This window comes from Squalius cephalus (assembly GCF_949319135.1).
Source record: "Squalius cephalus genome assembly, chromosome: 1".
NCBI lineage: Eukaryota > Metazoa > Chordata > Actinopteri > Cypriniformes > Leuciscidae > Squalius > Squalius cephalus.
The window spans coordinates 28314974-28386641 of NC_137122.1; the positions used below are offsets into that span (position 1 = coordinate 28314974).

Sequence of the window (71668 nt, forward strand, 5' to 3'; positions counted from 1 at the left end):
AACACACACTAACCTATATGGGGTAAGTTGTCAGAAAGAAAACCTGCTGTTTATTGGCATTGTTTTGAAAAGAATAGCCTACTTTTTTTTTTTTTTTTTACAGTAGGCCTAAACATGCCAAGTTTTACAACATAATGTATTCAGCTATTTAATTGATTTGCGCTAAATTTAAAAGTAAACAATAAGTCAATTATGAAACGTTATGTTACATATATGAAACAGATATGTCAACTTTATTAATCAATATGAATTGAATTGTGTATATTTGCGGTTTTGAACACGTTCTAAGCGCGTGTATTTTGGCCACGCCTCCTCATCAGCTGACACAGTGCGCGTGACACACTGGGCTCACTGACTTCCTACAGAAAACTAGCGCGCGGACCGAATCATAGTAAAAGTATGTGAATTAACGGTAAGTGTTTATGAAACTACAACCGATGATCATATCCGTGTCATGTTCCGGTATCCTTAAGATGAATAAATGAAGAGCTCGATCATTTCTTCCGGTGTGTTTGTTTACTCTCTGCTGCATCATTCTAACATAGTGAGCTTAAGCACCGCTTGTCTGATGTTTTAAAATCGGTGCCATTAATGTACTAAATAATCACAATGCATTTTTTGAGAGATATGGTTGTCCATATAAACATGGCAGGTTTCTTTAACAGGAAACATTGTTTGACCGTTCAAAGTTACATATTGTGTCATAAAAACAGATACAATGCGTTCAAAAGGGCAACGATCGTTAGTTCATTGTGTTTTATGGAGGTCAACTCAGTTTATTTCTATAGCACTTTTAATACATATGAAAAAAGTACCTTAAGAAAGTCACAAACATTTGTTATAAACATGTTTATGACAAACACAGTTGTCATAAACATACATAATTGAATAGGTTCTTAATTAATTATATATGTAAATGTATGTATGTATGATTCACCTGACATTTAATAACCAATATGATCCACTTTAAAGACCTGACACATATTCTGATTCTTTTCATAGGGTGTTTTTAAGTGTAGGGGTGGGATTTCGGGAGAGATGCCGTCCAATAAGAGTGTCTCAGATGCCCCGATCACACAGTTTGTGAACTGTAGGATACTGAAGGACCACAGGCTGCAATGGTAACATATCAGACAGATTCGAATTATTGTGTTCAACCCCCTAATTTCCTGACAATTGTATAAAATTATATAAAAATGTGTGATTCACATGCATTCTCACATATTTGAACCTAACAGGGGCCTTTACAGTCTCCATAAATACTGATAGATTTTGGATCATTTGTTTCTAAAGCTGTTTATACCATCTCAAGCATAGACGTCTAGTTGAGCCCAGATGGAATCTGTGGACTTTTTGCACATTTTCGACAGTGATTTTGAGGGGAAATCTGATTTTGTAGGGAAGACCTGTGGGTTCGTGGGGGAAAGATTTTGAACCCAGAGAAGCTGTTCTTCGATGAGGAGGGCTTTGCCGATCACAAAGTTGACTGCGAGAATAAGATCATCGCACCTGGATTCATAGATGTACAGATAAATGGTAAACTACACATACAGTACACATTGCCATTGTTACATTCACCAGTTAGTGTAAAAATCACAGTTGTTCTTGTTGTAACTGATATCTTATTATACTAAGCTCCGCCCTTCTTCTCACTCATAGGTGGATATGGCATCGACTTCTCCCAGGCCACCAGTGACATCAGAGGGGGCGTGGCTGTGGTGGCCAAGAAGATTCTTGAACAGGGCGTCACTTCCTTTTGCCCCACTCTCGTCACGTCTCCACCAGACATATACCATAAGGTTCAACCTATGCACCAATCACTGGCCTTCATTTGTCTCTCACATGCTCAATCCCACCCACAAATACATCGCTGTTGATTTTCCTTCAGGTTTAGCCTGAGACTGTCTAGGATTTACATGTGTTGGTACTGTGTTTTTATTGGCACTTTAATGGTTTCATCTCTTGCATTATCAGGTACCTCCTGGAATAATTAAACAATGTCGCATACGCTATCGTTTAAAGGGGGGGTGAAATGCTATTTCATGCATACTGAGTTTTTTACACTGGTAAAGAGTTGGATTCCCATGCTAAACATGGACAAAGTTTCAAAAACTAAGTTGTACGTTTGAAGGAGTATTTTTGTTCCAAAAATACTCCTTCCGGTTTGTCACAAGTTTCGGAAAGTTTTTTTCGAGTATGGCTCTGTCTTACGTAAGATAGGGCGGAATTTCCTTATATGGGTCCTAAGGGCACTTCTCCGGTAAGATCGCGGCCGCGCGCGCACTCGTAGACCAGAGCAAGAGAGTGAAAGCAGTTCGCCATCAAAGCGCCCTGCCCGGCTTTTGGGAAGTCAGTGTCACCAAAGAAGTGTGTTTTTGGTTGCCAGGGCAAGACAACCCTGCACAGATTCCCAAAGAACCCAGCGTTAAGGAACCCGTGGATGGAGTTTGTTTTCCTGAGCATAAACGGAGGTTGTGTAAGACTGTTGTTCCCTGCATTTCGACAATGATTGTTTTATAAACAAAGCCCATATCTACGGATTTGCAGATCGTCTAATGCTTAAGGATCGAGCAGTCACAATGATAAAGGTTCGCGGTCGTGCGTTGGAACCGGACGGTGAGTAAAACTGTTTGTTGAACAAATGTCTCTGTGTGTTGTCACTAGCTCGGCGCGTTAGCACAGCTAAGCTTCCCACACGGCCCGCCCCCAGGGGCTCGGTTTTTTCCGGAAAGACTCGGTACAGCTTATCTTTCTGTTAAAAATTTAATAAAACAAAATACTTTTTGGAGATATGAAGGATGCAATATTACTCTATAGGTACTCAAGATTAACAGGAGATTGAGTGAAAATGAGCATTTCACCCCCCCTTTAACAGTTTGGGGTTGGTAATTTTGGTAATAAGTATTTTTTTAATGTTTTTTGAAATAAGTCACTTATGCTCAACAGGGCTACATTTATTTGATCAAATATACAGTAAAAGCTGTAATATTATGAAATATTACAATTAAAAATAACATTTGTTTTCTATTTCTATTTGAATAGATTGTAAAATGTAATTTATTCCTGCGATCAAAGCTGTATTTTCAGCATCATTACTCCAGTCTTCAGTGTCACATGATCCTTCAGAAATCATTCTGATATGATTTGATGATTATTATCAATGTTGAAAACGGCTGTGCTGCTTATTATTTTTGTGGAAACCGTGATGTATTTTTTTCAGGATTCTTTGATGAATATAAAGTTAAAGAACAGCATTTATTTGAAGTAGAAATCTTTTTGTAACATAATAAATGTCTTTACTGTCACTTTTGATCAATTGAATGCATCCTTTCTGAATAAAACTTTTAACTTCTTATATTCAAATATTGCTGACCCCAAACCCAAACTTTTGAGCGGCAGTGTTTGTAGTTTCCATGCAGCATCTTCCGTGCATCTTGTTCAATTTCAGTTCAATGCTCATCACACATCAGCTTGTTTTGCATCAGCCTTAAAAAGGAACAGTGGCATGGTTTGCATATATGTAGCATTAGTAATAATGTCACTGTCTTTCTCTCCACAGGTCATTCCTGAGCTCAGAGAACAAGATGGAGGCCCTGAAGGGGCAGGAGTTTTAGGTACAGACCTAGTCAAATTTCTAAAACTTTAAAGCTGCTGTATGTAATTCTTTTGAATGTACTAAAGCATAAAAATATTTTTGCAGAGATTTAGGAAACACGCTAAATTCAAATACTTGTTTCTCAGAAAAACAATATAACAGCCAGTTATGTCACTTTGAAATATGTGTTTCATGTCAGAATGTCTGTTTTTGTTTTGGTCTGAGTGACTCCGCCCACTGCCAATTCACCCAATAGTATTTTAACACCCGGGTTGTTAGTTGGCACAGCGTATTGCAGCCACAGAAGCCAGCAAACGAACTGGGTCAGAGATCGCAGATTCTACCTGACCATTAAAAACATTGCAGACGTATACATTAGCCGATCAGCTTGCAGTGTAAAGCTTGGTTTATACTCGCCGCATCCGTGCGCACGGCTGAGTACGCGAGACCCCATTTCACGTGGCGGTGTGCACGGCATTTTTTGTAACTTTCCGCGTGGCTCCGCATCCGAAGATGCACGACTTCAAGCCCAATCTGGCCGAGCATGTGCGTCTCACCGCACCGGCACTCAGTTTGTGCGTCTAAATTAGTTACTTAAATTTACAAAATGAGCCTACAATAGCAGACATAAGCCCTTTAAATAAAAATAAAGGTCCATGTTTTATAAAAATGAAATTAGAAAATATGTAAGATATCGTTAATTTAGTTTAGGCTACGTTCTCATATCCATTTATTTTGTTCTAATGCCACATGTAATAATCTCAAGGTTTACTGCTTTACACGATTCTTTTGTAGTGTAGTTTTGGTGAAGTGTACTAAAATAAACATTGTCACGTGTGTACCTTACTTCTTCTCACTGCGGATTCCTGGTGGTTTAGAGGACAATTACTCAGAGTCGCCCCCTGTCGTTTCAAAGAATAGTACAACGACGAGCTCGTCAAGTATAAATGCATCGTCTGTTGGAGGTGCGCACGGAGGCTCGCGCTGCGAAGCCAGGCGAAAGTATAAACAAGGTTTAAGGATTGTCACTTGCACTCACTCCTGTTGCATGTCCTCAATCTGGCAACCGGCGTGAGCGTCCAGTCTGAGGAGGAGTGGGCAGGAGAAACAACCTTCTCCAATATTTTGAATTTAGACTGCAGTACCCATTTCAACCACAAGCTGTTAATATTACATACTGCACCTTTAACTAAAAAAATGTACTGCCAAATAATTTTTTGTTTAATGTTTTTCCTCCTGTTCGTTTCAGGTATTCACCTGGAGGGGCCGTTCATCAGTGAAGAGAAGAGAGGCGCTCATCCTCCGAAGTTCCTCCGCACGTTTAAAGCCGGTGGCGTGGCCGACCTGATGGAGACCTACGGCCCCCTGGACAATGTCGCAATGGTAACACTCGCACCAGAACTGGCCAATAGCGCGGCTGCAATCCGTGAACTGGCAGGAAGGGGCATAACCGTGTCAGTAGGTGCGTACGTATGTTTACACAGGCTTTATTTTTGCTATTAAATCTCCTCCAGGTTGAGCATATCCAAAGTGCTTTTCTATCCAGGTCACTCTATGGCTGATCTCTCTCAGGCTGAAGAGGCTGTGCAGAATGGAGCCACGTTCATCACACACTTATTCAATGCCATGTTGCCTGTTAGTATCACACACACACACATGCATTAATAAAGAGTTATTCGAATAAGAATGCATACTGAATGTTGGTGCACACATACACGTTTACAATAACACCATATTCCTAATACATAATCGATTTAATAATCCATAAATATTTTTAAAACACAAACATGCATACCATGAACTATTATGCATACCAACACACCAGGTACTTAACATTTTGTTTTGTTATAGTTTCATCACCGGGACCCGGGCATAGTGGGATTGCTTACAAGTGATCGTATTCCACCAGGTCGGACGGTGTACTACGGTATGATCGCAGACGGGATACACACACACCCTGCAGCGCTGCGCATCGCCCACAGAGCTCATCCCGCAGGTATTCATTCACACATACAACACACAACCACAAATCTGTGTGCAGAACACTGAACATATGATACATTGCTCCCGTACATTTTAGTGAGATGTGTCCCTCTCAGGTTTTCTTTTATGAATGAGGTTTGTGTTTTGTGTGTGTCAGGGTTGGTGTTGGTCACTGACGCTGTGACAGCGATGGGTCTCCCTCCTGGCCGACACACACTCGGACAGCAGCAGATCGACATCCAGGGGCTTCACGCATACGTCGCAGGTCTGCTTCATGTTCTCCCTGCTTTCGTTCTATGCAGCAAATTAACCCAAATGCCTCTATTTCTATTAAGCGATTCATTGTTTGTATTTCGTTTGGGCATTGTAGGTTGTAACTATTTGCTGGAATTATTTATATACATTTACTCGATATATTGATATACAGTACAGTTCTAAAGTTTAGTGTCTGTACTATTTTTTCATAAGTCTCTTATGCTCATCAAGGCACCATTTATTGAATTTGAAAAACAGTAATATTGTGAAATATTATTACAATTTAAAAATAGCTGTTTTCTATTTTGAATATATTTTTAAAACTAATTAATTCCTGTGATCAAAGCTGTATTTTCAGCATCATTACTCCAGTCTTCAGTGTCACATGATCCTTCAGAAATCATTCTAATATGATGATTTGCTGTATTTTGATGAGTAGAAAATCCAAAAGAACAGCCTTTATTTATAATAGAAAACATTTGTAACATTATTAATGTCTTCACTATCACTTTTGATCAGTTTAATGCATCCTTGATTTAGTACTTCGAAAGATATACATTTGTTGTAGAGTTTTTATTTTAAGTATTTGATGTGTCTGTATTAGACTGTATAACGCTTTTTAAGGTATTATTTAGTGATGTTTTATCATTTATTTATTGAATATTATTTTTATTGTGAAATGTTTTACAAGGTATTATTATTAACTTGTAATTGTAGTGTTTTGCCGACTTGCTGCACAGCACCAAGTTCAAGACAAATATCCCTTTGGGGATAGTAAAGTGTGTTTTATTCATTCGTTCATCATGATTTCAGGCACTACAACTTTAAGTGGCAGCATTGCGACCATGGACATGTGTGTGAGACACTTCAGAGAGGCGTCAGGTCAGTGTTTGTGTGTATGGAGTGTGGCGTGTTCATTAATGGTAGTGTGTGCGTGTCGTAGAGGTTTTGTTTTTCTGACGTGTGTGTGTGTGTAGGTTGTACTGTTGAAGCGGCATTAGAGGCGGCATCTCTTCATCCTGCTCAGCTGCTGGGCATCAGTCACAGGAAGGGAACGCTGGAGTACGGCACAGATGCAGGTATGAGCGCGTCTTTCAGGATAGATTTTCAGTCATTCATTAAGCTTGTGTAGGCATTAAGAAAAAAAGCTTTTTTGACATTCAGTTTGTTGTTTAGTGCATCTCAGGGCAATCACAGCAAAAGTGTCAGTGCTTCATGTCATCGAATGCGATCATCTTTGATAGAGAAACATATTCTAGAATATATAAAGCTCTAGTTGCACACTTTAGTGGTTATTAGAGGTAAATGCATTATAGTGGCCACTGGATAAATGTGTTCACAACAGTGTTTTTATTAAAGTCGGCATGAAACGGAAGTTGTGATAGTCTTTTCTTCCCTACTGTGACGTATATCAGAGTGAAACCGCTTCTCGAACAGGAAACATATAGGGCGGGACTTGATTTTGTCCATGTGGAATTGATTGGATGGTTGTGGTTTGCTATTGGTTGATCTCATATGAGTGACAGGTTGATCCCGCCCTCACACCAGTAAACACATCATCAGAGAAGAGCTGGAAAAGGGAGAGGAAGTTATTTTGATTAAAAATTATGAGACACATGAAGTAAAAAAAGTTGTGCGTGGATAAATCATTTATAATAAACCCTGCAATATTCCCTAAAACAACAAGAATTTTCAGTCTTTAGTAAGAAATGCCTGTAATTATGTTTTTTTTTTTTTTTTTGTAGATTTTGTAGTACTTGATGACACACTGACAGTCAGGGAAACCTACATTGCTGGACAGCAAGTCTGGAGGAAGTGACATCATCTGGAGGACTGTCTTCTGCCGGAAAAGTTTCTTTTCTCTCACTTTGGTCTTGGATCACCAAAAACACTCATGAATGCAAAAACATCTTTATTCTTTCGTTTAATTTCATTGATTAATCCACGAATATAAAAACTACTACATTTAAATAAGCACTATTATATTATGGCAGTCTTCATGCTCATGTACTGTAGCTGAATGCATCTTGAGGGCATTAAAAAAGAGCCAGAATAATTTCATCTTTATTTAACTTGTTCAAATATGAAAAATAAAAATAATCTCAAGGGTTCAACCATTTCAGTAATAACCTACATATTTCAATGCTTCCAATCTAATTTAATCAACTGATTCCAATGTTCTGTGCTTCTCATTTGTCAACATTTTCTTTTTTCCATCATCTTTTCTATCGTTTTATCTTTTTTTTAAGTGTATTGTTTCTTTACTGATTTGTATTTTTGTGTTTGTCTGAATGTGGAAGATGCATCTGTGATAGATGTATTAAAAGATATCCAACTTACTACCACAATCAATTTTCTGTTTATTTCAATACAACTTCCCCAAATCATAGGTCTCTAAAACAACTTTATTTAAAAAGCACTTACAAAAATTACTTCAATAATTTAATATTAAATGGAGCTTTTATAAATAATTTTTCATAAACTCAACAGACAGATGATTTGACAGTCAAACTGCTGGTCCTCTGAGCAACAATCCTTGATTGGGCCTTCAAGTCAAACAGACATGGAGCGTGTGTGTGTGTGTGTCCAAGCCACATCAGTCTTTAACCCAGAAAAGTTGAAATGAAGACACTGGTGTCCAGATTTAGAGTTGCGTGCCACCAGCGATCTGGAAAATACAGCACCTGCACAAACACACTCAGTTTAACCTCTAGAATAGGTGATTTTGACTTCACTTCAACTCTTAGTCTCTTACTTAGTGCCTAGTAGTGAGTGAAGTGTGTAAAGGCCCGACAACACATAACAAAGTTCTTTTTCATTCTTCACTTGAGGATAAAAAGTTAAATACCAGAGGAGCAATACCATTAAAAAACATCCCGACGCCATCCGGACTGCAGAGAGTGGTGTTTAGATGAATATGTAAATATGTGCTGCACTCTTTCAATAACAAAAAAAAAAAAAAAGTGACAGGGCCAATGAAAAAAGCATCCGGTCATAGCACTGTGGATTTTTGCATCGTCACTCCAGTAAAGTCAGTCACATTTATTTATATAGCGCTTTATACAATAATAAATTGTTTAAAATCAACCAGAAACAAACCGGTGTCACTGTCTCTTTCATTTAGACTCACAACTTCAATTTCTACTATAAAGCGGCTCTCTAGTGTGTTCAGGTTTTTACTCACAGGCGTCTGACAGAGCAGAAAAAAGGTCCATGTCAAAGAAGGCGGAGCCTCAGAGCCACACCCACCTATTACATAATCACCATGGACCAATGGTAGCTCGAATGCATTAACCAGCCAGAGATAACTTTTCCAGAAAAGCTTTGGCAAGCTGTTTCGAACTCCCATTTTGGGCTGATTTTGTTTAAAATGACGTAGCGCCATTTACTTGTTTGTTTACGCTTGAAGTATAAGGGCCTTAAAGGTGCAGTATGTAATATTGACAGCTAGTGGTTGAAATGGGTACTGCAGTCCAAATTCAAAATATTGGAGAGGGTTGTTTCCCCACTCCTAGTCCTCAGACTCCACAAACACACAGGTTGCCAGATTGAGTATGTGAACGTAACATGTTTCCTTAATCTCTGCATACAAATTATGGTATTTTTATGCTTTATTTTGTGCAGTAAAAAAAATAAAAAATTACATACAGCACCTTTAAATGGGTTCAAAATGCACATGGCTCAAAAAGTAACATTGACTGCAAAGTTTGTTAACCTCACCTCTCCGGGTCGTATGGTGCACTCCAGGGGCCTCTGGTGGAGCTCCAGGTTTGGGTAGGACCGAGAGACCCAGGACAGATGGGTGTGGTTGGGGTGGAACTCAGGTGCCTCGTCAGGGGGGTACAGGAACCAACGCTGGAGAACACAGGGATAGACTATTGTTTGTATACAGAAGCATATCAATATACGGCTAGTGAAAATGATATCTGCACCTTAGCTGTAAATAGTGTAGAGCTCTACAGACCTTCCTGCCGTAGATAACTTCAGAGTAGCCGGGACCGTGCCAGTGAAACGGGACACCAGTACCTGGTCCTGCAGGAGAGAGAGAGGTGGGGTTTTGTGTGTGAAAATGAATGTTTGTGCACTCCAAAACCCAAATTTGGCTGGATTGAAGAATATGCATGCGTCTATACCAGCAATCCCGAAGCTATATGCAGGATGCATGAATGGAAGAGAAAAGGGTGGCGCTTTATACTCCTCAAACAGAGAATGCCACTCCGTGAAGTTATTGTCCCCAAAGAAGTACAGCGTATCTGAAACAAACATGCGCACACACAGTATGAAATGATCATGTACAGTGTGAAAAACGCTGAGAGTGTGCATGTAGAGAATGAGAGAAACCGACCACTGCCCAGGGTGTCTTCAGACTGAGGGGTCAAAAGGGACTTTACAAACTCTTCAAACCGCACGTCCACTGTAAAGAGACAAAGAAATACAACAAAGTTACACAACTTGTTTTTTTAAAGAAAACAATACTTTTATTCTACACGGATACAAGAAAGTGATCGAAAGCAACAGTAAAGACGTTAACAAAATATTTAATTTCAAATGAATGTTCAAAAACACTGAATGCACAAAAACATTAAGCAGCACAACAACGTTTTCAACAATGATAATTACAAGGAACGTTCCTTGAGCATCAAATCATCATCTATTTCTGATCATGTGACACTGAAGACTGGAGTAATGATGCTGAAAATTCAGCTTTGAACACAGAAATAAATTACATTTTAACATGCATTAAAAACAGTCATTTTAAAAAGTAATAATATTTCCAATACTATGGTTTTCCTGTGATTTTGATCACAAATGCAGCCTTGGTCATCAGCATAACAGATTTATAAAATGTTTTAAAAATCTTCAAACTTTTGATGTTAGTGCTGTATGCACCTTATAGTATGAACACTATATGCACTGGATGGATGGATGTTTCATTATTCTGGAAATTCTTATGCCAAATGTTGATCATGAGACTGACAAATGTTTGTAAAATCTCAGTAGTTATCAAAAGTCACCGTCCGAAACCTTTCCGTTTGCACATGAAAAGACAGAAGTATGTGAAAGTGTGTATATGTTTACCTTTCCTGTATGAGTGTGTATTGGCTGTGCTGAGTCGGACCGTTTTCTCTCCGTACTCTCTCACCAGATTGGATTTGGAACACAGGAAGCGGAACTTCTGAAACAACCAATCACAACACAACACTGTTAGGAATTAATCAATAAGAGCAATAAACACCATATATACAGTATATCTACAGTTCTTACGGTGTTATCTGTTAGTCCTCTGAGTATAACTGGTTTTGCATAAGCATACCTGTCAAAAAAAAAAAAAAATGATAATGTTTATTATATCTTTTAATGATCTATCTATCTATCTATAGGTTTTCTCAAGCCAACATTACATTCTCAAGTTATATTAATTTTTATACATTTAATATCTTATAATGATATTATTCTTGTTCTTCTTTCCTTATTACGATTATTATATCTTAAAATTATCATTATAAGAAATGTTTTCCAGGATACAATACAAAGAAAAAGCAAAGGAAAGCATGTTCTTACACGTGACATAAATGTCTAAATGCTAATAACTAACTGTAAATGTGTATGCGTGTTATTCTTACTCTTTAATAAACTCTCTGTGTGTTATTGACTTCGCATCTCTGATCTCTATGTTGCAGTCGCCTTCCTCCTCCATACTGGAATCCATTCCCCTGAAAGACAAAACATACTAAAGTTTTTGAGACACGGCCCGAGATTGATAGGAAATGTTTGTGAATAAATTGCTCACCATCCTCCATCATCTCTACTGAAGGTATCTGTGCAATGAAATGACGCCGGTAACTGCACTAACAGGAGCAGTAACAGACCCCTGACAATCTGAACCATGTTTTTTCATCCCCTGTCATGAGAACATACTCATAATACCACCTGTTTAAACACCGCCATTCACCACTTTCAAAATCACACTAGTCTCAGTTCCGGGGGGGCGGTGCTTTCATCGCGACAGTGCCCAATCAGCGCAGGCCACACTAGGATGTGGGCGGGGTCTCAAAATACTGACCTCAGGACAGACTTTATTTTTATTTTTTATTTTATTTTATGATATTCAACAATTGTTAACTATTCTATTAATGTGTTTTTTTAATTATGTACTCAATAATGTGAATAAAGTTTGATTTTGGGGGAAATAATATTTTCATCTCATCTTTACTAGTTTTGATGAACTACTGAACATGAAATGAAGGAAATCTTTGAAAAATGATTTTAATAAGTTTTCTTTATGATTACTTCCCCCCACTAATTCATATGAAAAAAAATAATTATATTGTTTCTTGTCTTAAAGGACAAACAATATTTTATTTTATATTAAATTATATTTTATTTTATTTATTGGAGGTTGGATGTGTTAAGTAGATTGAATTTTAATATCAATACAAAGTTTGTCAAATTAAATTTGAATAAATTAAAATTGAAATAAAAAAGTCTGAAATGTATGAAGGTAGGAACCAATGTGCTCGGTGTGACACCGAACACGGTCAGTAAACACAGTCGCGCGCGGCTCTGTCATTGGTCTCTGGTCTGTGTGCTGTTCAGCAGTAACTATGAAGGGGACATGAGGTGTCCTCTAACAACAGAACATCAGAAAAAGCAGATTGAACCGAGGAACTCGATGCACACAAAGCGCACACAAGAAAGGAAGGTCGGTTTACGTTTTCACCAGTTTATATTTTTAAGCGTAGCTGCTCAGAATATTTAGTGGTAGGGCAACACTGGCTGTGTCTCAAACCATAACGAGCTGTATAACGTTACCAAGACAACATTTCTAGGCACATCCCAGACGACAGCATCTACCGTTGTCCATCTAAACACTGTCTAGAAAGGCAGCTCAGTAGGTTTAGAAACGCAGCCATTGTGTCTGTACTGTCAATTGCTTTTTTAAATATATATTCTTTTTGTTGCAGTCTTTCCTTGTTTGTAGTATTTAATAGTATTCTACAGTAGTTGTCATCCATCCACACCACCAGTCATATTGATGATATTTTTTTATTACTTGTTTTATCTCATTTTATTCCTTTGATGTCATCCATGCACATCATTGTCACGTGCTTTTCTCTCCTATGCACCAGCTGTGCTTTTAACACATGATCTGAGCAGGAATGGTGGGATATGATCCAAATGCCCCCGGTTCGGCTCTTCCCCCGGAGGAAGCTGCCCTGGCCGGGTCAGCGGCCGGCATGGTCACCCGTGCCCTCATCAGCCCTCTGGATGTCATCAAAATCAGGTTTCAGGTGAGGCCTTCCTTCATTTCACTGAGCCAAAGGGCTTTTGAGTTTCGCAATTGTTATTTTGTACACAGTAATGAATTGAAAGCATAAATATGAACACATTCAACTCCCTAGTACATCTGATTTGTATAAGCAGCAGCATCGTGCCTACAACATGAGTCACGTTTTCCTGTGGAATTTTATTACCACTCCCAAATCCACAGCGGCACTGAGCTCAGTTGAAAGAAGTTCAAGACAGCACATTGACTGCATCTTCTGGTGTGCATTTAGAACCAGTTCAAAGCAGATAAACAAGCTTGAGTTCATTTGTTTTGTAGTTAGCAACTGATGGACAGGCCTCAAGGTGGCGGTGTCACCATTTTAAATCTTCACACTCAAACAATTGTGATATGAGTCCTCAAACTGCTTTTGATTCTGATATAAAAGGATGATTTTGAGCTTTTGTGCATTGCTCCCGCAGTTGCAGATCGAGCAGGTGTCCTGGAGGAATCGTCAGGGGAAGTACTGGGGTTTATGGCAGGCCACACGCTGCATTCTGACCGAAGAAGGTCTTCCTGCTTTCTGGAAAGGACACGTTCCTGCCCAGCTGCTGTCTGTGTGTTACGGGGCAGTTCAGGTACTTGGAGATGCATAAAATACAATCGGATATTTACACTTCTGATGTGGCCTGAATCATCTTCCTGTTTAATAGTTAAGCTGAATAAAAAGGGACTAAAAATTAGAAAGGTTGCCTAGATAACAAATTTACTAAAATTAAAGTGTAGTAAAATGAAAACTACAAACAAATGCGCAAAATGTTAATAAAAATTTAAATAGTAAATAAATTATACTAAACTAACACTGATAAGGACCACGCTGATTTAAATGCCAACAAAACCATATTGGAAAAAAATAGAATTGAACAGAGATTTTTTTTGCTACAAAATCCTGACAGAATAGAGCAAAACAGGATCTTCTACCCTTATAATAAAAATATCATTCTGAAGTTCAAATTAAAGTTTTTCATCTTTTATATATATATATATATTAATTAATAGTTTGTTTCTTGTTTGTTTCTTCTGTTGAACACAAAAAAAGATATTTTGAATTTGAAGATTGTTGGTAACTAAACAGTTGTGGGGCACCATTGACTTCCATAGTATGGAAAATATATATATAATGGAAATCAATGGTTTGATTACCGACAATCTTCATGAGGGTGAGTAAATGATGACATATTTTCATTTTTGGGTGAACTATCCCTTTAAATTGCAGCAATAATTATTATCCTATTTGGTATTTTAGATTGATAGATCAATCATTTGCGGTAACCCTTCACAATATTGTGGACATCTTGAAACTCACTGTTTCTGTTTGTCTGTTTGGTCCTAGTTTGCGAGTTTCGAGGCCTTGACAGAGCTGGTCCATAGGAAAACCCCCTATAACAGCCAGACCCCAGGAGTCCATTTCCTCTGTGGCGGTTTGGCCGCCTGCTCCGCCACCTTCACCTGCCAGCCTCTGGATACCCTGCGCACACGCTTCGCTGCCCAGGGCGAACCCAAGGTCAGGGGTCAAACCTCAGGAACGGGATGTTATGTGTTACTAAATGCTGCTAAACATGTCACAATGCATCTGAAAGGGTGAACAATAAAAAAAATGCATGATAAATATCTATATGAAAAAAAATAAGTTAATTTCAAAAGGTCATATTATTCCACTACCTCATGAAGTGAATAAATTGGCTACACCAATGAGACCCAACTTTACCTGTCCTCCAAACCTACCTCTACTTTTCCTCCATCTTTCCTCTCAGATTGTTCAGCTGAAATTAAAGAGTGGTTTACATCAAATCTTCTTAAACTTATCAGCAGTAAAACTGAAATTCTTCTTGATGGTTCAAAAACCAATCTGGCCAAATCTAAATGTTCCTCTGTGAATATTAATACTTTTACAGAGTCTGTTTCTAAACAGTTTAAAAGTTTGGGTGTCATCTTTGACAGTACTTTATCATTCGAAGCACATATAAACAGTGCAATTCTCCGCATATTTCCACATGCATAATATTAATCAACCTTGTCCAGCTCTCTCAGTAACTGCGATACTTGTTTATGCTTTAGTCTCTTCCCATATGTTTTGATTCTTACTCACAAGGCACTCAATAATCTTGTCCCTTCTTACTTTATCTGACCTTCATATCTACACCGCTACTCATGCTTTAAGATCCTCTTCTGCACTCACTCTTGTTCTCCCTCGAACTCACACTGCTTCTATGGCGTCCCGAGCCTTTAGTCATGCAGCTCCTTATTTATGGAACTTGTTGCCACAGGATGAGCGAAACGGTGAACATTGTCTTGTTTTTAAATCTCGCTTTAAGAACAATCTTTTTAGGCAGTTTTATCCAGTCTGTCTAGGCTGTAATAATGATCATTTGTTGTTTAATGCTGCTTGTTTTATTGTGTTTGTAAAGTGTACTTGAGTGTCATGTAAGGTGCGTATAAATAAAATGTATAATAATAATAAATTGCAAGTCAGTTATCAGTGTGAAATGTCTACATTTCACTTTATGATGGGCTTTAATGAAACACTTCCCATGATTCATATGTTTTCTCATATGTACAGATATATCGTAACCTCAGGCATGCCGTCGGCACAATGTTCCGCTCAGAGGGGCCCTTCACTTTCTATAGGGGCCTCACACCCACGCTTGTGGCCGTGTTTCCATACGCAGGCCTGCAGTTTTTCTTTTATAATATCCTGAAGAAACTTCTGGCGCACCAGGACTCCAAATCTAAAGGTCAGATCATGCTTCTTTAACATTTTAGCATTATTTATATACTATTATGGTATTTATTAATATTTAAAATTAGCTTTTATTTTTATATTTTCAGTTTCCATTTTTTTGTATTTTTATTTAGCTATAAATTATTATTTTTCTAATATATATATATATATATAATTTTTATTTATTTATTTTTTATATTTTTTTTTTTCACCTGTGTTTCTATGGAAAGCATTTTCTGCCAATTTTAAATAGATCAATTAAATTGAAAACTAAAACCAGATTAACCATTTCATTAAAAACTGTACGCAAAATATGTGACAAAATTAAATTAAATGATTTCATTTTCATTTTCACAATGACAATGTGTCATCCCTGTCAAATTGAAGAATAAAATGCAGTCAGCGTGTATGCAAATTATGTTAATGAGTGGGCGGGGCTTGTTCAAGCAAGGGAGAGCGTCTGAAAGTGAAGTTTTAATTTTTATAATTTAATTATTTCAAATTGGCAGAAAATGCCTTCCATATGTTTCAAGCACCAGACGCCATTTTTAACAGATTGAGTTAGCAATAACAACAATGATCTTAAAGTACATATCTATAAAAGCAGATTTAAACCTTGTGCTTCTCTGTCCCGTTGTAAATGTTGCTGTGGTGTTTTGTCTGTTTTAAGGGGGTTTACACAGTCTGGTCAGTGGCAGTTGCGCTGGAGTCGTCAGTAAAACTCTCACGTATCCTTTCGACCTGATTAAAAAGAGACTTCAAGTGGGTGGATTTGAAGAGGCCAGGATGAAGTTTGGACAGGTTGGTGAAATGCACTAGTAGTTAAAGTTCTGAGCTGCTAACCAACAGACTGTATGTTCAAACCCAACAGGGGTTCATCACTGTCCCTATCATAACTGGTTCTGCTTACTAGCATCATCCTATCTAAACCTGAAGTATTAAACTTCTGTTGCTTTATGTAGATCTTAGACCTTTCTGAGCTAAACACTGTTCAATGATATTGAATAAAAAGTTTGGGGTCCTTAAGATGGACATTTTTCTGATCAAACTGATCAAACGTGACATTTATAATGTCAATGCAAATAAATGCTGTTCTTTTGAACTTTGTTCATCAAAGAATCCTAAAAAGAAATCTTTCATGGTTTCCATAAAAATCTGAAGCAGCACAACTGTTTTCAATGTTGATGATAATCAGAAATGTTTCTTGCGCATCAAATCATCATATCAGAATGATTTCTGAAGGATCATGTGACACTGAAGACTGGAGTAATGATGCTGAAAATCCAGCTTTGCTCACAGGAATAAATTACATTTTAACATATTCAAATAGGAAACTGTTGTAATAATATTTCACAATATCATGGTTTTTACTGTATTTTTTTATCAAATAAACGCAGCCTTGGTGAGCAGAAGAAACTTCTTTCAAAAACATTTAAAAATCTTACTGACCCAAAACTTTTGATTTTGAAACAGCAAAATGAATAATTTTTTATTGTGTTTTCTGTGAAGGTGCGCACATATCATGGGTTTGTCGACTGTGTGGTGAGGATCGGCAGAGAGGAAGGGCTCCGGGGTTATTTTAAGGGACTCTCCCCTAGTCTCCTGAAGGCCGCTGTATCCACAGGCTTCACCTTCTTCTGGTACGAGTTCTTCATCAATGCCATTGTGAGCCTCAAGAGCAGTTAGTGAGCAAACGTACAGACCTCCGTGAGAGACGGTTTAGATCATCAGATCCGATGGAACTTAACGTGCGCTTTACGGTGTGTAGATGTATTAGGACCGGAAATATATTTTTTACCTCTGACTTGCCTAAGCCCAAACTGAACTGTCACTCTCGACTGGAGACTTGAAAACCATTGTTACTGATATCAAGTTTTGTCATAATGTCTGTGTATTTTGTTTGCACTGTATGAGGGTCTATTTTTTTATACATAACACTGGAAATTAGAATGTTTGAACTTTATAGTTTTTTTCTGCTTTGCATTTTAAAACATTTAAACTATATAGCAAGTATAGTGCATAGAATATTCAATCATCTGGTTTCTACAAAAAGTTTTCATTTTGTGTATTTTATGTCATTGTTAAGGTTTTCAAATGGTGAATGGTCCAAATATTTTTTGGATGAATTAAAAAAATGTATCCATTTAGATATTAACAGATGGATGAAGAGCAGTTTGAACCTACATGTTTCCTCTGGCTTTATTTATATTTATAAAAAGCATTACATTTTTTTACATCAGCATTACATAAAAGCATTAAATGTAAAAAGCATTACATTTACTTAAAATGTCATTATTACATTAACAAGTAAAACACACATACTCACTGTAAAACTATTTATATTTTTTTATTGTAGGCCTACTTCCTTTCTGACAATAAGAAAAACAAACTAATCTGAGGTTCATAGTGGTTATACTTTACATCTGTGTACTCATGTATAACAACACATTTATTTAGGGAAAACAAAGGGGTGATGCAACTATTTTTGTAATAAAAAAAGTATTTTATTCTGATTCTCTTTGCATCCTGTCCTGTTTTTATTGAATTGTTTTAGGAGAGAAATAATGTTTCCTAATTATTAGATAATATTTAGTGATATTCAGATTTTTGATAATGGGTAATGTGCCAAAAAAAAATGCCTTGTCAATGTTAATTGAGGTGTATAAAAAGCATTACATTTACTTAAAATGTCATTATTACATTAACAAGTAAAACACACATACTCACTGTAAAACTACATTTTTTTATATTCATTATTTATCTTTCAGATTAAATCAGCAGGGTAAACCATAACCATTTCTTCATATTTTTATGACACTGCTGTGACTTGATCCGAATTGAAAACACAGCTAAATCTCATACACTTCCAAGCATCTCTGAATACTTTCTCTGAATATTTCTCACATCATACATTACAACCTTTCGGATCTACAACAATAGATTTAAGAACCACTGTACAAAGTTATATAGCCTGCCCTGGAGTGATATAAACTGGAGGCAAGGCTATATAATGATTAACCCATGAAACAATGTTACCATGAATAAATATTAACCATGTTCGACTGTCTGCGAATTAATAACTCATCTGTACTAAACTTTTGATGTTGTGACTGACTAATTAAGGTGCGGCCACATTACTCTTGTATGGCGAAATTCAGCGCGCGCGCGATCGGATGTCGCGTGAAGCGAAACAGCACATATGATTCAAGTTTTTTCAACTTTGAAAACACGAATTGACGCCTTGGCCAATATAACAATGCTCAGGTTGGAAGTGACGTATGAATAATCTGTCCTTAAAACGCGGCTGTTTAAAATGGACAGCAGGCATTCTTTGCCCTCGAAATTAAATTTTGCTAATATGTGACCACTCCTTAATTCAGGATAATTGGGTCATTTTTCCTGCGGTGGGTCCTCTCAATGGCAAAAAGTGTCCGAATTTACAGTTGATATATCCAATGATTGCATGGCACATGGGTGTTTTTTCCCACGTGAAAACAAAGAAGGGTTAACCGCCCTCTGCATGATGGGTAAAGAATACTATTTTAACCGAGTAGGCCATGTCTCCAGTGTATACCAAGAAGTTGATGACGGTCATGAAGGTCACCACCACCAGATCATCCCATGGACAGTGGTTACAGACTTCTGGACGTGGGCGTTGTCTAAATGCATACAGCGGCCAGAGAACAACAGCGGTTGTGTACATAGCCACGGCCAGGATGTTGAAGGTGATGACCGCCTTGTCGAAAGAAAACGGAAAGACGTGCAACAGCCTGGCAATGGTGAGGAGAATAATCAGCAATGAAAAAATGAAGCATATGGAGTAGACGGCCACGCACCACTCCGTTCCCGGAAACCTCCTATATTCGCCAGGGCTCAAAGACGTGAATATGATGCAGGCAACAAAGGTCTCCAGGATTTTTAGGAGACCAGGGACAGTGGAGAGAAAGCCGCTGATTTCACCAGGTTTCTTGTGGATCAACCAGACCTCGGCGGCGTACAGTCCGAAACACAACCAGGACAACGCGGATGCCCCGATCTGCCTGGAGCAGGAGGAGCAGGCGAAGAACGTGGGAAAGATGATTGAAATGGTGACCATCATAAGTGTGGACAGCATAGCAAAGGCCATGGTGAAGTCCTCCCAGGAAATGGGCACTTTGGTGTTCAGGCTGGTGAACTCCAGGACGAGGATGAGGAGGGTTGTGAAACAGCAGAAGCACCAGCAGAACATGCACCAGGCCCAATGGGACACGCTGTCGACTGGGACTCCTGCTGACGCCGCCAATGCAAAGCAGATGCAAGTCAGAACCACCTCCAGCATCCGCACAATGCCAACAGGCTGAATCAGCATCCTGAAATCCACGTGCAACATGGCGAAACTGTTTCACAAATCCCAAAGTCTTGATGTTTCGCTTTTTAGGTCGCCCTTTTCCCAACGCTCTTCTGAGCTTCTTGGTGCAGTTTCATTGTGCCACGGATGTCAACAAATCCAATATTCATCCTCTGGTTTTGTATTCCACAAGCATTAAAGGATTCTTGAAACACTAGTAGACAAGTTCTCCTCGTGGTAAACCTTCAGTTTATTCTGATGTGGCAGCAAACAAGTTTCATGTTGACACTAGACCAGGAACCATCAATCGAGCCGTTTTGAGCTTATCTCTTTTATGACCGTTCTGCAGGTTCTCATTGGTCGCTGGTCTGCTGTTGTCCTATGAGCTGAGTCCAAACTCTGAACTGTGGTCTAGAGCCGTGCTCTTTCTAATCTTCTCCTATGAGCTTCAGTCCCTCCTCAACATATCTACTGGTTTAATCAGAGGGAAGTGTACATGAAGGTTTCATTTGGGTTATTCTTTTACTTGTCCTGATAACAATAATGATGTAGAGTATAGGGTTATATTTAGACCAAGAATGTTTTACAGATAAAGATAATGCGGCATAACTCTTCCTTTGTCTACGCCTAGTAAAATATTTTAAAAAGCTTTTCTCTTCATTGCCTCAGATCTTCAGTTTTATTTGATACTGAATCTCCACAACGTAAGAAAAATAAATCATGCTTTGGTAAAAATTCGAAATTATTTTATAAAAAGTTATAAACCGTCATAGTTGAGACAAAAATGTAAACTTATGAGATACAAATTATAATTAGGAGATAAAATGTCTAAGTTATGGCATTAAAAGTCAAAATTATGAGATGAAAAGTAATTATGACAAACATTTTCTCATTTCTCATTCCTCTCTTTTTAATGTCATAACTATGACTATGACTTTAACTCACAAATTCGACTTTTCATCTCATCTCTTATGATTTACCAAAGATTTTTTGGTAACACTTTATTTACATGCAACTAACCCTCAACCAAATCCTAATCCTATAGTAAGTACATGTAGTTGCATAATATTACTCAGTACTTAAATATATAACACTGTAACAATGACACCTTTAAATAAAGTGTAACCTAATTTTTTATATTACTTGGCAGAAATGAGCTTGAGATATTTAGAATCATAAGTTTTATCACAGTTGTAGATCATAACAATGTTCCACTAACATTTGACAACCAGGAGGTGTCACATTACTTCTTGATTTCATTGTGAATAGTACACTGTTAGACCTTACCAGGTTTTTTTACAGTAAAATACTGGCAACACTGCCAGTAATTTACTGTTGATTGTACAGTTCTTTACTGTAATCTACAGTATGTTACTGTAAAAATGCACTAAAACTCGAGTTAACTAATTTCACTTGCAGAAACCGATTGCCTAAAATTGACCAACTGTCATTTAAATGTATTAACAAAAATTTATAAAGCATTAACAACGTGAGCAAAGTATTATTGTGAACTTATACTACAGGGCCGTTGAATGCTTGAATCTGATTGGTTGAAGAACGTTCTAAGGTGTGCATTATTTTCAGGGAAACGCACAGCTAAAGTAGTTCCAGGCAGGTCTTGACCGCATTACAGTTCCATATCACTTCGCGTAGTCAACCGTAATAACGGAAAATAGGATACAATTCATAACAAGAAAAAAACATTTAGCCCCATGCGTTTGATCTGCAATTTTAAATTTTAAATTAAACATGCAGTTTAATTTGAATAAATAAATAAATAAAATTTAACTGAATATAGGCTAAATAAATGGATAGTCCTGCAGCACGGATTTTTATTGCAGATAATATAACAAATAAAGTATTGATAGGCCTACTTGTTAAAAGGGCTTTGTGTTTCATTTATTTGGCTAGTCTTCTGTCATCTGTCAATAATAGAAAAGAAAAAAAAGAATGAACGAATTCATTAAAACGAATTGAATTAATACATAAATAATAATATTGACGCACATGCTTTTCTGTCTCATTATTGTAACATCTCTCTCTAATAACTGCATTAATAACTGCATAAACTTTAAAGCTGGGGACACACTTTAAGGCCGGTTATGAATGTAATTTGATACTTATGACTGATCATGTCCAAACGCGTGTTCAGCGCGTTCAGTCTGTGTTCAAAGTCGGTGTTTAAAATCTGTCTATGAAAACAGTCAGAGAATGTGTCAGCTAGTCGTGTGTCCCCAGCATTAGTCTGCTATCAGTGGATCAAACCTCCATTACTAATATCTCAGCTTCGCGTCGTGACCGCATTACCACCTCGGGTGTGCATTATTTTTCTAATAATTCACGGCCTGTCGTCAATTATTCCTTACTTATTTCATTTGAAACCACAAAAAAAAACTTTTGTAAATAAAGAGATTTCCACTGGATCAGCAACTACACAGTCACTGTCTTTTAAATAAAGCAACATGCAGCAAATCATCAATGTTTGTAGATCTTCTCCTGGACTGAAGCACAGGCTCTACTCTTCTGCACAATGGTGACCCAAAAAAACCCAGATTTTACAATAAACTACTGGCAACAGTGTTGCCAGTATAAACCTGTTTTATAACTTACAGTTTATTACTGTTAAAATACATTCCGTGGGTGTGTCTTTATATCAGGTGTCACCAACCCTGCTCCTGGAGGGCTACAGTCCTGCAGATTTCAGCTCCAACCCCAATCAAACACACCTGGACCAGCTAATCAAGCTGTTCAGGGTTGCTTGATAATTACAGGCAGGTGTGTTGGAACAGGGTTGGACCTAAAGTCTGCAGGACAGTAGCCGTTTATATCTTACACTGTTAACCCTTTCAACCCCACAGGGAAATCCACACTACAAAGAGTAAAAGTAGCATTGACGCAGTGTTGCAGTGAGATAATTAAGGATATGTAAGTGATTGTTGAGCATTAGTGATGAACACCTGCTGTTAACAAGCAGAATCACTGAAGGAAAGAGGAACACAAACAGAAAATAGAGAAACACAAGAAATACAACTGCCTTCCAGCCATTACACATTATTACACTTATTATTAACCAGTATGACTTTATTTCTGTCATACATCTACAGAAGTTGTTATTGAGATGTTTAATTGAAAATGATTGGTTTGAAGTTACCATTATAGACACCAGTGCTTGCTTTAGTTGGGATGCTGATGCTAAAACATTAGTGTTTCTTTTGCTGCTTGAGCTGTGTTTTTGCAAGTCACACTTGTGCACACACAGTTTATGAATGATTGTGATTATGTTGATTATGATGACAAAATCATCATAGCCTGTTCATTCACTAAGAGTTCATTCTCACACATTCAGAGTTTAATCCTCAATCAAAAGTGTTACATTATCACCACTGTGAAACCACAGCAATAACTTACAATGACTCATTTTTTTAACACATCATCCATAAAACAAAAAAACAAAAAAAAAAACAGAGCTATGCTGTCTTTTAGAAACACAGAGATATCACAATTTAGCACATGAATCTCAACAATGGTGGCAATATTTTTGTATTATTATTATTCATGCAGCAGTGCATGCCGGGAGTTTAATATTATCCTGCATTGCGACATGAAACTTTTGATTGTCACCATTGTTGAGATTCATGTGCTGATTGTTGATGTCTGTGTGTGTCTGAGTCAAGCAGGAGTTAAACATGTTTTAATGCACTATATGATTATGATATTTTTCAGAAGTCCTGATTACAGAAACATTGATTTCATGTTGTAGATTCACACATGCTAAATATGAAATACCCATAAATTCAAAGAATATATACAGGAAAGATCAGAGAATCAGACATGTCCAGGATGATTGTGACATCATCACAAAAGCTAAAAACACCTGATCAAGTTTCTCTTGACATTTTCTTGCCATATCAAATGTGCTTTATAAACTCACTGTTACAGCATCAGCCAGAGAGAGATGAAGGGTAAGAAGTCAAGGGACAAGAGACAAACTAAAGCAAATACTGATCTCCATCATGGTGACAACAAACTTTATTATTAACTAAATCTCTGTTAATTCTCAACAAGAACTTTTGTACATGTATGAAAGAAATAATCGTAAACTGGTTTGTAAACTGGTTTCACACTCAGTGTCGCTGGAAGTCAGTTGTAGTTTTTGTGTTTCTCTTTTTTCTGTTCTTGTTTCTCTGTCCTTCAGTGATTCTGCTTTTCAGGTGTTCATCAGTTTCTCAATTCACTCTCTTCTTTTCATTCACTCTGTCAAGTGGACTATATTAGTGAACTAATGTAGGGAATATGGAATGAGGGTATAGGGTGTGATTGGGAAACCAGCCTCTGAGTGTCGACTTTAAGCGCTGTTAATTCACAGTATATTCCTGTAGGCTAGATTTGTTTTCTACGGTATATTACTGTTTTAATGGAAAATGGTATGATATTGTCAGAATTTGGCCTTTTTTTTACAGCAAGGGTTAACAGTGTAGCTGTCACGGAACGCACGACAACGCCTCCTCCTGGTTTCACTAGGTCCCTCTCTCCTGCATACTAGGACTGCTTCCTCATCACCTCATTAGTATTTCATCAGTCTCCCCTGTGCACCCTCAGCTCCCCTTTATCTGGACTGTTCTGTTCTGTTCTCATTTGTGAAGTCTTGTTTTTACCAAACCTCTGTCTTAGTTTGTATCTCTTGCTACTCAGTGTTTTACTTGATCTCGTGTATTTGAACTTTGACTCTGAACTTGTTTGTGAACCTTTGCTGCCTGCCTCTGACCTTTGCTTGTTTGACTAAGATTCTGGATTGCCCCTGTCATCTATTGAGTTTCTGTCTTCTCGTTCTCAGTTTAATATCTTCTTTAATAAATATCTGCAAATGGATCAGACCGTCTCTGCCTCTCCGTCACAGTAGCTATGTATGTGTGTTGTTTTAAATGCCAGTTTGTATGGCTATTTTCATGCTGAAATCCAGGTTCAAATATAATAGTTGATAAATAAAACAACTATAAACCTTTTTTTAAAAAAAAAAAAAAAAAAAAAAAACTTTAAAACTGAATTTGAATTAACCTTTTAAAGCAGTCAGCTGGTCATAATGACGATTTCCCCTTTAGCATACTTACGGCATTAATCTGTTGAAATATGAGTATATTTTAACTGAAGTTTTATTGACGTTTGAAGCACTAGCTTATAAACTAATGACATTTGAATGGCATTTGATATGGAGCAAAAAGGTTAATGTGTATAGACTGACTGTATTGTTGACTTGAACAAGAGTAGCTATAAAAAAATCAGTGAAGTTGTACCAGGATTGACAGCACGTAGACTCGAGCACCCGAGCCGTTTTTATGATGACAATTATGATGCCATAAACATATAATGATGAAGACCCACTGATAGCCTATGTTTTCTCTCTTTCTTTCACTTTCTTTAGTTTTACTGTCCAGTTTATTTGCAAACACTGATAGCAAAGGAGAATTGCTCTGAATCTCCACAATGACCAGATGCCACACACACACAAAAAAAAAACTTATGAATTTGGGGCAAATTGGATTTATTTCAAATGTTATAATCTTAATAAAATTTTGTATCATGAAAACTCTTTATACACTACCAATTTACCCAAAATTAAAAGAAATTCAGTTGCCTTTTTATTATTAAAAAAATGTCAAATTGATTAATCGCAATTAATCCCATCTTACATAAAAGTTTGTAAATATATGGACCGGTTTAAACGTGTGTGTGTGCATGCGTGTGTACATACAGTATTAATTTAGAAACTTTTATGTTAAACAATTAAGCACAATTCGTGATCAATCAATTTGATTATATAAATTAATAATAATATATATATATTAATAAGATTACTGATAAAAAGGCACTGTTACAAATCAGACATTTCTAAATATTCTCAAATGTTTCGACACTGTTTCAAAATACATTAATATCAATAAACTGTCAGTCAGTTCGCTATATAATCCTACTATTTTAACAAATACTATATACCTAATACTATGATAACAAAAAACAATTTATGAATGCTAAAAACATCCTGTATAACAACTCATCCAATCTGATGCCACAGACGGGTTACGTTTACATTGATAGATTTTACAATAACAATGTATCATACAACCGTCGTGGTTTCCCTAGGCAGGTGAAACGAAGAACGCCAGACGCACTGAGTAAACCGTATCCACAATGTAGACGATCAGATTGATGCAAGTCATGCAGGACACAACAACCAGGCTGTCCCAGATACAGTATATATGGATTTGAGAACAGATATTTGGTCTTGGATTACCCTCAAAACTGTAGATTGGCCATATCACCACAGCCGTGATATACATTAGAACCGCCAGTACGTTGAACCCCGTCAGACATTTGTCGAATGGGAAGGGGCATCGAGCCAGCAAGCGTCCGATTGTCAGGAGGATGATGAGGAGAGAGACGATGAAGCAGATTGAGTAGACGGCCACGCACCACTGCATCCCAGCCCTTTGGCTGTATAATCTCGAGTCCAGAGAGATGAAGATGATACAGGCCACGAACACCTCCAGAACCTTCAGTAAGCCCGGCACGGTGGACAGGAACCCGCTGACCTCCCCGGGTTTGGCTCGGGTCAGGCCCACCTCCGCCGCGTACAGGATGAAGCACACGCAGGATATCACTGTGGCTGCGATCTGGATCGCACATGTGGAGCATACGAAGAAATTGGGGTAGATGACCGACGCGGCCAACAGCATAAGCGTGGACAGCATCGCAAAAGCCGTGGTGAAGTCGTCCCAAGAAATGGGCACCTTGATGTTTAGGCTGGTGAGCTCCAGGATAATGATGAGGAGGGTCACGAAACAGCAGAAGCACCAGGTGAACATGCACCAGGCCCAGAACGAAGAGTTGCTGTGGCCCACAGAAGCCACCAGGCTGAAGGTGATGAGCGTCAGCACAAATTCGAGCAGTCGGATTATTCCCACCGGTACAGTCAGGGATTGAGTGTTCAGGGTCACCATGATGATTCTTAAATGTCAATTGTTACACCTTGATTTTCGATGCATCAGCCTTTAAAATGTTGCCGACAGCTCTCTCACGCTCGCATTTGCAAGCAGGACTATAATTGATAATTCTTGGCTTTTCCACTCTTTTTTCAGCCTGAGCGTCGTCCGTGTCAACTCCAGGTTAGTCTTCACACACTAACCTCACCCAGTAGGGAAGCGGTCCAGGGAGGGGCCACGTGTTTTCAGCCCCTCCCTGTACCGGATCCCTTCTGGGTGAGGTCCAGGGAGGGGCCACATATTTTCAGCCCCTCCCTGTACCAGATCCCTTCTGGGTGAGGTCCAGGGAGGGGCCACATATTTTCGGCAACATCCTCTGATTACTCATTGCCTTAGCACCTCAGCAGATTGGCCCTGGTTTGGAAGTGTCCAGTTAGTGTTAAGTACAAATGAGTAGGATGTGAAGATAATAAACTGGGCGGACCCATCAGTCAATACGATGATAAGCATCTGAATACTAAAGGTGGAGAGAGATTATGAGTTTGAGTTACGTTCTGTAAAATGCTACAGTTCTCATCTGTGAAACAGGGCTATAAAAGATGGAGAAAACACTGAAGATGAGAAATGAAGGTCTTCTGATGCTGTTATGTAATCCTGAAGAAATAGTTTGAATTTTTATTAGTGCTGCCACATCGATTAATTGCGATTAATCACATCTAACATAAAAGTTTGTAAATAAATGTGTGTATATATACACACACATACACATTATATATTTACAAACTTTTATGCTAGATGTGAAACATTAAAACAATAACAAGCAACGACAAAAAATAGTGCTGTCAAATTGATTAATCGCGATTAATCTTTTTTTTTATCATTCATGTTGCTTATTATTGCTTTTTTTTCTTTTCTTTATTTTAGAAATATCATTGTATGCTAGTATATTATTATCCCTTACTTTACATTACACAAAGTCATCTTTGTGGTCCAAACATCCAACTAATTATTCATCATCAGCTGCTAAAAGTTTGTAACAATTGATATAGGGGACAACATTTCTGTAATATCTTTATCTCTGTCGTTTTTTTGGGGTCGTGACATCATAGTTGGTGAATGTAACATACATTTTACATTTTCAAGTAGCCTATGTTTTCACCACTATGCCTTAGTTATTGGCCAATTCATTATGGAGAAGTGAATTTGAATATTGCAGAAGAAAAGCAAATGAAAGAGGCAAACATGAGAAGTGTGTGTGTGTGTGTGTGTGTGTGTGTGTGTGTGTGTGTGTGTGTGTGTGTGTGTGTGTGTGTGTGTGTGTGTGTGTGTGTATGTGTATGTTAGAATCTGCTGGACTTTGACTAGTCACTGTGTACAGGGTCAGCTCACACCTATTTACACACATATGGTCAGAAATGGGCTCGTCTCATTTTAATTGTTGTTAAGCAGTATTTCATCTTCAATATTATAAGTGTTAGAGTATGTTGAATAATTTTAGTACATTTTGTTACAATTTTTATTGATATCAATAAAAAAGCCCCCTAATTTCACCCTATACATATTGCATTATCTCATATATTTATATATTTAACTTTTTTCTTCTTTTTTTATCCAACAATATGAATTCTGGATGTTCCATACAAGTTCACATTTGAATCCCGGGGATGGTGGTAACACTTATTGTTTGAGAATCTGTAACTCAGTGGTTGTTTGTACTATAGATCTCTCAAACTTTGTAGACATATGTCATCATCAACAACAACAACAACAACAACAACAACAACAACAACAACAACAACAACAAAACTCACATTTGAATTAATGTCAAATACAAAGAGCTATTTTGTTACAACCTACCTCACTACTGGAGTGAGTTGTAGGCTAACACAGGCTCAGGTATCAGAGATATAACAATGAGAGGTAATTTACTGAAATAAGATTCACACTATCTAATGCACGAACTTTATTGAAGAACAAAGAATAATCACGTATGAATAAAGTGATAAATTTAGTGACAAAAACATTAACTGCAGCGTATGTTTGTGCAAGTGTGTGTGTGTAGGCTACTGTATTCCTCCTGTCACATTCAGTCACTACCATCCACCTATTTTAATGTGAATTAACGCCAAGATGCACTACATTTTAGAAATGCACACAATTGAGGCGAATATTTTTATCTGATAAGAAGACGTGCATAAACTACAATGAAAACACATTTACCACACAAATCCCTTGATGCGCAATAAAAAACTCACGTGACTTTGCCTTAACAGAGGACGTGATTCATAAGACGTCATAAGGGTTGGTTAAATAGTGAACTGTTACAAATATCCCCACCCCGAAAACAGCCATAGCATAGCTAACTGTTTTAGCATGTGGGTTTGAAGTTAGCATGTATGCAAAGCATAAAATTAAACTAGAGAAATGGCTACGTTTTCTTATGTAAGTCCAATAATTGTATCTATAATACAATGATTGATATTGAGGACATCAAACACAGCTATTTTCTGACTTGTAAACTGACCCCGTGTTACAACTGACCCCGTGTTACAACTGACCCCGGTCTCCCTTAAACAAATAAAGAAACAACATGTTCGTCCGATTTTATCAGAAAACATTTTTAAGGATAATTTGAATATTATTAAATGTTTAAATCAATAGCCTAATGGATTTGTTTTGTCGAATATTACAACATAATTAAATAGAATGAAAAATAAATAGCCAACTGATAAAACATAAAAAATGAAAATAAATAAAACAAATACAAATGAAAGAGCCTACTATTAAAAACGAAATAATGTTATTTATTTTGAAGCACGACGCAGAAACACCGATGACGTAAATGATGTGCGCCAGAGGAGGGTCGTGTTGTTTACATGCGTCGTCTGCTGGTGCCAGTCACATACAGTTTATAGTTATGGTCAGGCATATATTATTTGATGATAATCGAAAGGCCGTTTCAGTCTCCTATATTTTTTCTTTTTTTCTAACATAAATGCTCTCCATTAACACAAATCTTACAACGTCGTTAAGGGACATAGATATAAAACATACTGAACTCGGATGATTGTGCAAAGTCATATCAAAATGATCAATACTTCGTGACAAAAACCTGATGGATGAGAAATGTGGATCGTTTGCCCTTTCAATCGGATTTTTGATTAAAAAATAAGGTATGTGCCCGTTATATCTCACGTTTAAGTAAATCATAGGGATTATTATTATAATCCATAGGTAGGTTATATATTTATTTATTTATTTCGATCGGTTTCTTATTTTTATTAGACATGCAAGTATTTACGAATTACACAACTGTCTAAATCTAATTGATTTCTGCTTGAAAAAATCTGCTTCCGATATAGATTTAAACTTATATACCACTAAAGGAGTGTATCTTCAGCAGCCTGTTTTTATTTTAGTTTTTATTATATGCTAATTGATTAAAAACGTAATGTTGTCATTTATTTTTTAATTTAAGAGGTAACCGGAGTAAATAATTTAGCATTAATGGGCGTAAAGAACGTATCTTTTCAGATCAAGTTGTTTATTGTAATGTGAATAACAGAAAATGACGTCAGCTTCCCTTTATGCTCTTGTGTTTCAGGTGATGTCGAGGCTAAACGTCACCCTGGAGGAGAAGGAGAAGGAGAAAGAGAAAGAGAGATGCCCTGCTGCTGCCACCGCCAATGACACCCCACACTCCTTATCTCAGAGGTCTGTATGAAATTATATTTCAACTACATATAAAAATACATTTTCATTTACTGTGCTTTGCATGTGTAATTGTGGAAGAATACTCATGCCTTTGCATGTTTGCTCTTTCAATGTATTTATTTCCAAAGCACTATTTAAAAAAGACAACACACATTTGTTCTAAAATGCTGTACCAGTTAAGGCGGGAATACACTTCATGACTTTTAAAACCTGAACAGATTTTAAATCACTAGGCATCATACACTTGCCTGACTTTGTAAATAGTTACAGATGAAAAACTGGGCATCATGCACTCAACAACTGATGATCACACACTAGCAGACTTGCGAGTCATTACAAACACAGCAGACTCGTGTAGAAACAAACTCATTTTGTGTCCTAAAATCGGCTCAAAATATCAAACATGTTCGATATCCTCCGACTGCATGATGTAGTGTATGATAGTCTGTGATAGGCTACATGATTTTCTGTGAAATGTGACAATTCAAATCTGCAGTCTGGCTATGACTTTCGGCTCGTCCAGACTGTAAATCGTGTCGTGTATTCCAACCTTTTGCTGTAAACTCTTGCATTGTGACATTTTGCCCCACAGACTGAATTTGGGACCGTCTGTCATGGCTTTGGAGACGAGCCCCTCCCCGTCTAGCAATGGGGCAAACCTCCTGTCGTTGCCGTGGGAGATAGTTACCCAGATTGCCTCACATCTCCCAGCGCAGTGTGTCATTGATGTGCTGCCACAGGTAATCCTTTCCACATTCAAGACACATTTATAAACCAAAATTGACTTTTTTTCCCCTATTCAAGCTTCTCTCAGTACACGTGCATGTTGTAATAATATTAGTACATTTCAACATGTGACATTTTTTGTTTACTTTTGTATGATAAACAACTGTTTTTGTGTTCGGACATCCCGTAAGCTTTTGGGTTTAAAAGTTTTGCATTTATTTGATCAAAAATACAGTATGCAATATTATTACAATTTAATAATTTTAATAATTTAATTATACTATTTAAATTTATTTTAAAATGTTAATTTATTCCTGTGATCAAAGCTGAATTTTCAGCATCATTACTCCAGTCTTCAGTGTCACATGATCCTTCAGAAATCATTCTGATATGATGATTTGATGCTCAGGAAACAGTTATTATTATCATCATCAATGTTGAAAACAGCTGTGCTGCTTAGTATTTTTGTTGAAACTGTGATAAAAAAAAAAAAAATCACAGTTCTTTATTGCATATTCTTTAAGGAATAGAAAGTTCAAAAGTATACATCTTTTTTACCATTGTTATTGTCTTTACTGCCACTTTTGATCAAATCAATGCATCCATGCCGAATAAAAGTACAATTTTTTATATATTTTTTAAAAGCTTTTGAATGATAGTGTACATTTCATTTTCACGTATGCCTCTTTTTCTACGTTCAGGTATGTCAGACGTTGGGAAAGATTGGCGAGGATCGCTTGATGTGGCAGCTGAGGGCTCAAAAACTCTCAGGTCCCAAAGCACTTTTCCCAGTCGGGCCAAAGGAGGATTTTGATTGGTCCCAGGCCTGCTTGGAAATGGAGCAGCTGATTGGCTGCTGGACAGGGCTGGAGAATCGGGGAGAGGGAGAGAGACAGGAAGAGGCGGTTGTCGGGGCGAACGGCGAAGCCCCGTCAGCTGAGAAGAACTTGGAAAAGATGCAGCTGGATGTTGATTTAAACGGTGCATCTGAAGCAGGAGATGAAAATATGCAAGTTCAATCCCAGAATGCACTTGATAGTCTCAATCTGATTGAGTCGTCCAGCACTTCTTCACCACTGGAGCACATCATTCTTCCATCGGGCCACATTGCGGATGTGAATTGCGTCCTCCTGCTGGGTGGAACAGGGGCGTTGTGCGCCTCCGGCTCTCGGGACCGAAACGTGAACCTCTGGGACCTTCGAGACGGCTCCAGAGGCACCTTAATGCACACTCTAGCGGGACGGGGTACCATTAGCACCCACCGGGGCTGGGTGTGGTGCCTGGCATCCAGCGGACCTCTGCTGGCGTCGGGCTCGTTCGACAGCACCGTGAGGCTCTGGGATCTTGAAGCCGGAGGAGCAGAACGGGGACTCATCCAGTGCAAAGCTGCTGTGTTGTGTCTGTCCTGCGAGAGGGACACGGTGCTGGCCGGGTCACATGATCAGAGACTAAACATCTTTGACACCCGAGGTGAGTCATCGCTCAGCCCCTTTGTTTTCTTAATGCACATTCATGGTCTTATTGTGAATGATTTATTGGTAAGGAATGAGTCACATATGAACAGTGCTATTTTAGTATTATTTATAAATTATTTGTATTTATTGATATTTTGAATTAGCTTTTATTTTTGATATTTTCATTGTCAAGTCACCTTTATTTATATAGCGCTTTATACAATACAGATTTCAAAGCAGCTTTACAGTGATAACATGAAAATAATGCATTTCGGCTGTTGTTCAGCTGAAGTCACTTCAGCGTTTATTATATTATATAAATATTATTATATTTATATATTATATTATAATAATACTATAGAATATTAAGTAACTTATTTTTATTACAGTTTTAGTAATTGTAGTATTTCTTAGTTCTTTCAGCTTCATTAATTGCCATGGGAATATTTCTATATTTTTTTATTTAATATTTAGATTTTATTTTATTTTAGCTTTATTTCAGTAACCAAAAATGATTTTGAATATTTTTAGTTAACAATAACAACATTGCATGATGTAAAATACATTTGTATTATTTATTTCAAATCTTATTCATGTTTAAAACCCTGAATTTAGTGATAAATGACTGTTGCAATGTTTAATATGAACATAAATTCATTTATTATAATATGTAGAGTGACCTAAAAAGTATTTGAACAACTAAGCCACAATTATAAATGTATAAATTCATTTGCATTATTAAAAAAAACAAAAAAAACTTTATACTCTCAAATGACAGAATAAAAACTCCAGTTCACCATAATATAGGCCCAACGTTAATGAACTGGTAGGAACGTTTCCAAGAACCACTTCCTGTAAAATTAAACTACCATTCAAAAGTTTGGCGTCAGTACGATTTTCCTCTTCATCTTTTAAGTAATACTTTTATCCAGCAAAGATTCTGTCACTTTTAGTCAGTGTGAAAGTGACAGTAAAGACATTTATAAATGTTACAAAATATTTATTTTTCTGTTCATTAAAGAAATCTGAAAAAAGGTTACAACAAATATTTCAAGCAATACAACCAGTTTCAACAGTGATAATAATAAGTGTTTCAGACGAAACTTCATTCAAAAACGTAGACTTCTGTGAAGCCAGTGAAGTCACTATGATGTGATTGGCACACGTGCCTGTTGGAGCTGTATTGGATTATTTTGTATTAGTTGGCAACTGTCATTTATGTGTAACAGCTGCAGATCCACTGGTCCAGAGTCTTCATCTCCACGGTGATGCTGTGTTGTGCCTGGTGTCGGATGACCAGTACATCTTATCGGGCAGTAAAGATAAAACCGTCGCTCTGTTCGACCGCAGGGCGGGGAAGCTCCTGCAGAAGGTTCAGGTATTTATGGAAACTTGTTCCCGCCACAGAAGAAAACATTTTAAATGATAATTGTGACATTTTATCTCAAATTGCGAGTTTACATTTTGCAATTCTGAATAAAGTCGCAATTGCGTGTTATAAAGTCAGAATTGTGAGAAATAAACTCACAATTCTGACTTTTCTTCTCGCAAATTGCCTGTTTATATCATGCAATTCTGACATCTTTTCTCAGAATTGTGAGATATAAAGTTGCAATTGAATGAAAGCTTGTTTCCGCCACAAAATAAAACATTTTAAAAGATAATTGCGACTTTTTATCCCACAATTGTGTTTACATCTCGCAATTCTGACTTTTTTTCTCAGAATTGCGTGATATAAAGTCAGATTTGTGTGATATAAAGTCGCAATTGTGCGTTATAAGGTCAGAGAATTGTGAGAAATAAACTCAAAATTGTGACTTTTTTTTCTCGCAATTGCGACTTTATATCACACAAATCTGACATCTTTTCTCAGAATTGTGAGAAATAAAACATTTTAAAAGATAATTGCGACTTTTTATAAATAACTTTATTTCTCTGAACTGCGAGATTTAAAGTCAGAATTGTGTGATATAAAGGCGCAATTCTGACTTTTCTTCTCGCAAATTGCCTGTTTATATCACGCAATTCTGACATCTTTTCTCAGAATTGTGAGATATAAAGTCGCAACTGAATGAAAGCTTGTTTCCGCCACAGAATAAAACATTTTAAAAGATAATTGGTACTTTTTATCTCACAATTGTGAGTTTACATCCCGCAATTCTGACTTTTTTTCTCAGAATTGCGTGATATAAAGTCAGATTTGTGTGATATAAAGTCGCAATTGCGCGTTATAAGGTCAGAATTGTGAGAAATAAACTCAAAATTGTATATCACACAAATCTGACATCTTTTCTCAGAATTGTGAGATATAAAGTCGCAATTGTATGAAAGCTTGATTTCCGCCACAGAATAAAACATTTTAAAAGATAATTGCGACTTTTTATAAATAACTTTTTCTCTGAACTGCAAGATTTAAAGTCGCAATTGTTAGAAAAAAAGTCAGAAATGCGAGATATAAACATGCAATTCTGAGAAAAAAAACTAACTTTTTTTATGTTTTATACTGTGGCGGAAACAAGCTTCCATAGATATTCACACACAAGCTAAACATAATAAATGTTGACGCGCTCCTACAAGCAGCTGTTTCAGTGTTGTTCCTCTGCGTGTGTACAGCTGAGCACCTACCTGTTGTCGCTGTGCCACAGCGGCCGTGAGGTGTGGGCCGGGGACAACCGAGGACTCGTGCACACCTTCTCCCTGCACAACAGCTGCCTGACGCCCATATCACACTTTAACATCCACCGGTCGCTGGTCACAGGTGTTCACTCTTCTCCTGGCACTCTCTACACGTGCTCCTCTGACCGCACTATCAAGGTAAGGCATCCCACAGTTCAAAATGTGTTCTGTTGGCATTTCTCTAAGGCAGGGTTCACCAATCTCGGTCCTGGAGGGCCGCTGTCCTGCAGAGTTTAGCTCCAACCCCAATTAAACACACCTGAACCAGCTAATCAAGGTCTCACTAGGCATACTAGAAACTTTCAAACAGGTGTGTTGGAGCTGGTTGGAGCTAAACTCTGCAGGACAGCGGCCCTCCAGGACCGAGATTGGTGAACCCTGCTCTAAGGTTATCGGCAGCTCACATGTCTTATTCTGTGCAGATCCACCTCCCGTGTGCTCCACCACAGACGCTGTGCACACTTCACCATCAGGCAGGAGTTAATGGGGTACGATGACTAATTTAACTAGGATTTTTCTCTGTGTCGATTCATTTTAGAATTTTTTTATGTACATTCCTTTCTAGCGGTCATATAGGTGGGCAGTTTGACCAAAATCATATATCTTAAACGTTTGGGCACAGTAATACTTTTACTCAGCAAGGATGCATTAAATTGATCAAAAGTGACTGGATACTTTTATAATGTTAAAAAAATTCAAATACTTTTAAACTTTCTGTTAATCAAATAATGAAAAAAAAAATGGTTTCCACAAAAAATATGAAGCAGCACAACTCTTTTCACAGTTTTTTGTTGTTAAAAAATGTTGTTAGTAGTCATTAATAAAATAAAAAGGTTCCATCTCTCCATTGCCAGCTGGGATGTAAAAACTTTGATGCTCAATATCTCAGAACTACCCTAAACGGAGATAGAACCTTATAATTCTAAGCTCACGATTTATTAAAAAAACATGGTAATGCTATTTACCTCTAGATTATTGTACATATACAATTTTTATGTATTTCCTAAAAGAGAACATAAATAAGGGGCTGTTTAAACGACACCGTTTTCAACTAAAATCGTAAAACTTTTTATGTGTTTTGGCCGTTCGTTTACACGACAATGATGTTTTGGGGGCCTGAAAACGCAAACTTTTGAAAACGGGTTCACATGTGTATCACGTGTTCAGTCTATTGACGTTTTATTACAAAGTGACATCGCCAACTACTGGCCTGGCATGAATAATACAGTGTTTTTAATCGTTCTCGCAAAGAAAAAACTTTTTCAGTACATCATTGTCGTGTGTATTATCCTGAGTTGTGCAGTTATTCTGTGCAGCACCTTGAACACCAGGTGCTGCACAGAATAGGTGCAAACATTGATATAATTTGGTAGTAATTTGCACATCGATATTCAGATTTTGTTATTATTTTTCACAATATTCAGATTTTGTGATGTCATTATTTATTACATCACGGTATGATAGTGGATATGATATGATATGATAGTGCCTATTTTTGGATAAGTATTTTTCTCATTATATTGGATTGGTTTTATTTTGGAATTTGATGGATGAAAACCATAAAAATTTGATTATTTAAAACAAACGACTGAATCATAGCAAAATACGCTTCACATTATGTAACACTTAAAACACAAATGCATTATAAAGCTAATTGGATGAGCCACTTTCAAAGCCTTTATAACGGATATACCGTAGAATAAGGTTGACTCATTTCTATGTCTTTTAATGTTAGAAGTGAAGTGAATCTTAACCTTATGTCTCATAAATATTTCTGTTGGATTATCCCACGATTACTCTTATCTAGCAGAAGTCTATACTGCCATGCATAAATAAAGGCTCATCATTTTCTCTTCCCAGTTAAGTGTTGAAGGAGGAACGCTGGCCATCGCTTCAGGTGACATGAACGTGGAGGTTTGGAGGCTCAGAAACTGAGTTTAAAAAGCATTTCGATGCAGGGAACAACATTCATGTGCTGCTTTTATTGGGGAAAAGATGAAAACCAATGTTTTAGGTGTCTGATACATGTCTATAGAAACAAAAACTTGACATTCCCAGCTGACCTTGGTTCTCCGTGTCGAGGTCCGACTACGATAGCACACTAAACATTTCAGGAACACCACCTGTTTTCCTTACAACTATATCTGTTTCCAGTTTGCTTGTGTGATCATTACTTGAAATTTCAACAAAATTGATGTTAACAACATAGTATTATGCAGTGAAGTTAAATTAGTTCAAACAAGAATCATTATAAATCAGTTTTCAGTGTTTAGCTCCCTAGATGTGTAAAACACAAACAAGGAAATCAGTTATTAAAACCTGGTGTGATTCCATTTGTTTTTGTATACTTGTCAGTGCACTTATACAAGTATACAGTGCACGGCTTAAAAATGAGGCACTATGCTTTAAAATGAATGCACTGTCAGTGAACACTTTTACGACCATAACAAACTAATAAATAGACTTAATTTAAAAAAAAAGTCCTTATTTATGCATTATTTATAACTGCAGAGTGCTGTGATAGTATTGCTCTGTGACTGACTGAATGTCCTGTGATCAAAATACACTTTTTTTTTTTTTAAAGCTTTATAAATGTATAATTCGATTAATTGAGTTTGATTTGTCAAGGTGTCGTTTCAAGACTGCAAATAAAAAGTAAGATTGTTGATCACAGCAGCACGCATGTCTTCTTGTCTTTGAACGGGTTGGAGGACGCGGCGATCCCGGTGAGCAGTGGATCGGCTCTCCTGTGTTCCTGACAGTACTGGACGATCTGCTCTGCCGCGGCCGAAATCTGACGCACACATGCCAACACACGTCACATATCACAGACAGTTACAATATATTACATCATGTGATATTAAGTGTTGATTTTAATGCAATTAATTAAAATATTCTTATGCTCTGTAATTTAATTACAGTTACTTTTGATGTAATTGCATTGAATACTGGATAGACTATAGAACAATTCTATATAAAACTAGTGGATTTAACATCAAAATTGAATGTCGAATTTCAAAATATATGTTTTTAATGTAACCCCTTTAAATAGGGAGAAGAATAATTTATGCACATATATATTATTTACTTGAAAGAATTAAAAGAGCAGTTTCATGTCTATCGTGTTGTTCAACTGGCCAAGGTTGATGTGGGATTTAGGAATGTATTATTAATTTAATAAGTAATGCAATGCTTTTTAGAGAGAGTAATAAGTATACAGTAATCTAATTACAGTTCCACTGTTGAAGATGTAATTAGTAATGTAATTACTTTTTTAGAGTAACTTACCCAACACTGATTATGTTATACACTCCCAAAAGAACAACCACTCTAATTTTGAACTGAAAATGAAGGATAAATATATGCACACACACAAACACTAAGGACTAAACGATAATTAACTAGACACAGGTGTATCACATGAGGGCAAATCAAAAAACACATCAATTAGTGAACTATGACAAAGGAAACATGAACTAACGCAGAAAACTGCAAATCAAACAAGATCACTACTCAAACCCAGAACAGACATTACTTTTATATTGTATTATATTATATTATACACTCTCAAAAGTTCCAAAGGAGGTGTTTTACAGTGATGCCTTAGAAGAGCCATTTTTTTTCTTAATGTAAATAACATTTTTAAAATCTGAAGAACCCTTTTCCACTGTAAAGAACCTTTGGTGCAATGCAAAACTTAATGAAACCATAGATGCCCATAAAGAACATTTATTTTTGTGTGTATTGTATCATATTATTGTGCTTGGAAGTTGAGTCTATTGTAATTTCAGCCATGTACCATAAAAGATCCACTCAGAATGTAAGAAGTGTAGTAGTTTATATCATCATGAGGTGATGAATGCATGATCTCACCTTGATCCTCTGTAGTTCTGTCTCCAGTCTCAGCTGCTCCACGGTTCTCCTGGCCTGAAGAACGTTATTACTGCAGTATACGTCCATCACTGCTGCTCAACCTTAGACTCGCACCAGCTGGAAAGCATGTTTATCTTACTCTCTCTGAGCATAACATATATTATTTGAATGATCTATGAATGTAAAATACTGTCTGATAGATCATAGCCGAAGCTGTAATTTTACCTCAAGAGTCCATTTGGTTTGTTGTGTAGAGCTCAGATGTTCTTGTTTCAGTGAAGAAGAGCCGGTGTCCCGTTTTTTGGAGGCACTTATATCTCAGTGGGATGATGAACCCCTCCATCCTCCAACACGCACACACACACACTCACACTCTTTGCTGGAAGCTTCAAAGGCCCTGTGATGTGGTTGAGTTCTGAGGTCATATCAACAGTGCCAGAAATGTCACGAAAGTTCAGTAGTATTTGATTTCACTCTGGTGGTCATGAAACCTCTCTTAAATGTGTGTAACTGTGTGCACATAGCTCTATCCTCCTGATATGTATGAGAATATTAAATGTGAACAGTGTTTGTGGAATAGTGTGCTCCAATGCAGAGCAATCATTTGCATTTAATTTGCCATTTACCCAATCAATTAAAAACAGTGAATTTTTTCAAATGTCTCAATTGAACGGTTAGTTATTTTACAGTTTAATTCAATTACAAAATACCTTGATACATAAAAAAGCCAATATTTGACAGATTTTATTTAGAAGAAGTGAACCACATACTAAGCTACTACTATTTTTGCAATAGAAATATATGTGGAAAATAGTAAGAGTAGAATGCGCTTCCGAATTCAGCAATGCTTCGTTTGTCACACACTGTTTTTCGCCACTATAGCGGGGAAGTATGTGATTTCGATGGAGCCACAGTCACTTCGCGTTTTGCATTTCTTTTGTACCGCTGCGCTCGCCGTAGTTTGTAACATGTGGCTGATCAAATGTGCAGTGCTGTGAGTGCGATGATCAGCGATAAACTACATTAACATACCGGGTGTTACATATTTAACCGCTGGGGTGAGTGTAACATTATTTTAGACATACAAATAAATAGAAAATGTATTTATATTTGCGTTATATAACATAATAAATTATTGACCCGTTAAATTCAACGATTTAGCATGATATTGCAACATGTGCATGGAGCTGTTGAAAAGTGCTGTGATAGAATATAAATTGTACCATGGTATTCTTTGAAGTGCCATATACATACCATAGTAAATGATTATTGTAGTCATTCAGTACCATGATATACAGTATATCAGCGCATGATGTTATTAGCTGTACCCTGGTGAAACTGTGTTCAGTTATGTAATGGTGTGTGTATATAGAGTGAGTAATATAAGCTGTTTGTGTTGTTGTGCATCATATCAGGCCGCTCGTCATGGCTCACCCGGCTCCCTCCGTGGCGAGGGACGCAGTGTTGATGGAGAGCACTCCTCTCCCGCAGGACATGCTCCAGATTAAAGGCTATGACTTCAACCAGGGGGTGGACCATCATGCCTTGCTGCAGTCCTTCCTCACCACGGGCTTCCAGGCCAGCAGCTTCGGCCAGGCCGTGCAGGAGATCAACAGGATGGTGAGTGAGTGAGGGCTGATCTCCCCCTCTCAAACACTTTACCCAACAACAACAACAACAATAATGAGATCTAATATGCTGATTTGTCGTTTTTACTTATTATTATAAATTTTGAAAACCGTTATTGCTGCTTAATATTTTTAGTGGAAACTGTGATGCACTACCACTCAGAAGTTTGGTGTTTGTTTTCAAACGAAAGAAAGAAAGAAATTAATAATTGTATTCAGAAAGGATTGATAATTTATAATGTTACAAAAGATTTTAATATCAAATAAATGCTGTTCTTTTGAACTTTATCTTCATCAAAGAATCCTGAAAAAATGCATCACGGTTTTAACAAAAATATCAAGCACACATTAAAATGTTTCTTGAGCATCAAATCATCATATTAGAATGATTTCTGAAGGATCATGTGACACTGAAGACTGGAGTAATGATGCTGGAAATACAGCTTTGATCACAGGAATTAATGACATTTTAAAATATATTCACATAGAAAACAGTTATTTTAAATGGCAATAATATTTCACAATATTACTGTTTTTACTGCATTTTTGATCAAATAAATGCAGCATTGGTGTGCATGAGAGACTTCTGAGCACAGTAGAATATACTGTTTTAATTTTAATAATGTTTATTAAAACTTTTCAAACCTATGTGAAATGGTTTATCTTACACAAAGACATTCAGAATAATAATAAACTGTCGACTGAGAGTCCAAATACTTTTTAGGGGTCACTGTATATTCATATTTGAAGGTACATCAAATACTGATAGCTTATCAATTTAATTTAATAACATAAAAAGTATGACTTAATAATAAATGTACAAGTATTACAGAAACATGCAATTTGTTTTATCAAATACATTGATGTCGTATAGTTAGTACCAGTCTCAGTTATCTCATATTGTAATCACACATGACTGCAAGTGTTTTTTCTGTCTCATGTCTGTGTTTGGAGTAGATCGAGAAGAGACTGGAGCCGGTGGAGGACGAGATCGAGGGCTACGAGGATCAGACTCGTTCAGGATGCACTATTTTCTTGGGCTACACGTCAAACTTGATTAGCTCCGGTGTGCGAGAGAGCATCCGCTACCTCGCGGAGCACAGGATGGTACGATCACCCCAGCCACTATTGCGCTTTTTGTTCAGTATTCACTTTCTGTTCTGTAGTTATGAAATGAAAAGAATCTATTTCATGTTGAATTATTTGATGTTTTTGTAGGTTGATGTGATCGTGAGCACAGCAGGAGGGATTGAAGAAGACATTATAAAATGTTTAGCATCCACTTACCTTGGAGAATTCAGTCTAAAAGGCAAAGCGCTGCGACAGCAAGGCATTAATAGGTAAGTAAACGGTTCCTGATTAGATCATTGTGGTGTTTATATGTAATTATTAATACATTTAATTATACTTTGTCACAGAATTGGTAATCTCCTGGTACCAAATGATAATTACTGTAAGTTTGAAGACTGGCTGATGCCTATTCTGGACCAAATGGTGCTGGAACAAAAAACAGAGGTGAGAAGTTTTATTTTATTTTATTTTACTTTACTTTATTATTTTTTTTGTAGTATTAAATTGGGAGGTTAAATATTTGTAAAGATGCCTATTTTGGACCAATTGGTGCTGGAACAAAAGGTGAATTTAATTTAATATTTTATTTGACCTTACTTTGCATTACTTTATTAAATCGAGTGGTTAAATATTAGTAAAAATGCCTATTTTTGACCAAATTATGCTGGAACAAAAACAGAGGTGATACATTTAATTAATTCTATTTTACTTTGTTATTAAATTGGGAGGTTAAATATTTGTAAAGATGCCTATTTTGGACCAAATGGTGCTGGAAAAAAGGTGACTTTAATTTAATATAATTTTATTTGACCTTACTTTACGTTACTCTATTAAATTGAGTGGTTAAATATTTGTAAAAATACCCAATTTGGACCAAATGGTGCTGGAACAAAAGTTTTGTGTTTGTTTTTATTGGGGTGATTAAGTATTTTGTAAAAATGCCTATTTTTGACCAAATGATGCTTGAACAAAAGGTGAATTTAATTTAATTTTACCTTACCTTACTTTACGTTCCTTTATTTAATTTAATTGAGTGGTTAAATATTTGTAAAAATGCCTATTTTTGAACAAATGATACTGGAACAGATCTGATAACAGAGGTGATGCATTTATTTTAGGCTTGCATATTAAAGTTTTTTTGTAAATGAGAATATACAAATTTGTTTTTACATCAGGGCACACACTGGACACCCTCCAAAATGATCCACAGACTTGGCAAAGAAATCAACAACCCAGAATCGGTGTACTACTGGGCCTATAAGGTAATGTTTGAATCACAGACATATCATTCCTTCCTCAAATGGAAATCTGATTGGATGATTGTTTTTCAGAATGACATCCCAGTGTTTAGCCCCGCCCTCACTGACGGCTCATTGGGTGATATGATCTACTTCCACTCCTATAAGAACCCTGGACTAGTGCTTGACATTGTGGAGGGTGAGTCGCCCAAGATGTGATCTGAACGCAATCTGAAGATTATTTTACAAATCTCATTTCTTTTTGTGTACGTCAGATATTCGGAGGTTGAACAGCAAGGCCGTGTTTGCCAAGACCACAGGGATGATCATCCTCGGAGGAGGTCTCGTCAAGCATCACGTCTCCAACGCTAATCTCATGGTAATCATATAAACCCCAAAAATCACAATGATCTCGATTCGTTCAAAATAAAAATATCTCATCCGTGTTTCGTGTCTCTCAGAGGAACGGAGCAGATTTTGCGGTGTTTGTCAACACTGGGCAGGAGTTTGATGGCTCCGATTCCGGCGCCAGGCCCGATGAAGCCGTCTCTTGGGGAAAGATCCGCATGGATGCCACTCCTGTAAAGGTAAGATTCACATGTTGGCGTGCTCTTCAATCGTGTTATAAACATCACACACATGCAGCTATTACACTCGTCACATATGCTGATCTGGTTAACCGTGCTGTTGTGTTTCTGTGCAGGTTTACGCTGATGCTTCTATAGTCTTTCCACTTTTAGTGGCTGAAACTTTTGCACACAACGCCAACAGGCTGATCAAAGAAAAGAAGAGTGATTGATGGTGCCGTTCTCTTGAAAAACCTATTTAAACGCGATAGCCCTCATCACTGTCTTCCTGTTTGCTTGTGTTTCTGTACGGATAGTTTGAATGCTCAATTTAAATTCATAAAATCTTGGCTAATTGTCCATTTAAACAAGCACAACATCATTGTTTCTTTTGTATACGTCACGGTTTTCTCTCCTTTTCTGTCAAGTTTTGTGTCTTGTTAAATCATAGGGTAAAATATGTTCAAGTGTTGTTTCTTTTTTTAGTTCACTAGTTTTTATATTTAATTCTGTAGCTAGATACAATGCTTGCTTTATTGCATTTCATCCCTCGTTGTTGTTTGCAACTTTGTGTGTGCTGTTTGAGTACTGCATTTTATCTGGAAGTTTATGCTCTCTCTCCATTTTCAGATTTGGAGAGTACATTTATTCCATAATCTACATTACGTTATTATAATGAAGCTGCTAGAATGCATGGACATGAATGAAGAGAAGTTGAAAGACATTAAATCATTTAAGAAAAATTCTGTGCATGCATTTATCTCTTTAAGAAATGTATGCATCGTTCTTGTTCTGCCACCAGAGGGCAGTTGTGATTCTCTACCTGTAATCCAGCTGTCTCAATCCACTACTGTACATTTTTATTCACACGAGTCTCTTTTGATTTACTTCACTTGGCCGGGAGTGTATAAACAGTTTATGTAATTACAGTGAGAAACTGTAGAGCTTTATACTGTTTTTAGCTGTTCTGTGGAAAGTCGAGATTGTTAACGGCATGTGTTTGCTCGACTATTTTAAGTGTGCAAATCAAGTGTTTTGACCTAAATGTCAGTGACCTAATGAATGTCTTGGTTTTGTTAGCATAGTTTCAAATTCCTTTTTGCACATTTGAACTTTCAGCGATAAGCAATCTGTGTCTTGACCTAAATAGTGCCTACCTGAAACCTGCATGCAAAGCCTGTCATTGTCTCATGTTTTCGTTTCTTGTTTTCTTCTATTTAGGAAAGGTGTACCCAAGTAGATGCGACATGAAACTGAAACTTGTTTTAATATCTATATTGTTTGACAGAATGGTTGTCATTTAATTTTCACAGTTATGCATTTAGCAAACGCTTTATTCTGGAGCAAAAAATGTCGAGACAGAATTCAATACAGGTCTGCCAACTTGAGTTCAGCTTGGAGTGACAATTATTGCTGCAGGGGAATAATGATTCATAAGCTTGAAATTCAATATGATTCATTTGGATATATGTGAAACATGAGTATAGTAGGCTACATGTAAATTTTTCTGAAGGTGAAAAAATCTTTCTCTACTAATGCTGTAAACTATACAGGGAACCCTGTTAATAAAGGTTAAAAACAAAAACTGATTTGTATACAACTGCATAAGACCATTTTTTAATTATATATTAAGAGAGAAAAAAAAAAATATATATATATATATAATGGTGTTTTTTGTTTTACAGAATACTCTCTAGACAGCATCTTTCTTATTATCTATATGCAGGGTTCGTACAGATACTGTAAAATTTAATTCAAGGACTACAATCAGAGATCTCACTTAACAAACAATACCTTTATTATCCTTCAAAGTCTAAATAAGTTAAATAGATCAAAATAAACAAATACAAAATTTAAAAAAATAAAGTTCAGCAAATGCAATGACTGGCCATTTTAATCATTAAAAGAATACTTTGATAAAGATATTCTTATTCAAACTGATTTTTTTTCTCAATATATGATTTTTCTCCTTTAGAACGAAAGCTGTAACATATATTTGGATATTTATATGAGCAATTTTGCGTAAAAAGATTGTTTTATCAATAAAATGAAGCACTAATTTTACATAGCCTATATTGTCTTTCAATAATTCAAGCACTTTTCAAATATATGGCTGTTCTCAAGGAGGTTTTCCAGGACTTACATTTTTAAAAGTCAAATTCAAGTACTTCAAGCACCTTTTACAAATCCTGTATGTGTCACCGGTCCAACTCAACCCAATCCGAGCAGGATTTGAACCGGTGTCTCTGGCGTGGGAGGCGAGCGCACTAACAAGGATGCTAAAAACCACAAACTCTAGCATCAGTCGCTAGCGCACTTCTTGAGGCCAGGGGAGTGAGGTTTACACACACACACATACACACACAGCTCTTACTGGCCTACGTCTGTCACATACAGAGTTTATGGACACAGAATGGCTTTTCTGAGGTAAATATAACATTACGTGACATATTGTTTTTAAAAGTTTTATTGAAATAGTGTCGTGAGAGTCTCACGCTGAATGCGACCCTCATCCAATATATTCAGCCTATATTTCATTTGTTCCTGTTCGTTTCAGTATGCTAGCCAGGACACTGAATTTTATCTGATCTTATCCAGCAGCACATTAGGCTATAAGTTCCAGTAAAACGTTCCTTCACGTTATGGATTTCCTTTTTTTTTTTTTTTCTCCATTATTGACCCATTTGGAAATGCTCTCCTGCTCTAATTGTTTGCTTTACTTGGATGAATGTTTATTAAAGTCCTGCAGAAGATGAGTTGTGTGTTGCACTAGAGACATGGCTTTTTCCTAACCCTATACAATTTATTATGTGTGCGGAAGGATTTATCTGGAGGAAATTTACACAAACGCTGTGAATGGAAAAGTATGTGAACCAGCTGTCTTATATAGAGTCCACCTTAGTAGTCCTTTTGCATTTTTGAAGTTTTTCTTAGAAGAAAGGCCTGAATTTTTTTAGATTGAATTAATACTTGCAGATTATTATTACTAAAGTTAATTAATAAATACATGTAAAAGTTAATTCATGATTTAAGCCAAATTGAATGTCATTCAGAGTACAATTCATTGATTTCTTCCAACCAATCAACACCCGTTTTTCTGCACTTCCAGCTAATTCTATTTGAACTCTGAATGTGTAGATAAACGGAAGGAAGGTGTAGGGTTATCAATGAGTAGGTGGGTTTATGAAGTGTGAGAATATGCTGGTTTGCTCAAAGATCATTCTCTTATCTGACGCTCTGTTTACCTGTTATGTTCCCATGGTGATCCGCCCCCCATTACTTCACGTCTATCATCATCACAAACCTGCAAAGGTGTCATTTCGTCTAATACGAGAGCAAAAAGACGCTACTGAAATGCGTGCAAGGAGTCAGCGAGGTGACTTTAGTTAACTTACAAATACCGAGAGAAGTTCCCCTGGTTGTCCTGTTAGAAACAGGAAGTGCGATGATGTCAGTGCGAACACTGACGCGCATCTGCTCGCGCTGACGGACGGGTTTCTTCGTAGCCATGGCGACAGCTTTTAGTGTGAGCAAACATCCGGCGCTCTTGTTCTCCACATGAGCAGCAGCAGATCTACATGATTTACATCAGAGCTGTGTCCACACCTGGACTACAGACTCTCGTGAATGTGTGGCCTCGCTTATTCAGCTATGTTTGATCACTAAACAATGCCTAATAGAATAGATAAAGGGGTCATATTATGCTATTTTCAAAGATCATTATTTTGTGTATTGGGTGTAATAGAATTAACATGCGTTAATGTTCAAAAATGCATTATTTGTCACTTACTGTACATTATTGCAGCTCCTCTATTCCCAGTCTTTCTAAAACACATTGATTTCTACAAAGCTCTTCCATCCGAAAAGCGCAGTGTGCTCTGATTGGCCAGCTGGCCCGGTGCGTTGTGATTGGACAAACACCTCAAACGTGTGTCAGAAATGTAGCGTTCTTTACCATAATCGCGAGCCTCAGCTTCCTTCCAAAGCAATTATAAATACAGTTAATATTGTCATCGGTTTCACCATATCAGTTCAAACCCGAGTCAGATTCTGGAAATGCTGATGATCGAAACCAACTTTTCAAGCGTGACTTCAAGTTTTTAATTTGAAACTCATACCTTTCAGATATGACTCTCCCAGGTTCAGGAAACTGTCCTCCGTAAAACATTTGAACATTTGGGTTGTACACTTGTACCTATTTTTGTTCAAAATAAATCTTAAAGGAGAACTCTGGTCAATTTTAACATTGAGCTCATTTTTTTGTAAATTTGGAGTGCTGTCAGTACATGGAGTGCGCATAGGTTATCACGCGCGTGAACTCGACAATCGGCTACTGTGGACTTCAACCGAAAACAGAATTGTGAGTGATTCCTTCGGAGTGAACGCGGGTGAATCTGACTGCAGTAGATGTGAAAGATATGGATAAAAATGATAACATTTCAGCCAGCGCTCATACCTGTATTTACATCCTGTTTTCGGCTGAAGTCCACAGTAGTCGATTGTCGAGTTCACGCGCATAAGTTTAGTACGTACGATCATGCGCCCGAACTCGACAATCGACTACTGTGGACTTCAGCCGAAAACAGAAAGAAAATACAGGTATTTGCGCTGGCTGAAATAACATCATTTTTATTCATATCTTTCACATCTACTGCAGTCAGATTCACTGTGTTCACTCTGAAGGAATCACTCACATTGGCTGTGCACTTGTAATGACACATCAAGGATGTTAAGAGGCTAAAAGCAGGTTTAAAACTTGCCCCATTGAAGTCAACAGGGTGCAAATTTTAAAAAGATAACACGGTGTAGGCAACACCGATTTTTGTCGTTGTTCTCTGTACTGACAGCACTCCAAATGTACAAAAAAATGAGCTCAATGTTAAAATTGACCGGAGTTCTCCTTTAACAACAGATTCCTAATTGCGTCCACTTTTGGAAGGCCAAATAAAGTACTTTTGCTTCCGCATAGTCAACAACAACACTACATACAGCTGAAGCCACGCCTTCTTTCTCTGCATTTGGGCGGCGTTATGCTAATATTTCCCCCGAGTGAGGTAGGTCGGTGTTGGGGAATTCAATGGAGGTTTTAGCCAGATCTGGATCTTCTCTTTTAGATTGAATACATCCTTTTGTGGGCGACTTTGAGCTTTGTAACGTTGCATATCTCATACATGCACAAACAGCTACACAAAAGAAAAAGGAAAACATGAAAACACACCACATGGCCCCAGAAAACCCATTTGAATGTATAACAGAATGCATAATGGATTATAAATATTGTATGAATAGGGCCTATAAACAATATATAATGCGTTACAATTTACAAAACGTAATGTATTCATTAAAAAGATTAGCCTATATATATATATATATATATGAAGACTTCAGATGCAAAAGCCTCTGAGTGCCATCTGAAATTTTCTTCTAAAATTAGTATTTTATCAAGCTTGTATATTTAAGTTCAGTAATTTCACTTTAATGACAATTAATAGGTCATTTTCATTGCCATTAAAGTGAAATAAGTGAACACAAACATACAAGCTTGATAAAAATTATCATTCTAGAAGGAAATTTCAGATGGCACTTAGAGGCTTCTGCATCTGAAGTCTTCATATATATATATATATATATATATATATATATATATATATATATATATATATATATATATATATATATATATATATATAGTAATGTATCTATGTAATTACAATTTATTTTATTTATTTTTATTAAATAATAAAGCAAAAAAATGCAAAATAATCATTAATTTATATAAGCTATTCATATATTATTAATGTTTTATTTTATTTTATTAATTTTAATAAAGTTTTAGAGGAACATGACACATCCTGCACTGTCTGTTAACGTGTGCAGCTCAGCGTCATCGCTGTATCTGCTGCTGATTATTCTTAGAATTGATTTCTACACCAACTCAGACCAAGTTCCTCTTGTGGTCTGGCGATCAAACATTGAGATGTCTGTATTTGTATGTATTGTATGTGTATGTATTTTGGTTTCCATGGTCACTTGCTGTAGTTTTCCAATTGTTTGGCCTTCGGTCGGAGCTGGGAAAAAAAAAGAAAAGAAAGAAAGTCGTTGACACATTATTTCACTGTTTACCGTTTGGGGATTTTCACAGAGAATCGGTCGTGCCATAGAAGCAGAAGATAAATGATGAACAAACGAAAGGGACAGCTGCTGAGAACTAAGCGTCTGAAAAATAACACTTACGACATTCTCTTCTAAGTATAGACTGAAAAGAAACATGACATACCCTGCAGTGCAAACAGCACCAAAACTAGTTTCACAAACAGTTGTCTGGGTTTTTACTTCAGTCCTCTGGGGGGAAAAATGGATTTAGCTTTTACATGAAGGAAATATGCCTATATGATTCTGCCGTTTGCCTTTACAAGACATATATGTCGATTTCTGGAACAATGTTCATGTCGGGAGTGCACCTATGATGCCTTAAAATACCACCTTCGTGTATTGTACATCCATAGAGCCGTGTTGGGATATTCTGGATGATCACGTGTGTCCCCGAGACGGAGCTCATTGGCTCATTGGTCAGAGCAGTATTTATATTCTGCTTGCTAATGCTAAGTCTTTTTGCTGATATTTTTGTCCAAGATCACTTCCAATACTCTTAACTACATGCAGGGACTGTCCACCTGGAGCAACAAAGTTGTTATTTTATCAAAATAATATTAATTATATTAATATTAATATATTTTTCAAATATATAGCCTATTTGCGTTATGTATTTAACTACATCAGATTAAGTGCAAATGTATTTTCAATTAAATCATTTAATCATATACTAACTGTTTATTATTACAACAGCTCATAATTGGTTTTACAATAATTATATTGAACTAATATATATATATATATATATATATATATATATATATATATATATATATATATATATATATATATATATATATATATTATATATATATAAATATATATATATATATATATAATATATTATATATATATATAAATATATATATATTTTCTTTTTTTTCTATTATGCCTTTTATGATGTATGTAGCTAATATAATAGGCTACATGTAAATAATTTTCAAATATATATATATATATAGGCCTATATATATATATATATATATATATATATATATATATATATATATATATATATAATTCTTTTTTCTATTTTATGATGTATGTAGCTAATATAATAGGCTACATGTAAATTATTTTCAAATATATATATATATATATATATATATATATATATATATATAGGCCTATATATAATTCTTTTTTCTATTTTATGATGTATGTAGCTAATATAATAGGCTACATTTGAATAATTTTTACCTATTTTATTTATTGTAATTTATATCTTTATTATAATTTCTTATTTCACAAAAAAGAAAAAAGTCGAAGCATAGAAGACACCACATTTTTTTCCTCATAATTTAAATATTTTACGTAAATTACTACATATAAATAATATTTATGTATTATTTCTAATAAATCTAACTTTTTAAATAATTATTTTAATAATATAAAATATATATTACAATTTTTTGTTTCAGCAAAAAAAGACACGTAGTAAGACCGATTTTTGAAAAGTATTTTATTTATAGTGTTGAAATAGACAATACATATCAAACCAATGTGTTAATTCATATTGTTTAACAGTATTTAAATATTATACCCACCTGGTCAAAAAATGTGGATATCACATGTTTTTATCATTATGAACAGTGAATTTGTGTATATGTATTTTGCATGGTCATACCTGTAGCTTGTGCTGTGGAGAACAGTCCTCTCTCTCTCTTTCTGTGTGTCTGTGTGTGTGTGTGTGTGTGTGTGTGTGTGTGTGTGTGTGTGTGTGTTTGGAGCAGAAGGCCACAGAGAGAAGACCAGGCTCCTGTTCCTGCTGAACTGAGCCAGCTGCAGCCATACACTGATTATCAGCACAGCAGGCACAGGAGACCAGACCACTGATGGACAGACACAGAGAGAGAGAGAGAGAGAGAGAGAGAGAGAGAGAGAGAGAGAGAGAGAGAGAGAGAGAGAGAGAGAGAGAGAGAGAGAGAGAGAGAGAGAGAGAGAGAGAGAGAGAGAGAGAGAGAGAGAGAGAGAGAGAGAGAGAGAGAGAGAGAGAGACCAGCGCACGCACCGCAGCACACAAGAAGCGTGCAACAAAATCATACGAAACTGAGATAAAGACATAGAGAATGAAACCTTCACAACAACCTTATTAATAATGGGCTATTTACGAGGATGAAGGTCGCGATAACACGTCATTACTCCAATAAGACATAACTGATATTCCATAAACTGATAATAAAGCACATTTTACCCACAAATTATCATTACAATAATGTTTCCAAACAATTTACTTTTGAGTCCCATTAGAGTCTCAGTACTGTAATTCAGTAATGTTATACAATTGTTTATTTAATTAGACGCAAGTTAAATGCGGTACACAAATTATTTCCATGATGTACATTTATGGTTGTTAGAACAATTGTATACATAAAATAATAACAAATATAGTTAAACAAAATAAATTAAACATAATATTTATATGAGTGATGGTTGAGCCTTATTGAAGACACCTGATGATAACAAGCAGAATCACTGAAGGAAAGAGAAACACAAGAACTATAAATATTCATATATATTTATGATTATTATTCATTATCAAGTTCATTAAATATATATATATATATATATATATATAAATGTATAATCATAAATATATATATGTGTAGATATACACAAGAACTACATGTAAATATAAATATATATTTATGATTATACATTTATATATGTATATATACACTTATATATTCATATTATGGTAATTATGGTATTTTAATTGGCAATGAGATCATTTAGATGCATTTATCCAAAGTGGTTTACAAATGAGGGAAAACTATATAAAAATCAAAAACATTTTAGCATAAAGGTGCCAACAATATTAGTTTACCGTGGAGAAAAACAAGCAGACAGACAGAAATTGTATGAAACCAGTCTCACTGATCTGCTTCAGCATGAGGTGGATACAGTTATGGAAATATCTAAAACACATAATGATATCAAGGCCTTCATAAGGACAGAGGCCATGCACACTTTGCCTTCATACTAGCTCTTCAAATCACTCTTGAATTCTAGCTGTATGGGAACATTATGAGAGGGTGAGTCTATGAACATTGGTCGCTATAGGAATATTCCTCAAGGATTTCTGTGAGCCGATTACAGATCCCCCACCATGTTTCACAGCTGCGGCTGCGAGCTGCAGGCATCCTTTGGCTTTTCTCATAAGATAAACCAGCCTGGATGCGGGAAATACGGTAAAAGTTGACTCACTGTACCATTCTTTCCCATTGTTTTGCATTTAATGCATCGCTGAGGCCTCGGATACAAACAGTTTCCAAATGGCTGCTCTGCCACATTTGAAGAGTTTTTGTTGAAACTGGGCCTCCGAAGTTCAGATTCAGTTCGGACATGTGTGGTCACTTAGCAACTGTCCTAAACATCCCTGTTGGTAAACTTTGACATTAAGCGTATTTGCTGTTTATTCCTTTTGTAATTTATGAGACAGTTCGAATTCTGGTACCAATAATATGGCCTCTTGCAACAAGTTGCCCCATTTCGCTTTGAAAAATCACATACTGAAGAGATGATTTTCAGAGTTATTTTATTTAATGTACACATTTAGTTAGCTCCGCTAACAGGATTAACAGTTGCAAACTTGCAAAACACATATAGCTATCTTATTAAAAAAGTCATTTTATTAATACGTGTCATGGGTCAATATCTTTTATTGGTCCTGGAACAATGTTCATTTCAGCTAATCTTTTCACTCTTTCACTCCAAGGGAAAAAAGGTCCCATTGTCCTATCTCTAACCCACTTAGCCTTAACCATTAACTACCCCTCAGGTAAAAAGGTACAAAGCTGTCACTGGGGCAGTATCCTAAAGTACATATTAGTACTTTGAGTGTGCATACCTTTTAGTTTTTGTACAAAAACTAAAAGGTATGCACACAAAATAATTAATAAATTATTTCTGTTTTGTACAAAAACTAAAAGGTATGCACACTTAAAGTACTAATATGTACCTTTAAGGCACTATTATGGGGTAAATAAGGTACAAAAATGTCGCTTTTGTACCTTAGGTAAGGTACTGCCCCAGTGATAGCTTTGTACCTTTCTTTCTGAGGGGTAGTTAATGGTTAAGGCTAAGAGAGATATGAGAGTGGTTCACCACTGGTGGTCCACAAGTTGATTGGCTGATTTAAAAAAGGAGCTAAATAAATAACATAATTATAACTGTCAAAAAGCACCAACATTATATTTATCAGAATTGTTTTAATTTATTTTAACATATTTTTATGTAATAAACACATTTATTTATTTATTGGATAATTTATGTCTTTATTAAATAATTAATAAATTATTTCTGTCTTTATGAAATAATAATTAAATAAATAAAAGTCAAAAAGCTTCACAGGCCTGCTAGAATATATATATAAATGTAAATCAAATAAAATTGTAGTTAATTTGGACGAAATATGAACAAAAAAGCACTATGGAAAAAAATGGATTGTTAAATATATATATATATGTATATATATATATATATATATATATATGGGCCAATATATGGGATATAATGTGAAAATTTGTATGCTTTGATAGGTTGCGTTGCTAGATGGTCCGACACATGAAAAGAAGAAGAAAAAAGAAAAAAACAGTTTGATGGGAGTTTGTTCCAAGACCAACAAAGATGTTTATCCAAGTATCTTTATTTTCAGGCTATGGCTCGTTTGCTGTATATTGTGCTTAACATACCAACCAACATATCCCCGTCACAACAGTGTGGGATTGATATCATTCAGCGGCGTTCCGGTTACATGTCACTAAAATCAAGTCTAAGTGCACCTTTAATGCAGTTCTTTAAGGAACATTATATGCATGCAATGAATGAGATGTCACAATACTCAGGGTGAATACATTTAGTTTGATGACACTAGTGGCTATAAACCGAGGCATTGCCAGCACTCAATGTCTCGTCCTTCTTTGCTGATGTCGGTTCCAGGATGGCAGAACTTAACCACTGTGAACATAGAAGTTCAATGCAGTGTTCACAAGTGAGTTAAGTCCTGACACCACACAACCTGCATACAAGTGACACTTTTGTCACATCTACCCCGTGAGCATGTGTGTGTCTGTGCGAGACGGTCCACATTCCTTCAGGATTAGCGTCTCATGTGTTCAGGTGTGTGTGTGTTTGCGTTGCATATATAGCTGGCGTGCCTGCAGTCTCCCAGTCGAGTCCCTCACACGAGCCATTGGAAATCCCTGGCAATGTGATTCAGTCATTAAGTTTAAAAATCACCCTGCCAGGAATTCCCCTGGCCAGCAGAAGAGGAGGGTCCGGGCTTATTATGTCATTCTGTCTGAGGTTGGGTCCTACACTTCTATATCTGTCCTAACACATCATGCACTAGCCGGGAACGGCAAACAACACAGCAGACAGATTGCAAACAGCCAGGGCAAAAAAAGGGGAGAGTTCGGCCAAAACTTAAAGTTTTCTCATCATTTTACCTACTCATCCTCATGTTTTTCAAACCAAACCCTTAGGACTTTCTTTTTCTTCTTCAGGAGAATGTCGGCGCTGTTCTTTTCCATACAGTGATCGGATTGTACATGATGCTAAACTCTCAAAAGAGCAGAAAAGCACAAGAGAAGTAGCCTACTTGTTCAAGCGTTCTGAAGCCAAAACCATGCATGTGGAGACACTTCTTCAAAATGATATTACATTGCTTCTTGCACGTTTCGCGGCTTTAAAAGTGAAACGGCCAGTGAGTGTCGCTAAAAACACGTTAAATTTATCCGAAACCGATGTAGCTGAATCTTGCAATGCTTTACCCATAGACTGTAAAAAAATAGGCTTTACCACGTTGTTTGTTGAAATTTCCAGTGAGTGGCGCTACAAGCAAGAATTATCCAAAACAGATGAACGGGAATCGTGCAACGAAGTGGCGCTTAACGGTTAATGCTCTACTGAGTTTGAAAATAACCTACCATCTGGACTAACCTATCCTAAATCTAACCGGAAGTATCATCAAAAGCAAACATCGGATCAAAAAACACACTTTCTGAAGCAACAGTGCCATTTTAGCTTGCTGCTACAAGTCTTTGAGCTGTTTAGAAGTGAAATGCTGTATCAGGTAAGCTACCGAGCAAGTGTAGCCTAGGCCTACTACATCAGAAAAGTCATACATATGGATCTAGTTATGTGATTCAAACATTAAAATGTATTAGTTTACAAATCATCCACTATGGTAAAAGTGTTTTGAGGTCATAACAGTAGCTATTGTGCAAGGAACTGCATGAAAATAAGTCTTTATTAATCAATAATCTGCTTGCGTATTCATAATTTGTGCGAAAAGGAATAGAAGTTGCTGGTGTTTTACTGCCACTTTGGTAATTTCAGCTGGAAACTGCAGAGACCTTTTTGTTCTTTTTGAAACTTAACAGACAGCCTGAACATCTTATAAAGTTATTATTTGGTTTTCCAACGAAGAAAGTACGTCAAGCAGGTTTGAGAGTGAGTAAATGATGACATTTAAAGTGTTGACTGAACTTAATATGTTAAGTGCTTGTGTGTGTGTGTGTGTGTGTATCTCTTCCAAGGGCACCTAATATTTAGTCATGAAGTCCGTGGTCATTGCGACGGGCCCCTCCTTCTGCAAGCGTCTGGGTGACTGGGCTTCCTGTGGACTTATAAAAATAGCTTTTCAATGACAGCTTGAAATGAGGTCAGAAAGACGTGCAGTCCCCGCCGAGTGCCCATTAAAAAAGCTAAGTATGTTGCTCTGTTCAAAATCTTGTGTCTCATCTAGAGTAAAATTTTAGGAGTGACAAAAATCAGGCAGAACCTGTGGAGATCTAGTATATCTTGCAGGACCACTCTTTCGCTCAGAGTGACCAGAAACTTGTTTCACAGTTGGAAATTTTTACTGTTTTTTTGCTTAATTTTTTAGAGGAAAAAGTATTTCAAAACTAGTTTTATTTCAATATAAGCTTCATCTCAGATGTTTTTCCTAAAACACACACAAGTGAGACGCTTACTGACACGGAGCAAGAGTTGTAGATTGCATTTAGTTTGGATAATTTGGCCTTGGAAGAATTGAAATGTTTGAGATCTTTTTAATTCAGATTCTTGGCAAATGTGAGCTCCGTTTGAGACATTATTGAGATCCGTTCTAGTGGAGACGCATCTGAGAATACGTTATGTTTCTCTACAAAAAAATCATTTCTTGCTCTTAATTTCACCTCATGGCAGTCGATTGCGGCGATCTTTCCTACAGCTCTTCATCAGTTTGGAGTTATAAAAGCAGAAACATATTTTCCAGTTGTAACATGTCACTTTGCATTCTCTTCAAACTCTTTGCCCTCTAAACATTTATGAAGGAACATTTACAGCATCGTAACCAGTCAACAGAATCGTTCCAGTTCCTTACAGCGTCTCGCAGTTGTCAATGCAAATGTCAGTCTTGGAGAAAAACAAGAACTTAAATGTGTCCAGACGGAGGGGAACTCCTAGCTTACGTAAACCTGGAGCATTATGTTTATGTCTTTGCATAAAATATCCCAGATAATGCTGTGAGTAAACCCACCGGCTCTAAACAAAGACCTCCAGTGCGTATAGAGCACTGACTGCTTGTGCTGCAGTTTTTTTTTTTCTTCAGGTTTTTCCCTTTGCAAGACGAGACTTTGCAGTTGAGTGTGACAGACAGTCATTTAGATGCTGATCAGAGGATGTGGCTCGTCGGTCTTACACGCACAGGCCTCAAAACGAGTTTGGACATTTTGCCACAATTATAAACGTCAAATTATCATTTAATAATGAAATATCAAAGCAAGTGTCTGTAAAATGCGTCTTAAATGCTGGAGAATCTTTTCTCTTCTCCAAGTTCACTATTCTTAAACAGTTTTGCATAATGTCTTTTTAATCAACTAGTGTTTTGGCAATTTTTAGCTGTGAATGAAGTCAATTCTCCTCAAGTTCACACAGGTGTTTTTCACATTAACAATGGACGTGTTCAACATTTCACAAAAATATTTATTTTGTCGGTAAAACAATAGATATAATTTGGATATATTATTTAAAACCTAGCAAACTTCCTTTTTGTGAAGTGTTTTGATTGAAAAGCGTGCTTCTTTCTTTTAATAAATGGCACTTGGTTTGATTTAAAAAAAATAACAATCATTTTTATAAAATGCAATGACTTTCAGACATTTTTGATCTCACTTCTACACCCAAATCGGGATTGAACTCAAATGACCAGTTCCAAAAATCTGCAAAAGAGTTTAAAGCGTGATATTTTCCCCCTAGAAACATCATTATGCATTTTCCACACACACACACACACACACACACACACACACACACACACAAACGTGCCTTTCCAAGTGAGACTGCAACGGAAATGATGCATTAGGACTGAATATTGCTTTTGAAGGGCATCTGAACCCGATTCTCGAATGCTTGAAATCATCCACCCAGCTCAATCTAGACTTGTTGAAGTGATGCCTTGCAAATGGGAAGATCTCTCTGTCCATTAATATTTTCCATCAGATCTTTCCTTTCAGCTTTCCCCCCACTAAATTGAAGGCGCAGTTGTTCTTTTTGCCAGTGATCTCAGTCTTTCCTCTCACTAATGATGGCGTCTGGCGTGATGCAGTCGATGCGGTTACACCTCACAGAGGAAAAGAGCAGGAACGACTTTTTACGGCTGTCCTCATGATGAGAAGTCACACTTTCATCCTGCAGTGTTGCAGCTAATTTTAGGGATTGTGGAAAAAATACCAATAATATCCCATTTGCTCTGCTGCACACCAGATCCATATAGTCGCCAGCAAATTTGATTTTTCGTTTAACTGCGGTAGGTAATCTGATACTGGGCCTTTTTAAAAAATGGACATGGGGTTGGATGCATCAGTACATTTTACACACACGCACACGTGCACACACACGCACACACACGTATATGTGGTTCTGAAAACCAGTTTAGTAAGTCCTTTGGTTTATGAGGACACAGGAAGTGTAGTCATAAAACATGTTTACGTTGTAATATCCATGTCATTATACACATTTGTGTCATCATAAATCATATATACAAGAACTCTCTCTCTCACACACACTCACACACACACTTTTAGATTTATTAATTTAGCAGATGCTTTTATCCAAAGTAACTTACAAATTAAAATAATACAAAAACATTTTGAATAATCAAACACCAGTAAAATGTTACAAATTAAAATGTTCTGCTGTTTTGACACTAATTATACATAATTAATAAATGATATTATTAATCATTAATAATTGTAATAATTTTTTATATATTTTCACAAAAACAGCATGTGTACACACATGACACATTTTGATAGGCCTCAAGCTTGTAATATAATTAAATAAAATTAGAATCTTATAGAACTAACTAACTTGATAAATGTAATAACTAAAAAAAAAACTAAATTTAACTACATTTTATATAAATATATAATATTGTGTCAATACCTAAATATGCATTCATTAAATGAGAACCAATATTTTACACTGAAATATAAAACTTATAAATTTTACATATTTAATCTTGTCGCACATTATGAGATAAACAACACTTTCAAATTTCTCACATCAGTCGTTTTAAGTGAAATCAACCACTTTAGTGAAACGTCAACTGTTGAACAGTAGCGATTAAATGTAATTAATGACTCCTGACAGATGTCTTCTGATGGCATTGAGCTCTATAGGCGTACAGTACTCCACCCTGCTCGTGGGAATACGTGTGTGTCTCATTTGTTGTTAGCTTCATTCTTTTAATTCAAAACCGAAATGAATGACACCAAAAACAACTTTTGCATTAGCATTTACCGCAGAGAAAACTCACTAGCATGAGCACAAAGCTGCTCGCTCCCTTTAAAAAAAAAAAAGCACGAATTCCCAGCTCATCGTTCTCTCGCTAATGTGTCTGTGACTTTACTCCAGATACTATTACACCCAATCCTCAGCAGCAGCCATTAACGTCAGCATAGAAAACACTCAGCAGCAAATACAGGAATCCATCACACTTGTTCCACTTGCACACAGTTTCCTAATCTCTGTACCAGTCCTGAGAACTCCTGAGCTCCTTGAAAAAGTGGGACGGGCCTGTTTCCAGAACCTTGAACCTTCCCTGTGTCTCTCATATTTTAGGCTTAATGAGCACATTATGAGATAATAACTTTTCTGGCTTTCTTTACTGTATTATACACTATACTATGTAAGTATATTATCACCCAGCTCCTTATATAAAGTATATAAGCTTGTCCAACTTCATCCGCACGCATACAGTATACTTGCGTTCGGTGGTGTACTGTATGCTGTAGCATTGATTACTTGCATCAACGCAAAAATGTAAACTGTTTTATGGCCCAGCTCTAATCTGCGAAATGCATGGAGATATTAAAATATTATAAACTTCAGCATCATGGTTTTCTGTAAAGCTACTTTGAAACAATGTGTATTGTGAGAAGCGCTGTACAAGCACATTTACCTCGACTATACAACTGTATATAACACCATACACTTCAATACTACACAATATAGGCTACTACAGTAAACACTTCTCTATAATATACACATCTTTTTTACTATAGTATACAGACAACACACTTGTGCTATGCAGGATATTATACTAAAAATACATATATTATTCAGTATAACACATATCTTTTCTACTAGGTTTACTGTACTGTTATATTAAAAACTTCAGTATAGCATTATATCCATTTGACTAAATTGTCAAGTAAGTTTTCTCATTCTTACGCTCAACGAGCACAAGATGAATAATCACCTCGGGTTGCTTTCGCTTTGCTGATCTATCGTTCGAGTTCGGACACCTCGGCTAACACTCCCGGCTTGGCCTTTCTGATTTTGTCACACTCCCCCCCCCCCTCCTCCTCCTCCTCCTCCTCCTTCTCCTTCTCCTTCTCCTTCCTCTGAAAGTTGTTTTGGCTGTGCAGCGTCTGGCACGGTCTTCCGAGACTTGAGAACAATGAGAAGAATGTTAGAGCTTTTTCTCCACGGCCTCATCATCGCACTCCTTGTTTTGAGAGCGTTTTTATGACCTCCGCTTTCACGCCGACCCCAAAGTCTCAAGTCTGGCTGACAGATGTCCCGCACTCGCTCAGACGGGCCCGTTCAATGAAACTATTTACGGATGACCTTTCCTCTGGACGCTCAAGTGGAGCACTCGTCTGGCTAAACTCAAAAAGTCAGTCCTACCATCACCAGCCACACCACAAACCTCCAGAACGCTTAACAAGAGTCGTCTTAGAGAGGAAAACGACTTGAAAACTTAAAAGCGCAATAACGAATAGTGTAGAAAGCACATGCAGATGTTATTCACAGTTCAGAAGTGTGACGCCGGCCTCTTACCTGGATGATCTGACTGCTCTCTCTCTCTCTCTCTCTCTCTGTATCTCCTCTGTTCAGAGCGTGAGAGAGAGGAACCTTATAGCACTTGTGTCTCAGAGGGAGTGTCCGACTCCAGTATAGACGCTATGAGTGTTTATATAGGAGAGAGGGAGAGAGAGAGAGAGAGAGAGAGAGAGAGAGAGAGAGAGAGAGAGAGAGAGTTCGTCTGGGGGCCAGACAGGGTGAAAGTGAATGAGAGCGCAGTGAGAGAGACCAGCGAAGGGAATTCCTATTTGTATAACATCAGATGTTGAGCCCTCCCCTCCATCAGCGCGAACACAGGAAGAGGCAGGGAGCAATTATACAGCAGAAGAGCTCATAAAAGAGAGAGAGACTGTTTCCCTCACACACACACACACACACACACACACACACACACACACACACCTCAAACCCTTTATTCAGGTTTCATCGGACAAGGCTCACCTGCATCTGTTGGGTTTCATCCACTACAGAAGCATGTGATCGCTCTCTCTTTGCATCTTTTACTGTCTATACTGTACTTTTCTGCACTGCATCATTAAACACGTCCCTGCATTTTACTGTACTATACAAACAACACTATTACAACAGCACATTGTAAACCAAAACATTTCATTCTAAAATAAACTGTACTGTACTTACTGTATACTCTAGTGTAGACCATATTACAGCAAGAAATATTGCACTCTACTACACTACGCAATGCCATAAATACCACACCACACTGTACTTCACTGCACTGCACCATATGCCATTTTTGTGCACTTAAAACATACCATCTTAGTGCAATATATTCTATATTATACATTTTATATATCATGCATACAGTTATACATAATAGCCTATATTCTATACTATATAAACATTTGACATCTTACTTTGTATACTAAACACTACTATAGCATACAATATAGAATACAGAGCAATACTGTATAGTATACAGAATGCCGTGGAACATGATTGTACACTACTGTACTGTACTATAATGTTTTTCAGTACACTATATAACTGCATTGTATTATAATATCTTCCACTATTCAGTATCACTCTATAGTATCTTTAATTTTTTTCTAAACACTTTACTAAGATATACAATAATATTGAAATATTCAAATGTTATGTACAATTATACTGCAATACAGTTTTATATAATATGATATAATTATTGCAATAATATATTGTAATACTTTCCAATACTCCATATAGGCTAACTGTAGTACATTATACCTTAAAAAAAGCAAACACTTTTGTATAAATGCACTTTAATATATATATATATATATATATATATATAATTATATATATTATATATTTACATATATAAATAAAATATATAATATAATATACATAGTATAAAATAATACAATATTTAATATAATACTTAAAAAATTGGTAGTGACTCTTGGTTTTGGTTATTTTGCAGCTGTTGTTCATTTTATTGATGATTTATTGATTTTCTTTTATTGACGCTGGTGCTTGATCTGCAGGTTTGAAGCGTTTACAGCACGTTGTATTGGGTCAGGAGGACACAGCGAGGGTCACACCTGCACAGTGTTTACAGGACAGACACACACCCTGTTTACTCTGAGCTGTACACACTTTATGACCGTCAGCTCCGGAGAACAGGGTCCGAACAACTGTGCACTGTCTGGACATCACACACATTCCTCACACACTCGCACACTCGAGTCGAGTCTCACGGCAACGCTCCTGTAAGCAGTGGCTGCCTTGACTTCAGCTCACCCGACGTATTTGACGGATACACATCTGGCTTCCGTCCAGGATTTTCCCATGTCTTCATATTTTTTTTGGCTTGAGTTTTTACATACATTACTCTTTCGCGTGTTTACAGCCAGCGGTCAGGATATCGTAGTGTCAAATAACCCACTGAGGGGTTGAATTTGTCATATGCTGAATCAGAAGGTTGCAAACCATTTGTCCATGATTACTTTTGGCACATATGCTTGAGAGGGTTGATTTCCTATTCATCATTGTCTGTGTTGGTGCACAGAGTATCTGATTTATTTTTAAATGATTTAATTTAATTTGCAAGAAAACTATAATCTACCTATGGTTTCAAAGTTCACAGTTCACAATCCAAGGCTGTTGTATACAGTACTTACATACACGCATGAATGCTGCGATAAGGGTGCATGTGTGTGTAGTTTCTGTGTGTCTTATCTAGGTTTGTGTGTGTGTGTGTGTGTGTGTGTGTGTGTGTGTGTGTGTGTGTGTGTGTGTGTGTGTGTGTGTGTGTGTGTGTGTGTGAGAGAGAGTGTCGCAGACACTGACTCAGGTTTCTATAACTGAACTAGTCTCGGCCCCCTCAAAAATCAAGTTTGGTTGTCATGACAGCGGGGATCTAATTATACAAGCATTCCTCTGAGGAAACACAAGCTCCTCTTCCAGACACAAACGCTCTTTGACTCACACACAAACACACAATAAACAACAACCGGGACTGTTAGGAAGTGGAGTACAGTAGTATTAGATTTTCAGTTTTCATTTTATATTTAAGTTGTAGTAATTCTATTTTGTGCTTTTCTCATTTTTACTTCATTTTATATATGTATCTATATTGCTTTAATTTAGTTTCATTTTTGGTACTGTAAATTAAACTTATTAGTTTTAGTTTTATGTTTAAGTTTTTAATCTTATATATATCAGCTTTACTTTAAATAACGAAAATTATTTTTAATAGTTTGTTTTTTAACAATAAAAGCTCTGATTAATACGTTCATGTTAAAAAATGATCCCATTGACTTACCCTGACACCTAGCAACGCCCTAGCAACCTACCAGAACACCCTAGCAAACACATAATGCATTAAAAAACATTCAGAACACATAGCAGTGCCCTAGCAACCACATAACACACCAGTGAAAACACCTTAGTAACACATAAAAATGCCATAGCAACCACCTACAACACCTTAACAACTGCATAGCAGTGCCCTAGCAACCACAGAAATGCATTAAAAAGTCACTCCGAACATCTTAGCGACCACATAGCAATTCCCTAGACACCACAGAACATGCAAAACACCTTAACAAGCACATAGCAATACCCTAGCACAGAACACACAAAACACCTTAGCAACCACATACATAGCAATGCCCTAGCAACCACAGAACACACAAAACACCTTAGCAACCACATAGCAATGCCCTAGCAACCACACAACACCCTAGAAGAGGAGAATTGTGCAGTGCAGAGAACCTTCTAGAAAAATAAGAAAATATCAATTTTTTTTATCATCACTGACTGACTTAAAATACAATTTAAATACTTTAGTAGTTTCTAATTAAGTTTGACCTACATTTAAAAAAGTTGTGTTAAGGAAATGTTTAGGTAAAAGTGCATGTATGTTCGTAACAATGATATACAGTCCTGTGGTATAGGATACTACACTAGACTTTGTTTACTTCTTTATAATATTGTTTGGTTTGGCCAGGGTGGTTTTTGCACAAGTGAAGCGTATTCATTTTACAATATATTTTTCTTTACCTTCAAAATGTTAAAGGTGAGGAGAAGCAACTTTTGAATGTGCATGAAAAATGTACATAATGCTACATATATTTACTGGAATGTGTTGGGACAGGCAGTAAAACCCTTCGGCAATAGCAGGTATTTTAATGTTGCTTTAGGGGCCACAGCTAATCCACAACACACACATACACACACAGTCTGGATGCATTTGCTCTTTTTTTTTTTCTTTTCATTCCGGCTAGTCATATGGGTTTGTCCTCGATTTCTCAGTTTCTCTCTCTCTCTCTTTTCTTTTTTTCCCTCTCTGGTTGCTGCAGCAACATGAAACACAAACATTGTGGCGGCAGACAGGAAGTGCGTTTTGAACCACAATGGCGTCACTGTGGCTGCTGCTGTGTAGCGCTCCTCGGACTGCTCTAGACTTCATGACATTATCCGTTACTGTTACGCACGCTGCTCGCGGCCATTAATAGTATTGATTTTCCAGCTGCCTCGCTCACGATTGCTCTTTATGCCGCTCATTATGTGTAATATCAGAGTGTGCGCTGTACTCTTAGTCCTTCAGAGTAATTTGCAGCAGATTTTCTCTCGAGTTGCTGTGTGTGTGTGTGTGTGTGAGTGGGCCTATTGCAGTACGTTACATCAGATTCATACTACTGTTTATACATCACTCTTTTTCCCCTCTGCTTTTTTCATGGCCATGTCTAAATATACCCCGCTGAAATAAACTCTCAACGGGACCTCCCTCTCTTCCGTTTAGACCACCTTTCTCTCGATTCCCTCCTCTGCACTCTTCTCTTTGACTGTCTTTGTTTCCTGGTTTAATAGTGGTTATTCAAGTATTGTCATTCTGATGATAAAGATCTTTCAGGTGGTTTGATTTTGAACGTTTCTGCAATGCAATTCTGCAATGCAACTGCAATGCAATTTTATCTAGCCTCTGACTGCTGTCCTACTACAGTTTGATGTAAACTACCTCTATTTGCACATCTGCACTCTTCTCTTTGACTGACATGCCTTTAAATTCTTCTTTAATGGTGGCAATGCAAGTATTGTCATGTCCAATGATAAAGATCCTTCAGATAGTTTGATAAGAGTTTATGCATTGCTGTTGCACTCAATATATACTGTAAACAATATTACCAACAAATAATTTACACTTTGGATTAATACTTTTGGATTTAAAGTGCCCTGATTATATATATTTTTTAAATATTACATTTCATGCAGTGTATAATACAGCTGTTTGTGAATGTAAAGGATGCAAAGTGCACAACAAATAAAGATATTGTCTCCTAAAGGAAAGAATAGATTCTGAACTGCCTGAAACGAGTGGTCAGCAATTCCGGTCTTTCATCCTGTTACAAACATATGTAACCAACTTTCGGTACTTAAAACTTTCCTAACATTAGAAACTGACATCAGTCGACAAAAAAACTAAACCTATATAGATATTTTTAACAAAACCCTAAGCAAGCAACAACCATCCACTCTAGCAACTGCAACTAAAAGCTACTTTAGCAATCATTATGGAGAGTTTTGCTCATGCATTTACATACTCTTCACAAAATGTAAAAAGTTATAGTTTTCATTGTTAAATAAAACTGAATGAAATTGACATTAACATTAATTCAATTCGTTTCACATTGAAAATGGGAAATGAGACAAAATGATCTCAGAAATAAGGAAATGAAAGCAAATGCACTTCCTCCGGTATGAGCTCATTTTAATGAGATCATTCACTGTCACACTGACACACTGCCGTTCTCAGGCCTCCCTATGAATAAATGCACATCTAATATACTCCCTTCTTTAATACGTCTCCCAACGTGCACCTTCTCTGTCTCTTTCTCACGGTGATGCCCTTCTAACGCCACTCTCTCATGGGAATGTCCTTATACCTCACCCAACACCCACAGTCTGATAAATGTGAGAGCCCTTGAATTCACTACAAACAGTCCATATAATTGCTATGCCGCTACTGCAGGACATTATGCATGCTTTCAAATCTGTGCAGCAACATTTAAAACTTCAGTAAAGGTACGTTAAGAATGCGCTATGCTTAAAATGGCTCTGCATTACTGGAAAAACACTCCGAACAATTTAGTTTAGCAACCCATTGTGGTGGCGAAATCTCTTTTCATGTTCAATACTGAAAGTCCAGAGACATAATATAACAAGGGGATATATATATCAACTGGGATTTGGCTGACAACTCATGTGAAACCTAACTCAATGTTGGATTTATGCATGTGACCATTAGCCTACAATTACAAATATACAGAACGTACTGGTATGTGAACTTTTCTCCAAAAGTATACCGATCAATACGAGCGATTTTATTTTTACTGCAAGTTCACAGTTTACTGAGAAGGAAGGTGATTATTAGGGCCTGCTGACATCATCTAGTTGGCAGTGATTTTGCCAAAAAACACAGTGCTGGTTTTGGTTGAACAGACCGAATTTTGGTCATTTTGGCAGAATGTTTGCAATGAAGAAATCCAGTGTATTCCCAAAACACACAGCGCTGAGGTTGACAACCATGTTTTAATGGCCAGCATCCTGGACTCTGGATGTCAGTGGTTACATGCACTTTAAAAGTTTGATTTCAGTCAGACTACAACACTAATTTGCCGTAAAAAGTCATGTGCAAAGTGCAAACGTTAAACGTGGTGTGAATGGGCATTAAGAGCGTGCTGTCACTTTAAATGCTCTTTAAAGTCTGGTAGATTCTGATTTGCTGACCAATATTTTTATCGTTTATCAACTGAAAAAAAATAAAAAAATAAAAATGCTCTGAAAGTAATTTCAACAATATTGTTCCTCTGCCGTTATCGTTATTATTAAAACGTTAAAGGCTTAGTTATCATTATCCTTGGCGTGAACGATTTTTTTTCAGCTGATGAACAATTAAAACAATCGTCAATGCAAGTGAATGGGAGAAAATAATTATTTTCTGGTCCCGTTTGAATTGTGCCATGAATGTGAACATATGTTGTCTGTGAATTTTTAATATAATTTTTCATGTTACGAGTTTGACATTATATTGTATGATTCTTCGGCTAGCAGTTGTGGAAAAGACATAACGAGAAAGACTACATGTCGCCTATGTGACGTCACCCCATAAAGTTGACTTACCCGTGGTTTTCGCCAACCTCAACGATTTTGTCCTCTCCCTGAAAGAAAGCGGTGAAGTGCACCAAAGACACAGCCATGTTTAGCGGGATCCGTGAGCTAGAGCCGTGTGCGAGTGGTGGTGACGTTTCAAACGCGTCAAAAGCAGCGAAGAGTTGTAGTCCACAAAGTGCTCACACACAAAGTCTAACCATATCAAACTTCTACCCGCTAAATTGTAGCATTCTTTACACAAAAAATTATATAAAAAATTCACAGACAACATATGTTCACATTCATGGCACAATTCAAACGGGACCAGAAAATAATTATTTTCTCCCATTCACTTGCATTGACGATTTTTCAACCTAGAGGTCCAGTGGGGTTAGCGGAAGGGGCGGGACTTAACGTTACCAGCTCTATAAACAACATGACCAGTGTTGCCAAGTTCGTGGTTTTCTGTGGAATTGGGCTACTTTTACAATTTTTTTTTATTTTTTTTTTATAGGTTATCTCTCTTGGTGTGAACGCCAATTTACTGAAATTGACAACTTTCCCCGGGCTGTAGTCTTTATGTTAATAAAAACAAAAAGTTAACGAGCATGCAACTACCCATATATGGTAATATGCTAATCAGGCAGTGCCAGGGTATTAGCATGTGATAGATAGCGTCACTGTTTATAATATAAAACAACAACAACAACAACAACAACAAAGGCTGAGGTTGTACTACACAGTTTGAAGGCTACTTTATCATAGCGAAATAGCTCAACCATTTGCGGTGTGAAATATTGTCACCAAGTGAAGTTGTTGGGCCGGTAAACTGAGGTGTGAAGTCGCTGGGTGTGTCCGTTCCCCTCCCCTCACTCACAAATCCACAGCCGGCCACTTACAGGACAGATTTCCCGTCTCTCTCTCCGAGCTGTTGTCCTTATTTGGCTTCGGTGAGAGTGTGTGGTTGTGTGTGAATCGAGAACAGAGAATTTCCTCCTGACTGTGACTCACTGCTCCTCTGACTCACGCGCATGCTAACACAAACACTGCGTAACCATGGCGACGGCGACTGCCGCCCTCTCGGCCCGTCTGCACTGCAGCTGCCCTTCACGGAGTACAAAAGATAAAGTTATTAAAGTATACCGTGGTAATACTATTAAGCTACGCAGATTGAACTCAAAATACAACATTACAACTGCACAAATATACGTAGAGTACACTTGAAAGCAAACCAAATTGTAATATATTTGGCACATTTTGTGGTTTACATGCAGAAACATGCTATTTAAGCAATAAGCCCCGCGAAGCCGTGTTGTTTTACAGTGGATTTAGAACAGATGAGGGGTTTTAGGCATGCGTCGTGCCTAACAACGCACCTTAGCTGTCCTAAATCCACTGTAAAACACGGCTTCGCGGGGTTTATTGGTTCATTTTGATATTTATTTTATTCATAAAATAAACACCAGCAACACAAAATATAACGTTATATTACATTTATTCCTCCGCTAAGCAATGTAGTTCCAAAGAGGTTGCTAAGCAACACATGCAGCACCAAAGAATCCCAAACGGCAGTTGCGCAGTAACACTAATGTAATGCGGTCACAGGTGTGTGTTTGTTCAGTAATTTACAACGGCTTCGAACGCGGCTCAACCAATCAGAATCAAGGACCGGAACTATCCGTTTTATAATATTTATTTTGTAACGTTACTCATTTGGCTTGTTTTTCTCATTTTTGTTAATTTATCCCACCATGCCCCGCTTTCAACTGCATTTTGAAAATGTTTAATAATGGTTCAACTTAGTTTGGACATGTCTTTAAGAAATATTACATCTATTAGGCTAGCTAAATTTAGTAGGCCTACATTAATGTACATAGGGGGGAAATAAGCCCTTGTTGTTCATTTTCAAGGCAGTTCAAGGCAGACATTGTTCAACAATACCATAAAACGATATTAAACTTGAAAAAATAGAGAGCTGTAAAATGTGTTATTTTTTAAATGCAAACATTCATGATTTTATTTACCTTATTATGCTTTATTTCCTTTATTATTAGGATTATTGTTTATCCTAATGTACACCCTGGTTGTATTTGTAAATATATATAAATAAATTAAAGGCTTATTTAAATATTGAAAATTGAAATAAATAATTATTTTATTTAACTGAAACATGCACTTTCTATATATTCACTAACTAAATTATGTATTTAAATAATTTAAGCAAAAATATAATTTATATATTTATTATTATATTATTTTAACTGTAAACGAAAGATACCATAACACTTCAAGCAAAGCATTTAAAAATAATAAAATAATACTAGAGAAGTATATGGACATTTTGTGGATCATGTCTGTATAATGATGAACTACACCTGTGTGAACTTGAGGACCTCATACACCAACTAACAAACACCAGCTGGTTAAAAGTCACTGTTAGTGTAGACAGTATTTGAGATATAGACACTTGATCTGATGCACCAACGTCAGACATTTTTACGTGCGACTCAACTGTCAAATACTCTTGGGGTTTACTTTATGGATAGTGCATGCATGATGCATCCAAACAAATTTCGCTAAGATGTGAAGGTTTTTGCCCTATACAGTCAAAGCCTCCAGTGATGCATTACACAGCTAGACAAGCATGACAGTAAACTGTGTTTTTACGATTCTTGCCGCCGGTCTTTACAACTTTCTGCACCATTCTTAAGTGTTTTCAGGTATTTATTTTGTTCAGCAAAAGACATAAAAAATCCCTGTTAGGCACACATGCTGATTTGTAATGGGCATGTTGATCCTCTTTTTATTGCATGCTAAATTTAAAAAAGAACAAAAAAAAAAAGTTGCTGCCTTAAATTTTTAAGTACAATCAACTTGGATGTTTAAGTAATTTCAACTTAAATTACATTAAACTGACTTTAAAAACTGAGTTTAATCATGTATAACTTATTAAAAAAGTTGAAAATGGCTTATTTTGATGAGTTAAAGCAATGTAAAAACACATGTTGTCATAACGTATCGATCATATACCTATATACACTGTAAAACATTATAAGTGACACGAGTTGGGTAATGTGGTCTTGTTTTATCAGACCGTCTGCGAAGTCCACTTTGAGATCGGTCATTTTCATCTATATGATTATATTGCTCAGGTTTTTGAAGCTCGTCTTCTTCAGTGCAAACAGACACTCCTGTCTCTAATCTAAAGATTGAAAGATCCGCTCAAATATCATTTATGGCTCATAGTGTGTCATCGCCGTAATCATGCCGGACACGTTTGCTTGTGCTCGTCTCGGAAAGAGTGAACGTCTAGAAAGCTGCGAACGAAAAGCCTGTATGAATCGAGGAGTGTCTGTGGGACTAATGTAATCTACAAAGTACAAAATGAATATGAATCATTGTTGCTTATATCATTAGTGGTGTTATAC

At 36.8% G+C, this 71668-nt stretch overlaps 8 protein-coding genes across 9 annotated transcripts in view; 5 read left to right on the forward strand and 3 right to left on the reverse strand.

Annotated features, from left to right (window-relative positions):
• Positions 1-322: 322 nt before the first annotated feature.
• Positions 323-8174, forward strand: amdhd2 (amidohydrolase domain containing 2). 2 transcript variants are annotated; one of them, XM_079870801.1, is made up of 12 exons: positions 323-412; positions 1003-1121; positions 1400-1536; positions 1660-1799; positions 3560-3614; positions 4845-5057; positions 5142-5230; positions 5447-5591; positions 5736-5843; positions 6647-6715; positions 6811-6912; positions 7579-8174. In XM_079870801.1, exons 2-12 carry the CDS (start codon positions 1039-1041, stop codon positions 7650-7652), a joined length of 1215 nt encoding a protein of 404 aa, XP_079726927.1. In that variant the 5' UTR covers positions 323-412; positions 1003-1038; the 3' UTR covers positions 7653-8174. The 2 variants fall into 2 exon arrangements, with proteins under 2 accessions (XP_079726927.1, XP_079726928.1); XM_079870802.1 differs by having other exon boundaries at positions 326-397; positions 7579-8171.
• Positions 8175-8377: 203 nt separating this feature from the next.
• jmjd8 (jumonji domain containing 8) lies at positions 8378-11809 on the reverse strand. The gene is made up of 9 exons (XM_079870853.1): positions 11625-11809; positions 11458-11547; positions 11099-11147; positions 10913-11009; positions 10179-10247; positions 9967-10086; positions 9798-9865; positions 9554-9688; positions 8378-8517 (listed from the first exon to the last, which is right to left on the reverse strand). The coding sequence occupies exons 1-9, from the start codon at positions 11720-11722 to the stop codon at positions 8437-8439; spliced, it is 807 nt and encodes a 268-aa protein (XP_079726979.1). The 5' UTR covers positions 11723-11809; the 3' UTR covers positions 8378-8436.
• Positions 11810-12366: 557 nt separating this feature from the next.
• Positions 12367-18618, forward strand: slc25a19 (solute carrier family 25 member 19). Its single transcript, XM_079876649.1, has 7 exons — positions 12367-12536; positions 12964-13125; positions 13583-13738; positions 14494-14664; positions 15721-15895; positions 16553-16683; positions 17392-18618. The coding sequence occupies exons 2-7, from the start codon at positions 12994-12996 to the stop codon at positions 17566-17568; spliced, it is 942 nt and encodes a 313-aa protein (XP_079732775.1). The 5' UTR covers positions 12367-12536; positions 12964-12993; the 3' UTR covers positions 17569-18618.
• A 27-nt stretch (positions 18619-18645) lies between these two features.
• LOC307171495 (uncharacterized protein) lies at positions 18646-27384 on the reverse strand. The gene is made up of 3 exons (XM_079893159.1): positions 26350-27384; positions 20736-20740; positions 18646-20258 (listed from the first exon to the last, which is right to left on the reverse strand). The coding sequence occupies exons 1-3, from the start codon at positions 27202-27204 to the stop codon at positions 19388-19390; spliced, it is 1731 nt and encodes a 576-aa protein (XP_079749285.1). The 5' UTR covers positions 27205-27384; the 3' UTR covers positions 18646-19387.
• A 2634-nt stretch (positions 27385-30018) lies between these two features.
• On the forward strand, positions 30019-38874 carry fbxw9 (F-box and WD repeat domain containing 9). Its single transcript, XM_079885607.1, has 8 exons — positions 30019-30359; positions 30791-30900; positions 31493-31640; positions 32328-33096; positions 34310-34458; positions 35694-35894; positions 36179-36244; positions 37617-38874. The coding sequence occupies exons 2-8, from the start codon at positions 30794-30796 to the stop codon at positions 37689-37691; spliced, it is 1515 nt and encodes a 504-aa protein (XP_079741733.1). The 5' UTR covers positions 30019-30359; positions 30791-30793; the 3' UTR covers positions 37692-38874.
• Positions 38425-40044, reverse strand: gng14 (G protein subunit gamma 14; the record flags this gene model as incomplete). Its single annotated transcript, XM_079885620.1, has 3 exons — positions 39855-40044; positions 39630-39746; positions 38425-38550 (listed from the first exon to the last, which is right to left on the reverse strand). Exons 2-3 carry the CDS (start codon positions 39714-39716, stop codon positions 38425-38427), a joined length of 213 nt encoding a protein of 70 aa, XP_079741746.1. The 5' UTR covers positions 39717-39746; positions 39855-40044.
• Positions 40045-40576: 532 nt separating this feature from the next.
• Positions 40577-45520, forward strand: dhps (deoxyhypusine synthase). The gene is made up of 10 exons (XM_079885630.1): positions 40577-40687; positions 41045-41249; positions 42215-42364; positions 42476-42597; positions 42676-42772; positions 43504-43590; positions 43660-43765; positions 43842-43945; positions 44028-44153; positions 44270-45520. Exons 2-10 carry the CDS (start codon positions 41055-41057, stop codon positions 44363-44365), a joined length of 1083 nt encoding a protein of 360 aa, XP_079741756.1. The 5' UTR covers positions 40577-40687; positions 41045-41054; the 3' UTR covers positions 44366-45520.
• A 16838-nt stretch (positions 45521-62358) lies between these two features.
• Positions 62359-71668, forward strand: part of ccdc137 (coiled-coil domain containing 137) — a 224026-nt gene continuing 214716 nt past the window's right edge. The window contains exon 1 of the mRNA XM_079871094.1: positions 62359-62368. The gene's annotated coding sequence lies outside the window, so the exon portion shown is untranslated. The remainder of the gene's footprint in view (positions 62369-71668) is intronic.

Coding starts and splice junctions, on each gene's coding strand:
- fbxw9 (XM_079885607.1), top strand. CDS start 30,794: ATGTCGAGGCTAAACGTCACCCTGGAGGAGAAGGAGAAGGAGAAAGAG. Junction 30,901..31,492: donor CCACACTCCTTATCTCAGAG/GTCTGTATGAAA, acceptor TTTGCCCCACAG/ACTGAATTTGGGACCGTCTG. Junction 31,641..32,327: donor TCATTGATGTGCTGCCACAG/GTAATCCTTTCC, acceptor TTCTACGTTCAG/GTATGTCAGACGTTGGGAAA.
- dhps (XM_079885630.1), top strand. CDS start 41,055: ATGGCTCACCCGGCTCCCTCCGTGGCGAGGGACGCAGTGTTGATGGAG. Junction 42,365..42,475: donor ACCTCGCGGAGCACAGGATG/GTACGATCACCC, acceptor ATGTTTTTGTAG/GTTGATGTGATCGTGAGCAC. Junction 42,598..42,675: donor CGACAGCAAGGCATTAATAG/GTAAGTAAACGG, acceptor ACTTTGTCACAG/AATTGGTAATCTCCTGGTAC.
- jmjd8 (XM_079870853.1), bottom strand. CDS start 11,722: ATGGTTCAGATTGTCAGGGGTCTGTTACTGCTCCTGTTAGTGCAGTTA. Junction 11,548..11,624: donor AGTAGAGATGATGGAGGATG/GTGAGCAATTTA, acceptor TTTGTCTTTCAG/GGGAATGGATTCCAGTATGG. Junction 9,689..9,797: donor AAGTTATCTACGGCAGGAAG/GTCTGTAGAGCT, acceptor TGTGTTCTCCAG/CGTTGGTTCCTGTACCCCCC.
- slc25a19 (XM_079876649.1), top strand. CDS start 12,994: ATGGTGGGATATGATCCAAATGCCCCCGGTTCGGCTCTTCCCCCGGAG. Junction 14,665..15,720: donor CTGCCCAGGGCGAACCCAAG/GTCAGGGGTCAA, acceptor TCATATGTACAG/ATATATCGTAACCTCAGGCA. Junction 16,684..17,391: donor CCAGGATGAAGTTTGGACAG/GTTGGTGAAATG, acceptor TTTTCTGTGAAG/GTGCGCACATATCATGGGTT.
- LOC307171495 (XM_079893159.1), bottom strand. CDS start 27,204: ATGGTGACCCTGAACACTCAATCCCTGACTGTACCGGTGGGAATAATC.
- amdhd2 (XM_079870801.1), top strand. CDS start 1,039: ATGCCGTCCAATAAGAGTGTCTCAGATGCCCCGATCACACAGTTTGTG. Junction 6,716..6,810: donor ACACTTCAGAGAGGCGTCAG/GTCAGTGTTTGT, acceptor GTGTGTGTGTAG/GTTGTACTGTTGAAGCGGCA. Junction 6,913..7,578: donor GGAGTACGGCACAGATGCAG/GTATGAGCGCGT, acceptor TTTTTTTTGTAG/ATTTTGTAGTACTTGATGAC.